This window comes from Zootoca vivipara, chromosome 11 (genome assembly GCF_963506605.1).
Source record: "Zootoca vivipara chromosome 11, rZooViv1.1, whole genome shotgun sequence".
NCBI lineage: Eukaryota > Metazoa > Chordata > Lepidosauria > Squamata > Lacertidae > Zootoca > Zootoca vivipara.
Genome location: NC_083286.1, coordinates 7063602 through 7135387, shown reverse-complemented (window position 1 = coordinate 7135387; position 71786 = coordinate 7063602). Strand labels below are relative to the sequence as shown.

The following is a 71786-nucleotide window of genomic DNA, read 5'->3' as shown; positions in this document are numbered from 1 at the left end:
GCTCGGTGGCGCAATGCACCAGGGTGCCTGGCCACCAGGGGGCGCTGCTGCGCCAGACAGCTGGTGTTTTAGAAGGACCAGGGCCGTCTTAAGCATATCCGCCACGACGGACGGAGAAGACAGCTGGACCCGGCCGAGGGTGCCTGCTGAGATGGAGGAGCAGCAGCGGCAAGAGACAACAAGCCATGGCCGAGGGGGCAGGAGAAGGCGGCTGGGTTGTTTGGAAGCGAAGGGCTCCCCTCGTCCTCAGCTGGCCCAGCTGAGCCTGCCCCTTCCGGGGCCTTGCCCACCTTCCCCACCCGGCAAAGCGCAGCAGGCAAAAGTATCCTGGGAGGGGCGGCAGAGTTTTTCCCTGCTCGCCGCCTGCAGGCGCCCCCAACACTCCAAGTGGGAGTTGTAGGGTGAGAGAAACTTCCCCAGCTTGATCCCCTTCCTAAAAATGGTCAACAACTCTGGGAAATGGGGGGGGCGCCAGAGAGATCTTTGTACCATGGTGCCGGATATCCTTAAGACGGCCCTGGTTGGTGGAATCCAGATTGAAAGGGTTTGGAATATCTCCTTGATTAGGTTGAAAAATGTTTATTCTTTCACAAAACATTTTTCCAAAAGGTTTTAGAATATAAGAGTTTTCCTAAGCAAGATCTCTGATATATCACACAAGCCCTGAAATGGTTTGAAACATTGGTGACTTGCAGTGTTAGGAGTAGATTATAGTGCTGGACCTTGGTGTATCAAATGTCAGTTGTGTCCTGTGCAATGCCAAAATCCGGCGCCTCCCCCACCTCTTGCCTTTCCTTGGATGTCATAGTTTAGGCACCTGCTGCAGTGCCCCAGAAGCTCTGTGCTCACTGCAGCCACACTGGTCTTGCTCCCCTAGATCTGCCTTTGGAGATTAGCAACTTGCCCAAAAGTACAAATGGACAAAAGAAAAAGGGGGGAAGCAAATTAGATTACACAGCGATTGATATTGTTTCCTTTTTTGTAGGAGATCTTTAGTCATATTTTTTTGTGTGGAATTGTGTTGGCAGTGTAGCAAAATAAACAGTATTTTATTCTTAACAAGAATAATTCATATTAGGCAATATTAATATTTTCATTTGTCTTGATTCTCTACCCCAATAGTGTTCTCAATCAGTTCTGATCAATATGTCATCGATTAATCAATATGAAGTTCTGAGGACTACTTCAGATAAATAAATTATGGAATGGGGGAACACAAAGCATGCCTAGATCTTTGTTTGTTTGTTTGTTTTTGGTTTGTTCAGGTTTTATTGAAACAACGCTGCACAACTGCACAGCTAAACATTATAAGAGGAAAAGAACTCCACAATTCTCTTCAGCCACCTTTGGCCCATTTCAAAGTGCTCTTTCATGGCTTGGAGACAATATTCACATTTTCCTATCTTTTGTTAGGAATATAGTCTGCTTCTACAAGAAACTTAGGTATTTAAGCACAGCAGGAAGATGAATTTCACTGGATATCATCATCATCAAACATATCTTCAAAATTATTAAAGAAGTCTGCCTGTACAGCCTTTTTGTTATTGTTGTTTAGTCATTTAGTCATGTCCAACTCTTCGTGACACCATGGACCAGAGCACGCCAGGCATTCCTGTCTTCCACTGCCTCCCGCAGTTTGGTCAGACTCATGTTGGTAGCTTCAGACTCATGTTGGTAGTTGCCTTTTTATTGACAGCTAAATCCATCAACAAACCTGTACTTCCACCAGCTTTGTCAAGGTCCACGTAAGGCCCCGCACCCTCAGGGAACATCTTGTCCACTGCTGGCTTCCTGACTGCGCCCCTCCGTAAAGCTTTCCGGCCACCCTCCAACATTTTATTTCTTTGTTTTTTTATCAGATAACAACTGAAACAACTTCATTAAAGTCAATGGAGCTGCATGATTTTTACATCAGCAAAAGAAATCTAGGGTTTCCCTGTGTGTAGAGAAAGAGATAGAGGCCAAGCCACAGAGCAACAACGAACACCCAATCACTCTTGAAAGTTTTGACTACAAAGTTTAGCTGTGTGGGGTCTCTTGCTAAAAGGCAGAAAGCCTGAGTCCAATAAACTCCAAACAGACAAGAAGTGCCTATAGTGTTCCAGCTGATGTCTTTATCTCACTGAATTATTCCTCTACCCTCCTTTGCAATGCTCAGTAATAAATTAATAATTTATGCTAAGTGGAGCTGGCTGCTGTAAACCCAGCTGATCAAAACAGAAAATGCAGCCGAGCTTCATGAAAGCAGTTCCTGACATCCTTGCAGCTTTAACTGAGAACAGAGCCTCTTCTGCACATGCGGACAGGTTAGGTAGTAGTGGGGGGTGGCATAGGAGGGCAAGAGAGAAAATGGTTTTATGAAACAAAATAATATATATTAGTCCCCTGTCTCCAGCAGATACATAATTACTCTAATCTGGATTAAAGAGTCCACTGGTATTTGGGAGCTTTTGCCAACCTGATGTGGTATAATATTTGAGAGATGCTGATGGGGCATTAGTTCCATTTGGGGTTTGTGCTTATTTTGGTACTTCCATTGAATAATGAACTACAAGCTATTAACAGCAGAAGCTGGTCTGCCTTCTTGCTTGCATCCAGTCAAGGATATCAGCTTCCTCTTCTCCCCTGGGTGTCCCACTGAGCCCCAGCCACCACTGGGTATAAAACCTAACCTGGCCAGTAGCTAATCTATTCTGATTATCTTCAACATATAAATGCTCTCAGGGTTGTAAATGCTTGATGTACATTAATGAGAATTACCATTGGCAGGCATCCTTTGCCTTCCATTTTAGGGCTTAACTGAGCAAGAGGTTTGCTTCATTGCTTGTTAGGAGTCGTCCTACACACAAGTAGGACCTTGGCAAAGACACATGCCCGACTGGCATGTTTTCTCCCTCCTGGTCAATCGTTTGGGAGCTTCAAAAGCTTTCTTCAGCCCGAACATCACAGCGACTAATGTCAAGAAACATCAGCACACTCAGGGATCCACAGAGTCTTCGCAGATGTGTAACAGACCTCAGCAACTCAGCATTTGGCTAATCTATTTTATTTACATATAAACACACACTGAGCACTACAACATGGCTCCCTCTCTCTCTAGCATCAGACAGCAAAAAGAAAGAACAAAGGACAATAGTTCCACTTCACAGAACACAGCAACAGAAACATCCTGTTTCTGTCACTTCCCACTCTGTGGAATGTAAACATACACCGTCATGTGATAGACAACAATCCAATGACTGCAGACACGGGGAATGAACCTTCAACAATCTTCACTGCACATATGCTATGCAACACACTACTTACTTTCCCCCAATAGGAAACATGCACAAGCAGTGTTAGTCAACATTGTTCCCTATTGCTACAATGTCATGATTTTTATTTTATTTTAATGTAACGCACCAATATGCTGGAAACTGTAGAAACTGAGCTCATAATTTGATTGCACATGGCATTCAGCTCTTGCCAAAGCTGACTGATTGAGCCATAAGTCTTTTTAAAAGAGAGTGATATGTCATGACAACAGCGAGGAGAGCACTCTTGCCATGCTGGTAACATCTGCAAAGTACTTCCCTGCAAAAGTAACAGCTTCTGTACATGTGTTGCCTCTGTTCAGAGCCAAAGTCAAATCCTGTGAGAAGTATCCCACTAAAACTGCAGACAATATTGCTCATATTCAGCACACTGCAGGATCTGCTTTATTTGTGGCATCAGGATACGAGAGGCTATACAATCTTGCCTTATGGATCAAATGCAACGAGAGTTGTGCCAAATAGTTGTCCTGTTCTTTTTTAAACACACACACACAGAGAGAGAGAGAGAGAAATTCCTTGTGGGAAAGACCTGTTCACCAAGTAAGAATACTCCCTTAATGGGCAGGTGGAAGAGATGTTGTTGTTTGGGGCACATTGTTCAGTACAGGGGTGGACAAAACGTAGCTCTGGATTTGCTGCTAGATCTCTGGGCAAGGATTCTAACTCTCCATGGTTTACCAATAGCAGCAACAAAATAATACCCTTCCTGCCACTGCCCTAAATCATACTGCTGAAATTAAGGCTTAGGGTAACCCAGACAGAGGTTTTGTGTGGAAGAACTGTAAGCTCTGTGCATTGCTGATATTCAAAAGATATTTCTGGGCTCAGAATTCTATAATTCTGAGTATATGTCTTTTGTGCAGGGTTGCTATATTTCTAGAATTCAGACACAAAAGTTGTTCACCTTTTTCTGGTAAATGAAACTTTCTTTTGGGGAATCAACCTCAAAATCATGGACATTTTGCCAATTTTCAGAAATTCCCCCCAGATGCTCTAAGGATATATCACACACCTACACACATGAGCTGACTGGATCTGATAAAAGTTGGAGTCCAAAACTTCTGGAGGGCCTCAGATGAAAGACGTCTGCTGTAAAGCTTCAGTTACTACTTCCAGAACTTATACATTCCATTTGAACCTCCCAATATCAAGCTTCATTTAGTGCCTTCGGTGAGGTAAGATGATAAATTGTGGATATGATATTGTGCTACATTCATCCAGACGAATCCCAATCATCAGCCTTCATGAGTTGCTCTTTCTCTGACTTCCCTTTATCTTGAATCAAGAGGAATTCTAACAGGGGGCATGGAATTAAATGAACAAATACTCTGTTAACTGCAATCCTCTTAACATTGATATTAAAAAGTCACTGAAGGAAGTTCCTGGCAACTATTTTCTCATTCTTAATAGTACTCTGGCAAGTTGGGTAATTATTTGTTAAAATTCCACCCTCTTGGACTTCCGGTTGATCGCGACCTCCATTACAGTCGGAGGTCTGGGGACCTTGGTGCTTCAAAGGTGGGGGGAACTGCTCCAGCGCAGCGGACCCCTCAAATAACACCAAATTGAGCATTTTGGGTGCAAGCCGTCTGGCGGGCACCAGGAGCGGGCTCCCCCTCCCTGGCAAGGCTCTGTTTTAAGCCCCTGAAAGCAAGGGGTAGGAGCTGCGGTGCAACAGACAAAAATCGCTTCCTTTGATAGCGCAAAGCTGCGAGACTGTGGGAGAAAAGCGATCAATTCTTTCAAAGAAACAAAATCTAAAAGGAACAGACCATGAGTAAGATGATTTATTGGATTAATAATTGAAAATCTGGCCACGGGAGAGAGATTCAAAAAACGGAAGTTGAACTCCTCCCACTGAGAGACTTAAGAAGCAGTTACATTCCCCAAAGCCGGAAAAGAGATCGAGAACTTTTCAAACTTCCAAGGATTGAACTTAAACTCCCCCCTCAAGGCAAGGTAAAGGGGGAAAGTGTGTTAATTAGCTAAAATCCCGGCAAAGCTTTATAATTTAGACTGGGAAATGCCTCTCTTCATGCTGGAATCGGCATCCCGGACGGATCAGTGAGACTATTGTGACGTCTCAATTGAAAGGAATGTGTTTTCCTCATAGAGGCTTTGAACTGCTTAGCAGAAAAGAGATCTGAAACAAGTTTGACAAGTTTGACAGTTAACTATTAGGAATTGCAACAGTTCTCTTTATGAATAGTTACAAGAACTTTAAAGTAACAAAAGGTCTTTAAGATGATATTGTACAGCCAGTCTGGATACAACATAAATGCCTAAAGATTGGAGATACAAGTTCCACCATTTCCTGTTTTCCATTCTGCTGTGTCCTTGAAGGAGCAAAAATGCCAACAGAAGAATTTACACCTGGTTTCAAGAGACTGTTTTAAAACTTTTGTGGGAACTTGAAAGTGGAATGAAAAAGAATAATTTACAGGTTGAAAGGATATAACAAACTTTTTAGGAAAAGGAAATATGTGAGGAAACTTTGGAAAGTGTATGGTGTTGGCTAGTTGATTAAAAAACCAATTAGCATTTTTAAATAACTTGCAGAGAGATTTTGTGCTTAGGATTTACTTAGCCTGACCTTTAATATTTATTTTGCCTTATTTCTGCCTTTGCTAGCCTGATGGACTCCCCTCCCAACAGCCATAAGCCAGAATTGCTGGTTAAACCTTTTGGAGCCCCAAATATCTGGAGGACTCCAGGCTGGAGAAGGCTGTCTTAGTTTGGTTTCTTTGTCCCACAAATGTTGTTTCCCCTTCACAGAACTTTCCTTCCTGTTCTTAGAATTATTCAAAATTATTCAAAATGTTTTTCATCTCTAAATCATCTTCTAAATTTTGCTGGTTTCTTCATAGCTCTCACCATTTCTTTCTTCTGGTTCTGAAGACAAATTTTCTCTTTGACCTTGTTCATTTTCTTCTTCCTCTTTTTCTACTTGCCGCCTCAGAATGGCTCTTGCATCTTCATCTCATTATATAGTTGTATTATTATTATTATTATTATTATTATTATTATTATTATTTCATTCAAGCCACTGATTAAAGATGATTTTAAGCTGTGATCCTATATGCACTTCCTGGTGGGAGTAAGCCCTGCTGAAAACAATGAAATTTACTTCTGAGTAGCCATGTAAAGGTTAAAGATAAAGGACCCCTGGACAGTTAAGTCATTCAAAGGCAACTATGCAGTGCGGCGCTCATCTCGCTTCAAGCTGTCCAGACAGTTTTCCGGGTCATGTGGCAAACAAGACTAAACTGCTACTGGTGCAACGGAAATGCTATTTACCTTCCCACTGGAGTGGTACCTATTTATCTACTTGCACTGGTGTGCTTTTGAACTGCTACCGGTAGGTTGGCAGAAACTGGGACAGAGCAACGGGAGCTCACCCTGTCGCGTGAATTCGTGAATTCAAACCACTGACAGAGCTCTCTTTTGAGTCTGGAAACCTTAAAGAGAAACCAGCAGACCCTTTGCTTGGAAATTAAAGAAGAAGTGTGCATGCACACGAAAGCTCATACCAAAATAAAAACTTAAGTCTTTAAGGTGCTGCTTGAAGGAATTTTTTTATTTTGTTTCGAAAGGGTCTGCTGGTTTCTCTTTAAAGTTTCCAGACTCAAAATAGAGCAGGGCAATTAAAGGTACAGAAGTCCTGTCCTCTATTGAGTCTGGCAACCCTAAAGATCAAGCAGGTTTCCTACCTAACAGATTTATGCATAACAACATGAGGAATATCATAGATATTTTGGAGTATTTAAGTGTTAAGATCAACAAAAAAGCAGCATTTATACTGCTCGACATGTAGAAAGCTTTTGATAAAGTGTTATGGACATTTATAAAAAGAGTGTAATGATATTGGGGTTTGGTGGAAATTTTTTGAAGGGTATAGATGCAATTTATAAAACACAACAAGCTAAGCTCATATTAAATAATGAAATATCTGGAGAAATACAAATACAAAGAGGAACTAGACAGGGATGCCCCCTGTCCCCACTTTTATTTATCTTGAGTCTTGAATTTTTGTTAGAAAATCTAAGAAGAGATGAAAAAGTTAAAGGAATTACAATTGGAAAGAATGTCACAAAATAAAAGCATTCACAGATTATAATTACGATAGAGGAACCAACAGAAAGTATTTGCCAAGCCCTGGAAAAAAATTAAAAAATTTGGAAAATTAGGATTTTATTTAAATATGAACAAAACTAATATATTAACTAAAAAATTATCAAGAGATTGAAAGGCTACAGGATAGAGTGGGATTGAAGGTAGTAAATAAAACTAAAAATCTCATAATTTGGATTACTAATTGTCAGGGACAATTAAAACAATATCTAAATGGGGTGGATACAATTTCATCAAATACATAGTATGTTTAATAAAGATAATTCAAAAAAAGGTTTTTTGGATGAACCCTCCTTGCTGGAGGTTCATCTATTACAAAGTAACAGCAAAATTATTTCCAAAATGTATAATCTATTGTTAGAATGGGAGGTTAAAGATGAGCTGGTAAAAGAAACGATGATAAAGTGGGCAATTGACATCGCGAAATCCATACAATCAGAACAATGGGAAAGGCTGTGGAAGACATCGTGGAAGTTTGCAGCTTCTGAGGGAATCAGAGAAAATATGATTAAAATGTTTCTACAGATGGTACATAACACCGGTTAAGATCCACAAAATGTATAAAACCAAAGATAACATTTGCTGGAGATGTCGGAAGGAGGCAGGGACATTTATACATATGTGGTGGCATTGCAGGGAAATTAAAAACATCTGAAACCAGGTATTTGAAGAATTGAAAAAAATATTTAAGTACAATATAAAATAAACCCTGAATCTTTTTTATTGGGAATAATTGACGAAGGAATAAATAAACAAGATGAGAAAGTGTTTTTATACGCAGTTGGGGCAGCAAGAATATTAATTGCCACATACTGGAAGAAGCAGGAAGTACCAAAAATTCAGGAAAGGCAGGAGAAATTATTTAGTTACCTAGAAGTGGCCAAGCTAACAAATTCAATCAGAGGATGTAGTGACCAGAAGTTCTATCACAGCTGGGAAAAATTTGGCGATTACATGAAAAAGCAATGTCCATCACTGACGTCTTGGATTTATTTCTAATGTTCCGTAGTGATTTAAAAATAAAAATAGTATAGGAGTATAATGGGGAAATAATGTGTATAGTATAGTATGAACAGAAAATGGGGTGCAGTATTGATGTATGAGAATCTAATAACCCAGGATGATGACAAGCGGAAGTCAATTTAAGGGAGAGGAATGATTGTTGGTTATAAGTTGTTACAAGAAATTGTATGATTTGATTTGATTCATGTAATTTATGTTGAGATATGCTAAAAATAGGGCAGTATATGATATGATTTGATAGGTTTCGAGAGATAGCTGTTATATATTTATTTGTTGGTTTTTTGTATTAATTGATTTTATTTGTGTGTCTGTGTTTTATTTGTGTGTTTTGTTATGAATTTCAATAAAGATTAATTTTATTCTTTTTTTAAAAAAAAATCTCCAGAACCACTTCTAAAATCATTTCAAAAAATAATAGGTCACGGAGGGATATTTTCCACCTGATACTTCTGCAATATGTTCATCTAAATTATCAATTTCTTCTTCCATAAGTATGTCATTGTTGGGAGGGGTACCTTCTCACCGTACTTATTGCGTGATTATGAGCTCTTATTGAAGCCCTCTAAACTTTTAACATGGTGTGAATCATAGAAAGTAAGTCATCGTTATTTCCACCCGTATAATTAGTCTCCTGAGACTTGTCTTGAGGTTTTGGATCTCCAACAGCACCAGTTTTGCCTATTTGCTAATCATCTATAGTAGACAATCTACCTCATTCTTTCCATTATATAACACCTACAATGCTGGATCCCCCCAATATGTAACCTAGGCAGGCCAGCAAAGCAAAGGCATACAAAAATGTGAGGGGTTTGTTTTAAGAATATGAAATCTGGAATTGTTTTTTAAAAAAGCATCAAAGTACAGTGGTACCTCGGTTTATGAACACAATTGGTTCCGGAAGTCTGTTCATAAACTGAAGCGTTCATAAACTGAAGCGAACTTTTCCATTGAAAGTAATGGAAAGTGAATTAATCCGTTCCAGACGGTCCGCGGAGTAAGCGTTCATAAACTGAAGCAAACTTTCCCATTGAAAGTAATGGAAAGTGGATTAATCCGTTCCAGACGGGTCCGCGGAGTACTTAAACTGAAGCGTTCATAAACTGAAGCATGGGTGTAATTGGTTCCGGAAGTCTGTTCATAAACTGAAGTGTTCATAAACTGAAGCAAACTTTCCCATTGAAAGTAATGGAAAATGAATTAATCCGTTCCAGATGGGTCCATGGCGTTCATAAACCGAAAATTCATAAACCGAGGTGTTCATAAACCGAGGTTCCACTGTAGTTATAATGGGGAAAATCAGAACTTCATTATTAGCCTTCTTTGTTGTCCACTGCATAGTCTTCCCCAAACTTTCTACAGGTATTCTCTTTTTATTGCTCATCCCCACCTAAACCAGGCAGCATCCTATGAATGTATATCGAAATAATGCGAGGAAATCAGATCCTGTCTTGTGTTGCAATAAATCTGGGTTTTGTTTTGTTTTATTATTTTAACATTTGATTTTACAGTTTAGTATTGTTTTTATTTTGAACAACATATAGAGGGCACCATCTTTTCAATGCTTACCAGTGATTTCCCCCCTAGAAAAATAGGTGCCAGTACTCACCAGGAAGTTGTTACTCTAAGTGTCACACTTCTTAACAAAGAAGAGGTGCTGTTACTGCATACCTTTGAGTACCCCCTGAAAAAAGCACTTGTGCTTATGTCTTCTAAAGGCCTTAATTTGTCTCTTATCACCTACACATTACCAAAAAGTGTCAGAAACCCATCTTCCTGCTTTTGAGAAGTTCCCACCCCTCCTGTCAGCACTCTCCCAAATCACCAAATCAATTTCCCCTCCCCCTTCCTTTACCATTGCTGTGAGGAGAGATGTATTTCTAGTTAATTGTGTGATCTCATTCACTGCTTTCATCTTCATCAATTGGTCCAATCTTATTTGCATGCTCCCCACACCCAACATGGTTAATATTAGTGACTTTATTCCTAGAAGAGTTTGTGCATATTCAAATATGTTCTATAAGTGTGTGTTCAAAATATATTGTAGTGTTTGTTAAGGAATCATTGGAGGGGTTAAGATAATGGCACTACTGTTTGTTGTATGTTTGACTGGGGGGGGGCATTAATGTGTCCCTAATTTTTTAAAAAAATTAATTCCTAAAATCATAAATGATTGAACAAGGGACAATAACTTCAACACCCTGATTGTGCATTAAGCATTTGTGCCCCGTCCCCCCAGAAGGAACAGCTTTAGCTTTGAAGAGATATTGATATATTTTCTGTAACTCCACTCTCTCCCCCCCCCGTTTTTTGGGGGGGTGGGGGAGAGAGAGAGAGATTTAAAAAAACCTCCTGTCCATACAGAATGAAAAGTGGAAGAATTCAAGTAGAATGCTGCCATCAAGTGTTTTCTAAGTGTTATTGCTGAGAGAAAATTTTATCAGCGTACGTAGCTGGTCCAAAATATGGCTGTAGTAAGTATGAAGTGCAACAGCTTTCCACCCAGATCTTCCTCCAGTGTGTTCTGATTTTTCAGAGATGTTTCTAGTTTTAATAGCTACATTTCAGTCTGTGTTTCGGGGTATGATTTGTCTGGGGGGGGGGGTGGTGGTTCTGAACATTGCCAGTTTTTAATATTGTGTGATGTCCACAATAGTTCTTAGGCTTTCAGATGTGCTTTCAGTCCCCACAAAAAGGTTGGGAACTCCTGCCTTGGAGCAAATGTGCAGTAAAAGAGCAGGAAATAGTTTGGAAATTAAAACCAAATCCTACACAGTATATCCACTTTAGTTGTTGTAGTACAGTTACTTGTTCTGGCACAGCTACCTAACAAGTGAGGCACAGCCAGAGGCTTCTGCAAAGCCAGATGACTTATTGGCAGGCAGCCTTGCACTAATTTTCCTTTAACCATAAGGGCCAAGGGCTTATCGAATGAACTTTAATATAATGCAGCCAAAGCATTGTCAATACTTTGTGAATACTTCTGGTGAAACTGATGAGTAAGATTAATAATAAAGCAGAAAACATCTCCCAATGGTGTGGGGAGGGGTGAGCCTTTTCCTCACTCCTTTCCCGTTTTTCTTTTCTGTTTAATTGTTTGTTTTGCATGTATTGCCACATGCACACACATGTACTGAGTCATGAGAAGGCCAGGCATGTAAGGGCTTCAAAACTCAAAACAGCCACCCACTGCAGCACCCGACTCCTGAGCTTTCCCCACTGCGAGTGGATGGTGAGCAGGGGCCTGGTAGGCAGCTGTTCATTCACTATTTTGGGTCCTCACAGGCAGAGAAGGAGGGATGGGCAGCAACGTTGGCAAGGAGGAACCTCACTGGCTTGGCTGGCTGAGGCTCACACTACAGATTGGCATTAAAGGTAAAGGTAAAGGGACCCCTGACCATTAGGTCCAGTCGTGACCGACTCTGGGGTTGCGCGCTCATCTCGCATTATTGGCCGAGGGAGCCGGCGTATAGCTTCCAGGTCATGTAGCCAGCATGACAAAGCCGCTTCTGGCAAACCAGAGCAGCACATGGAAACGCCGTTTACCTTCCCGCTGTAGCGGTTCCTATTTATCTACTTGCATTTTGACGTGCTTTCGAACTGCTAGGTTGGCAGGAGCTGGGACCAAGCAACGGGAGCTCACCCCGTCACAGGGATTCGAACCGCCGACCTTCTGATCAGCAAGCCCTAGGCTTAGTGGTTTAACCACAGCGCCACCTGGGTCCCTAGATTGGCGTTACCAGCAGCCAACTAGTGAGAAGTGTGCTGTAGCTACCAGTAGGGCCCAGGTCAACTGGCAATGGAGAAGAGGGGAGGAGCATGTGACAGCAGTTGGCCAGTGGAACAGTGTCCAATGAGTGTGTGTGTTCATTTCTCTCTCGTCTGTCTGTCTGTCTGTCTGGAGAAGAGAGACAAATGAACTGGTTGGACGCTTTCTAGATACATTATTAATACCTTTACTTTGGGGGTAGGGAACCTTTTCAGTCCGAGGGCCACATTCCCTTCTGGACAACCTTCTGGGTGCCATATGCCAGTGGTGGTTGGGGCCAGAGGTGAAAGTGGGAAGAGCAACAGAAATGACTTTTACTTTTGTGCGGAAGGCTAGTGGTTTCTAAACATACTCTTTCATCCCTCTTTATCCTCCATCCAGGTCAGCATGAGGCATGAGCAGTGTTGAAGAGCACATTCCAGCCAGGCAAAGCACTCCAGCAGGGGGCAAAGCAGGACCAGCCATGTGACTGGGGAGGGAGTGTGGCTTGGGGACAGTGCCAAGAACAAGGCAAAAAGGCCTGGAGAGCCACACTTGTCTCCACAGGGAAGAGGTTCTCCATCCCTGATTTACCATATATTGTGTCCTGTGAAACGATGGGCACATTTTGAATTCTGTGACATGCAACTAGCCTTGGTGTCAATGATACTCATCTGCAAAATGTGAAAATATGTTTTGAGTTCTATGTCATGGGTTGCAATGAGGCCAAAGTAGATGTAAGATGTGAGATAAACACTTGGGTTTGAATTCAGCATTGCGCTGCATCAAATGTTCTGTTCATGAGCCTCACAGACATCCATTTTTATTGTTTGTCTTGTGATCACAAACAAATATTATTTGATGCTAGAGCCAGACACCCAAGCTTTGAAAGTCTGTGAAGTTGGATGTAATGGAAATGAAAGCACAATGTGCAAGGGTTGCTAGGAATAACGAAACAACACAGGTAAGCTAGCGAGGAGACCTTTAGCACAATAATCGAGAACGCAAAGAAGTGGACATAGAACTTAAAGCATCTAGACCAGAGCTTTCCAAATTGTGTTGCAACACATTAGTGTGTCGGCTGCAGTGTGTAGGTGTGTTGCACTCCTCACGGGGCTGGAAAGGGGTTAGTTTATCCTCCGGTTTGCTAGTAAAACAGAATTACTGTGTCGCAAAATGATGCATGTCTAAAAAGTGTGTCACCAACTTGAAAAGTTAGGAAAGCTCTGAGCTAGACAAACCAAACAACTTTGGGAACACCCACTCCATACAATAAAAGCATATTCAACACACATTTAAAACAAATTAGTTCCCTCAAAGAATCTTAGGAACTGCAGTCTGTTAAGGGTCCTGGGAATTGTAAATCTGAGGGGGGGGAACTGCATTCCCAAGGATTCTTTAAGGGAAGTCGTGTGCTTTAAATGCACTATATAGTGTGGCTCTTCCCGGAAAGAATCATTCCAGTCATCCCAACCAATCCACAGAAGGGATCTACTGGTGGTCTATCTACATGCCCAACTTGGATTTGTTTATTGCATCATCTCAAGGACCCGTATCCATGATTAAAACCAGGCTGTTTACAGTTTGTTGGTGTCCCACACTGAAGAAAAAGACTTTCAAGTACGTGCCAATTCCATTCATTCTGAATTTTTTTAGGGATTAATCTGTTACTTGAATTTTTCAGTGCTGTTCTCTGTGCAAATAGTGTGTGTTAAAATGTATATGTTGGGTTAAAGTGTGCATAAAATGCACATTATGGAAATTATATAGAAAAATGCATTATGTTGTACAGGCAAACCCCAATTAGTGCGGGGGTTGCGTTCTGCTTCATCGTATGCGTCAGCAGAGTCCACAACTGTAGGCCCACCCTGCTTTGTTCTGCACCTGCCCCACCCCCATTCTACCCTCTTTCGGGTCCAAAAACAGAGCATGCATGCATGTGCTTTGAATGTGTGCAAAATGGTCATTACCTGTATGAGGTATGCCCAGTATGGCATGCAGTTTACTGTATAAAGGTAAGAGTCATATCCATTACTCTGCCTACTTTTCCCTATGGACCTACCCACCCATGAGGGAATGTGGCCCCCAATCTGAAAATTGTCTCCCACCCCTGCCTTAAAGTGTAAAATAGTAAAAAAATATTATGATAACTTGCTGCTCCTGCATAAATGTGCACTGGTGTCTTTTTCTAGACTGCCACAGAGATTGCAAAGCTGCAGTCTGTTACTCTGAAACAAGCTGAAATTACATTCAAATCTCTGCTTGTATAAATATAGAGTGTTCAGCATAATCAGTGAAATTGCCTCACATTTGCACCAGTTTAGGGTAGATGAGACTTCCCTCAAGTGACTTTGGAACCATAATCTCATCTCCTCTAAGCCATATAATACTTGCAGTTAGAGCGTAAGGGCGGAGGAGCCAAATTCAACCCATAATTCCATATCAGTCACTATTATGGCCATAATACGATTCTCATCCATTATAGTTTGATGCTGACAATTAATCTTTTCTGTAGCTGCTTTAGACAGCTTTGGAAGGTAATTTACTTTCAGCTTCCATTTGGAATTGTGAAATATATTTTAAGGTACTTAAGTGAAAAGCTGAATAAAATTGATAATCAATCATAAATAATGAGAGCTGCCCCTAAAGGTCAGAAATAAATAAGCCTTGTTCATTTCTCTAACTTCTTACACTTGCTTATAACAGGATAAAGAAACCTACAGTACAGCCATGGTGAAGCATCTCAGGTCCAGGAACAAGACATCTCTAGCTGGCCCTCAAGATTTTTCAATATTTTTTTTCTAATATAACCTATTATGTGATTTCAGGTGGCATAGCATTCAGTGTGTGTATTCATTTTTTATGTTATTTATTTTAATATGCCTAAACTGGTTTTAAAGCTATAAACCTTCATAGTAGTTTACAGATAAAAATGGTTACAGTAACTACAAAAACATATTGAAACAGCAAGTGTAAAATACTCTGTACAACACAACGGATGGTCAAAATGTCAACAAACTTCCTAAAAACGGCAAAGTATTGAACCTGACAAGCCTCCTATGGGGGAATTCCACAAAACTGGTGTCAACAATGAGAAGACCCTGCTTCAGGTGCCCATCAATTAACCTCTGTCAAAAGCAGCAGATAGAACAAGACCTTGTAAATTATCTTGATAGCAAAAGGAAGGGGTGGTTCATATGGAGAAGGCATTGCCCAGAACCCGTGGTTCTGCAAAAGATGTTGGACTTCAACTTCCATCAGCCACAGGCACCATAGCCAGGTATGACAGGACCACTTTCCCTAACCCTTGTCTAAAAACACATTTAAGCAAAACTCAAACAAGTACTGTATTTATTAGGGAATGGAGGAACACCAGAGTTTTTGGCATGTCAGAGGCTAACCCTCTGATTTATAACTTGCTGCTTGGGAAGCTGTGTGGTGCAATAGGAGACTTGGAAATTGGTGTGGGAAAGTGTCTTAGGTGTGTGACAATCTTGGATTCAGCCTGGGATAGCATATGGAGTAAAGTGCCCTTCAAGACCACAACTGATTCCCTGATTCATGTGTGGTGGCACTGCCCTGAAATTTTGCATATTGGAAATCACAAGTCAACGAGATAATAATAATAATAAACCACCTTTATTAGCCCAAAGTTGTTATATAAGGACTTAATATAACAACTGGTGGCTGCCTGGATGGTAATTTCCAATTACCATCTTTCCAATTCTTCTTGAAAGGCTGGTACACCCACATGTGGCCCATAACCTTATCTGAGAAGTTAAAGCACACCATTAAATTAACCAAAGATGTAGTCAAATGTGGAGCCTTTGAGGTGTAAGGCTTTCCTTTATCTCATTTGTAAACAAAGGATAGTAGACCACCCAGCTGACATGATTCCTTTTGAAAAAGCCCTTTGATGTAATCAAATACCTTTTGTTTTCTCAGGTTAACTCCCCAATGTCACTATTTCAATTAAAGTGTATTAAATCACTGGTGAAACAGATCTGCTTTTTTAAAAAAGGGATTTCAGAGGTAAGGAAGGTTATGGGGATTTGCACTAAAAAGTGTGAGACAAATGACAGCAAATGCTCAATAAAGAGTAGGCATTGTATAATCTCGGTGCAAGCAAATCAGGGTAAAAGCTGAACAACAAGCCCTCTTGAAAAACTCCAAAGTAATCGAAGGTTGGGGGGAAAAACCAGTTGTATTTTGCTAATCTCAACCATCACATTTCATGTCTTGTACATGCTGCAAAAGAGACTCCCTGTTTATAGCCTTTTGGTTTTGTTAATGGTTAAAATGAATTGATCTATTTAACAAACATTCGGAGGAAAGAATAGCAGAACTCCGTGTAATACGTGCTTTGCTTCCCTCTGAGGCTAAATTTAAGACAAAGTTCTCTTCCCTCGTTTTACCATGCTGCCCACTCATTACAAACACTGTTAAGTCCCTTTACTGAAAAGGACACCTGCATAGCGATTAATGTTCCATGTCCTTCACCTAGTCACTTTGTAGCATATTCTGTATGAGTCTGAGCATTAGCAAGACACAGATTCATAACAGCTTAGTGTACATAGTGTGCATTCTGCACTACTCCTAGATGCTGTGGGCTGCCATATATATACAGTAGTACCTCGGGTTACGAACGCGATCCGTTCCGGGTCGCAGTTCGTAACCCGAAAAGGTCGCTTCTGCGCATGTGCGGGACGCGCGCACGCCGAAAACACTTCCGGGGTTGCGGAGTTCGTAACCCGAACTGTTCGCAATCCGAGTGGTTAGTAAACCGAGGTACGACTGTATAAGCATCTATACCCTGATCTGGTTGCCTTTTGCTTCTTGATGGTATTGAAGACACAGAGTTGCAACTTCAGAGGAAAGTTATGACCTTAGCATGACTCATTCTGGAATAGTTACTTAATCAAGCACCAAAGCATTCATTAGCAAGAATCACACCTATTACTATGCACCAGGAAATGACTGCATGGCCACAAGCCAGCCATGGTAAAGGGGCACACAACCATTGTAACTGTTCATGAGGACTTGTAAGTGTTTCATGACATCAATAGAATTTCCTTACCATTTCAGTGTTTCACGGGTATTGCTTCTTTTAGTATGTGAATAGTAGTCACAAGTGGAAGCATTGAACTCTGTGGAAGGATATCCAGCTCAAAGCCACAAAGCCTCCCCCACAAACATGCACACATTAGACGTAAGAACAAGGCTTTGCAAGGCAGAGCAGGTGTTTGTAGCCATCACACTGAAACCCTGGAAAATGCTCTCTAGCAAGGTCTCTCTAAATTCCTTCATAAGCCTTTCTGTTTGTTTCCAATGGTCTTCCAGAGAAAAGCAGAGTTTCTGTTGCTGGAACTCAGCTGCTGTTTTGATAGTGAAATGTTGCTCAAGTGTGTTATGACATGTGCCTTTGCAACTGCAGTTTCCCCTTGAAGTTTCTTTGCTCCAGTACAGCCACTGTAAGGTTAGTGACAGGGTGTCTTGGGAGGTTGAAATGTTCCCTTAATGCTTTTTTTCAATATTGCCACAAGCCAAGACAATGGCATTTGCCCTCTCACACACCTTAGGTGGCAGGCCTGTACTTGCTTATAGGCAACCTCCCAACACAAAACAGTTACTCACCGGTAACAAAAAGGCACGTGACAGAGTTAAGGGCACAGGTACCTGCGCCTATGGCAGATATAGACATCAATGCTACCCCCATTTCTACTCTGGAAACACTACTACTGTAATTATGTCATCCACAACACCAGGGAAACATTCAGCTGCTCATTTTCCAATGTAATATATGCAATATGTAATTTGGCATGGTTCACAGGGAAAATAGACTAGCCTCTTTGCAAAGGAATAGATGGGTGCAAATCTGGGATTTGACTAGTTCAACCTCATAGGGCACCCTGTAACTCATTGTGTGTATATATATATGAATTAAAATTTGTTAGAAATTGTAATGTTCCCTCTTGTGGATTGAATCACCACAATGGGTTGTTGTTTTTCTCCACACCACGTGTTAATTGGTTGTTTGTGTTAATTATTACAGCTGGTTCTCTCTGTATATGTACGAATGGCCAGTGTTAATAATTGCTTTAAAATGTCACTACGTGTACTTTTCTCCATTTTTTTCCTTTCTTGATTTACGATCTTCCTCCCAGCCCTGTGTATATAAACCTGCAACTCATAATAGTATTTCATGCAACTGATGAACTGAACCTCCATCTGCAAAACCTTATGCCATAAAAATGTGTTAGCCTTTAAGATGCCACAAGACGCTTTGTTGTTAATTCAAATAGTAAAGGATCCATCTCAAATTTGACAAGTATGCTGTACACATTTATTGCTCTTAGCAAAGAATTTTTAGCAAAGAATATTGTAAATATTAAACATTTTTATACTCCATTGGTGACAATCCTATGTATGTTTCCCACTGATTATGCTGAGTGATAGAAGTACACAATATATGGTGCAATAAATACACAAATAGAAGCTTAAGTATGCTTTCCCCAACATCTGCTTTGTAATCAGCTGTGGAGCCACAGATTGTGGGTCTTCTACATGCACAGGGTACTTCTGCACTTGTGCACTGGGCAGATGCCAACAATGAAGCATATTGAGAAAACTCTGCTTGTATGAAACTCCAAGAAAGTGCATATCAGAGCCTCACGTGTGATTACAGACTTTGTTGAGTGTTCAGGTAGGCATAGGGGTTCCTCTTGGTAGTTCCACCACCCTCAAGAGATTCTGGAGATGACAGCCTGGGAGTGGGCATTCTCTGTGACAGCCCACCCCACAGACATGTGTCTGGCACCTTCATTATTTGGTTTTTTTGTCATATGCTGAAAATGTACCTCATTACCTTGCATTTGACACTGGATATATTTTAGAACCCACCTTTTTTCCTTGACTGTAATTTGTTTTAACTTATTTTAATATTGTTTTTCTAAAATGTTTTCTAAAACGTTGGAACCTGCTATTGAACCTCGTGGTGAAGGATGGGTGGGAAATTTATTATCATCATCATCATCATTATTCACCCCAATTCTAGCTTAGCACATATCCACCATAACATCTCTCATTGGGAACTCCTAAGCAAAATTCCAAGTATTCAGTTTATTTTGGAGCTCATAATGGAATGTTTTCATGGGGATCTACAACCCTGACTATAGAGGGGTAATGATTTAACAATCATATGAAACTCTTCTGGGTTCTAAGCCATGTGTTAATCATCATCTCAAAAGTTTCACAAGCTTGGATTTTCACACTGGTTTGTGTGAGTGACTCCTCAGAGACACAGGAAGGTGGAGCAATGAATTCAGCATAAGAACCCTCCCTGGGAGTGGCTACAGTCAGGTAAACTTCTAGTAGTAAGAAGAGCTTAACACAGCTTAACTTGATATTGTTGGTGGCTGCACAGGACCACAGTCACAGCTTTGAGAAGTTTTTTATAAAAAAAGCAGCAGCAACAACAACCTTGCTCTACCTGAAGAAAAGGATGGCTATACGGGAAGGAAATGGCACTTTTGCCAATAGCTACAGGAACCCTGCATTTGAGGTAAGATTAAAAGGTTTTCATTCTGTGGAAGGCTAAAATGGCACAGTATGGTTCGAGGGAACTTATCTGATCAACAGGGACAAAGGATTTTGCAATCCCTGATACACCTGCCAAAATGTATCCTACCTGTGCTCTTGACCAAAAGGCTGAATACAATTGGGGTATTGTGAACAGAGGCTCCCGTCACAACTTTCCTTGTCACTTACTGTATCACTACAGCAGACAGAACAATTCTTGGCATGTTTGTTTTTTGTTTTGACTTTGGAGTCTTGTTAGTTTTGCTCACAGATTTTAAACATTCTCCTGCCTGCTGCTACCTTTCACAGACTGAAATTGTGCTCAGCAAATTAGCACGGTCAATTTGGCTCTATGCCTGCTTTGGTAGTGTGGTAAAGCGGTTAGAGTGCCAGACTGGGGACCTCTGAGGCCAGGGATCATATCCTCAACCATCCATGGAGTTCTGTGGGTGACCAAAGACAAGGCACTCATCACCTCTCAGCCTAATCTACCCTTCATGGGGTAGTGATGAAGATGAAGTGTGGAGAGGGAGGAAAGTGCTTACTGGGGTAACCAGACAGAGGGCCTTCTCGGTAGTGGCACCCGCCCTGTGGAATGCCTTCCCAGCAGATGTCAAGGCAATAAGCAATTATTTTACTTTTAGAAGACAACTGAAGGCGGCCCTGTTTAGGGAAGTTTTTAATGTTTGATGCTGTACTGTTTTTAATATTTGGTTGGAAGCCGCCCAGAGTGGCTGGGGGAACCCAGCCAGATGGGTGGGGTATAAATAATAAATTATTATTATTACTACATTATCCTATGAAGGTAGAGTTAGGGTACACCCATTTCTCCCCCAGTTACAGATGCGCCCCAGCCAAGGGAAAGACCCATAGCCTGGGCCGTAGAGTTCAGTAACAATGCAACTGCTTTGCACCCCATAGGTCCAGCTTCAATTCCTGCCATCTCTGAGTAGGAACAGCAAAGGCCTTGTCTGAAACTGCAAATAATCTGCAGCCCGTCAGTGTAGCCCTGGCAGATAAGAAGGCATAAGCAGGAAGGATGTGGTTTTCCTTCCCCTTTTATCCAGCTATACTATAATCTGCATGGTCAGAGAATGAGCCAGGTTGAGGTAGGAGAAAAGAGAAGCCAGGAACAATTGCCTATCTGCTGTGCTGATTTTTTTTTTTAAAAAAAACAGGCTTTAGGATTAAGCAGTATGCAAGTTTTGTTAAATAAATAAAGCAAATGAGTACAACCCTTCATAATAGTGAGAAGAAATACAAACGGTTGTAAAGCATTTTGGAATTTATCATTCCAAGATGCAGGATCGGAACCTGCTTTTTAAATAAACCCATCATTCCTTACCTGCCCTCATATCCTCAAAAGTATACTATCTTTGATATAGCAGCAATATGTCATTTAAAAAAAACCCCAATGTAAAATGGATTATTTTATAATAGTTTGTAGTCATATCATGACACAGTCCTCTCTAGGAAGCTGTTGGTGATGGGGCACACTGGCACATTTGCCCTAATGAACCAGCTTCCACTGGACCCATCCCTGGAAAGGAAATTAATCAGGAACCTATTCCACCTGCATATTTTCTCTTGCAGGTTGTTAGATGGATAGTTGCTCCTTATGTTAAATACCCCATCCCCTTGTCCCGTTGTGGCTACTTTAACTCTTTTTTTAATGGAGTTAGCCAATCACAGACTTCCCATATCCTGCTGTGTTTAGACCCAGGTTTCACACCCTAGGGATGCACTAAGAGTTTAATCATTAAGCTTAAACAAAGAGCGTCATTCATTCATTCTAGAGTGTAAATACCTGAATTATCAGCTTATATCAACTGCTTACATACAGCTATCCTAATGGTCAAAAGGTCAAAATAGGAATGTTTTCTAGGCTACTAATGGGAGTGGCCTTGCCGTGACAGTCTTTGTTCCCTCCCTCTCTCTATGTTTGGAAAAGGCTTTTCTAAGACCATCAGCAATTAACAAGTGGTTAATTGCTTTAGCTCCAAGCAAAGAAAAGCTCCACACACTCATTTCTGCACAGCAAATGGTTCTCAAACAGCAGGTGCACATGGCAGGCTATTTATGTTAATTCTAGCCAACTGGCTATCATGAGTAATTTGAGGCAGCATAGGTTGGCTTCCCTACCACACCCACCCAGAAAGAAAGAAAGAAAGAAAGAAAGAAAGAAAGAAAGAAAGAAAGAAAGAAAGAAAGAAAGAAAGAAAGAAAGAAAGAAAGAAAGAAAGAAAGAAAGAAAGTTGCTGACAGTTGACAGTAGTAGAAAAGGCTCTTGCATCCGAGTTCTCCCTCTCTGCTGTGAAACAGTGAGAAGACCTGCAGTCCTGGGGCAGAATAGGGAATGAGGAAGCTACAGCCACAGAAGATGAGAACAGCCATAATGCCTAAATGAGAATGGAGAATTTGGGCCAGGGGGTGGTTATCCACAGCAATTCTGGGTGTGAAGCTATACGCCGGCTCCCTCGGCCAATAATGCGAGATGAGCGTGTAACCCCAGAGTCGGTCACGACTGGACCTAATGGTCAGCGGTCCCTTTACCTTTACCTTTACCTTTACATACTGTTCTGGTTACTTAATGAGAGAATGTTCTCGGAGAATGTTCTCACTGGTAATATATATGACAAGTAATTTCTCCCATGGTGTACACACCTGTTCTTCATGACCCCTACCTCATCTCTCACAGAGCAGGTTTTGCATGGTTTTGAAGCATTACAGACACTAATCATTCTATTATTTCTATGTCATTTCCAACACTCGGAAGGCATACAGACATGAAATACGGAGACTTCCCAGCATAACTTTCCCTTAGGGCATAGCATAGCAGAGATTTGAACATCCCAGTAAGAGGTTCTCCATTCATTTCAAATGGGGCTTGTGAGGAATAATTTCTCAGTGGTTTTTTGCTCTTGTGATATAATGGCATTCATTGTTCTTTTTTCCCCCTAAACAATTCTTTGCCGTGAGCTGCCTTGACCCACAAAAGTGACACAGAAAGGCTGGAGTGGAATATTTCAGTAAATAAATAATTATTTTTTTAAATAGGGACTTGCAGGAAGCTCACACCAGAAGTGAAATTTCAGCTGGGGATTGTTGTGGGTTTTTTTTACACCTCATACCTAGTCACTGCACTCTACTATGCAGAACTGTGGCTTCTTTCACAAATGTGCTTTTGTGACGACCCTGGTCCCACTCTACCTTACTATCACTGCGACACAGGAATCCAGAGGGGAAAACACCCACCCTCTGCTCCTGCCGCCTCAAAAATCAACCCCTTTTACTGATGGGTTTCTTAGTAAGGAGAGCCTTCCAGCTTGCATGACCTGGTACCTTAAGAAACTCTAGGCTGTCCCACGGAATAACCCCTTTGCCTCCAGTAAAGGGTCTCCCTCAGTTGGATTCCCCCACTGTAGGAGTTTGCCCTAGGCACTCTGGCAACTTCTTGGCACCTCAGGTTACCCTTCTAAGCCTCCTCCGTGTAACTTCAGGACACAAACCACCACCTCCCTGCCTGAGGTGAGTTTTGCCCTCTCTTGAGTCACCACGGCTGTGAGTCCTGGTACCTCGCTGGAAAAATACAGACGGACCTCTTGTTGGCAAAAACAGAGATGAAGTTTTATTGTGTTAAAAACATAAGTGATTCTTTAACGTGTCATTTATTAATTAGCTTTGTTCCAGTTGTACAAAATAAACTCAGTCAAACATTTAACTTTAAGTTTTCCTAGCCTCTTAACTGTCTTCATACAAGCCACCACATAACACCACACCACACCTTCCTCCCTCTCCCTCCTAACAGACCAAACCGACTCTCCCTCCTTTTTTAAAACCGGGCACAGTCCCGCCCCCATCAGAGTTCTATGCCAGTCAGGCTGGAGGTGGGTTAACTCTTTGCCAGCCGGGCAGGAATAAACATTTTAAAAGTGCTTCAATTTGTCACATATCTCCCCCCACCACAAAGACATTGTGTCGGCTTGCTCTTAATTAACTAGAGCAATGCCAAAACAATGGGCTTGGGGTTAAAAATACATCAATGCATTCTATAACATCCATACTACAAAGTCAACTAAATTCACATCTCATAAACTTGTACACAGATAAATCATGTTTGGCATGTGTTAGATTATAACTCCTTAGCACAAATGTCTTGCTAGGGTTCCCACCATTTCATATAATAATTTGCACCATTCTATACCTCTCAAAAATACCTGGATAAAGCGTCCGCTATGATGTTTTCTTTCCCACTTATGTGCTTGACATCAAATGTGTAATCCTGTAACTGCATGCTCCACCTGATTAACTTGCTGTTGTTACCCTTCATTTGGTTTAGCCATTTCAGCGGTGAGTGATCGGTATATAGGGTAAACTTTCGGCCCCACAGGTAAGGCTTCAGTTTACCTACGGACCACAAAATCGCTAGGCATTCGAGTTCTATGGTAGAGAGGTGCTTTTCCCTCTCCAATAGCTTCCGGCTGATATATAACACCGGGTGTAAAAACCCTCCTTCTCCCTCCTGTGCCAGTACTGCACCTAAACCAACACCTGATGCGTCCGTCATTAAATTAAAAGGGCAAAAGAAATCAGGTGCTTTTAAAATGGGCTCTGTCATCAGAGCAGCCTTTAAAAGTTCAAAAGCTTGTTGACACTGTGTGGTCCAGATAATCTTATCCGGGCGGCTTTTCTTCGTGCAGTCACTCAACACAGCCGCGTGAGTGCTGAACTGGGGGATAAAACGCCTATAATAACCTATAGCTCCTATAAAGGCATGCACCTGCTTCTTAGTTTTGGGAGCCGGCCAGCTTCTGATGGCTTCCACTTTGTTAGTATCTGGCCTGATCACTCCCCCTCCAAGAACATGGCCTAAGTATTTAACCTGTCTTTTCCCCATCTGACACTTAGCCGCTTTTACTGTTAAACCTGCCGCTTTTATCCTCTGGAAAACCACACTTAGGTGTTGTAAGTGATCTCTCCACGATGGGCTAAATACCGCTATGTCGTCAATGTAAGCAAGGGCGAACGTTTGCAGACCCCTTAGCATCCTATCGATGAGTCGCTGGAACGTGGCTGCCGCGTTCTTTAATCCAAAAGGCAACACTTTAAATTCAAACAACCCATCTCTAGTGATGAAAGCGGTTTTGGGCTTGTCTAAGGGATCCATTTCCACTTGCCAGTACCCTTTTGTTAAGTCAAGTGTAGATATATAATTCGCTTTTCCTATGGTCTCAACCAAGTCGTCCACCCGTGGCATGGGGTAAACGTCCGGCACGGTCACCTGGTTCAACTTTCTGAAGTCTACACAGGGACGAAAGGTATTGTCTGGCTTCCTGACCAAGAGCAGGGGCGATGACCAGGGGCTGTAAGAGGGCTCAATCAATCCCAGTGCAAGCATCTCCCTGATCTCTGAAGAGACCAAGTCGGCGTGCTCCCCCGTCACTCTGTAAGGAGGGGTAGCTATGGGTCTTGCTTCCCCTGTATCTATTTTATGAGTTGCTAGGTTGGTCCTCCCTGGGATGTTTGAGAAGATCTGAGCAAACTGAGCAAGGACTATTTTTAACTGCTCCTTTTGCTCTGGGGTCAGACCTTCGTCGAATGACACCTCTGCTAGAGTTGTGCCCTTACTTAGCTCTCCCCACCCAGTTAAATGAATCCCTTGGGTCACCTTCCCCTTTACTTGTAACACCAACTTATTTCTGTCAAAATAAGGCTTAAGTAAATTTACATGAAAGTTTTTACATCGGTTCCCTTCCCCATCTAACTCTACCAAATAGTTCACCGCAGAAATCCTCTCGACCACTTTGAAGGGACCGTCCCACGACATCACCAACTTCTTTCGACGTCTTGTTCTTAACACGAGCACACTGTCACCGGGCTGAAAAGATCTGTCTCTTGCGTGTGCATCATACCACTGCTTCTGTCGACGCTGTGCCTGCTGCAGGTTGTGAGCAGCTTGCTCCCGTAGCTCTTGAAGGTCGCTCTGCAGCTCCTGTAGATACGTCACAACATCAGGGCTGTCGATCTGCTCCTCCCCTGACCACGCTGCTTTCATCAAGTCTAGGGGTCCTCGTGGCTGTCGTCCAAATAGGAGTTCAAAAGGACTGAACCCTGTGCTCTCCTGCGGCACTTCGCGATAACCAAATAGGAAGTGTTGCAGCCTCTCATCCCAGTCGTTAGGATGATTGATGGAATAGGTTTTTAGCATCCGGCTCAGGGTCGAATTAAATTTCTCCGTCAAGCCATTCGACTGTGGATGATAAGCCGTAGTTTTAACATGCTTAATCCCACAAAGAGTTAAAAGCTCTTCCATGGTCTTGGACGTGAAGGATGTCCCTAAATCTGTTATAATTTCTTTGGGGAATCCCAGCCTTAGGAACACCGACATGAGGGCTTTTGCTACAGTCTTTGAGTCAATGTCCTTTAGAGGTATTGCTTCTGGATAGCGCGTAGCATAATCCACGAGGCATAAAATAAACTTATTCCCCCCTTTTGTAACTCTGGAGATAGGCCCGAGGATGTCCACTCCTACTCTGGAAAAGGGCTCAGTAATTACGGGAATAGACTGTAACAAGCCTCGCGTTTTGTCCGCTCTTTTGCCTGCTTTTTGGCAGATCACACAGGACTTGCAATACTCTTTGATGTCTTTGCCCATCCCAGGCCAGTAAAATCTTGCTTGGATTCTATCACTAGTCTTTCTAATGCCTAGATGCGCTGCTGAGGGTGCGTCGTGTGCCATTTGTAGCACTTGCAACCGGTAAGTTCTTGGCAACACTAACTGTTTCTTCCTTTCCCAAACAGCAGCAGTTTTCCTCCTCCTAGAAATTCTATACAATCTTCCCTCAATGGTGGTAAATAAGCAGGGGTTCTCCACAGTTACTTCTGCAGTAGGACTTTGTGCTTTACCCCACAGCTCTTTTATAGTTTCATCCTCTTTTTGATCACTCAAGAATTGGGCACCGTGCTCCTGGACCACTGGCACGCTAATCAGCCCTTCATCCTCACTAGGATCTATGGGTGACTCTATAACTGCAGGAGGATTACTCTCAGTGACTTGAGACTGTGACCTAGTTATCACTTGAATACGGTGCTTCTGACTAGCTAGGTCATTCCCTATTAAAAAGGGTACCTCCAATTCATTTAGGATTCCAACTCTCCATTTGCCACAAAATCCTTTGTAGGTAATATCAACTTCAGCTAATGGTACTTCAAAATGTGGGCCCCATATGCCTTTTAAACTATAGGACTGACCCTTGAGGTACTGCTCCTTTGGAACAAATTGTGATTTAACAAGTGAGACTTCTGCTCCTGTGTCCCTCAAACCAAAAAAAGACTGACCATTTAATTCAATTGGCTCCATGTAATCTTGGTTGCACTCCTGCTCAGCCCTCCAGACCTGTAAGACCTTAGAAGTAGTCTCAGCTGAACTGTCTGCTTTCTCTGAGCCTTCTGTCTGAGGCGAGCTATTTTCCTGTGACTGCATTACCAGTTTTACTTGTTTAGCTGCAGAAGGTGTAGTTTGCGACTTAACCAGCAGGGGGCACCTGGCACGTACATGGCCCTCACGATTACAGAAAAAACAAGTGATTTTCTTAGACCCTGTCTTGTCAGAAACTGATTCCCTGACAGGAAAATTTTCTTGCCTGTCTTTATTTTCTCTGTTTCTCCATGGATTACCCTTCTGTGAGTGTTTTGGGAATGCTATTTCATTGAAATCTCCTTGTAGTTCGTCTAAGACCTCAGCAACCTGTGCCACAGTTTTCAGTTTTTTATCCCTCAAGAACCAACGTAAATTGCTAGGGATTTGCTTAAAAAATTGTTCTAAACAAATTAATTGTTTTAACTCATCAAAGTCCTTCACTCCACTCCCTTGAATCCATCTGTCAAGTAATTTATCTAAGCGGCTAGCTAGTTGGGCATAAGTCTCTTTATGTTCCTTTTTTGCCTCACGAAAAGCCTTTCTGCTTTGTTCAGCCGTGAGTCCACATCGAACCCTGACCCTTTGCTTAAATACTTGGTAACTTGACAGCTCTTCTTCCCTCAGGTCAGCATAAATTTCACTTAGTATCCCACAAATTTGAGGTCTTAAATAAAGCATCCAGTTCTCCTCAGGTATTTGAAATTCCACACAAACGCGTTCGAAGGTAAATAGAAATGATTCGACATTATCGTCTTTTCCAAATTTGGGGAACCTTTTTAAATTAATTGCGGTACTATCATTGTTAACTGGGCTACTAGTTAATTCTGATCGCAAACGTATCTCCTCAAGCTTCATTCTGTCCTGTTCTAATTGAACCCTTAACCTCTCGGACTGCATTCTCTCCTCAGCTTCAATTCTAGCTTTTTCTCTCTCACTTTCAGCTTCAATCCTAGCTTTTTCTCTCTCACTTTCAGCTTCAATCCTAGCTCTTTCTCTCTCACTTTCAATTCTAGCTTTTTCCCTCTCACTTTCAGCTTCAATTCGGGCCATCTCAATTCGTAGTTTCATCAGTTCTACCTCAGAACCTGGGCTTCCCTCAGCCCCTTCCGTTCTTTCATCTCCTTTTGCCTCTCTGGGTTTTCTTACGTGAGTCATTTTCCTCACAGGAAAATCCTGACAGACTCAAACCAAACTAGGCGCGTGAGCTTTGAATTTCGATCACGACGCTGCCACCAAAAATGTGACGACCCTGGTCCCACTCTACCTTACTATCACTGCGACACAGGAATCCAGAGGGGAAAACACCCACCCTCTGCTCCTGCCGCCTCAAAAATCAACCCCTTTTACTGATGGGTTTCTTAGTAAGGAGAGCCTTCCAGCTTGCGTGACCTGGTACCTTAAGAAACTCTAGGCTGTCCCACGGAATAACCCCTTTGCCTCCAGTAAAGGGTCTCCCTCAGTTGGATTCCCCCACTGTAGGAGTTTGCCCTAGGCACTCTGGCAACTTCTTGGCACCTCAGGTTACCCTTCTAAGCCTCCTCCGTGTAACTTCAGGACACAAACCACCACCTCCCTGCCTGAGGTGAGTTTGGCCCTCTCTTGAGTCACCACGGCTGTGAGTCCTGGTACCTCGCTGGAAAAATACAGACGGACCTCTTGTTGGCAAAAACAGAGATGAAGTTTTATTGTGTTAAAAACATAAGTGATTCTTTAACGTGTCATTTATTAATTAGCTTTGTTCCAGTTGTACAAAATAAACTCAGTCAAACATTTAACTTTAAGTTTTCCTAGCCTCTTAACTGTCTTCATACAAGCCACCACATAACACCACACCACACCTTCCTCCCTCTCCCTCCTAACAGACCAAACCGACTCTCCCTCCTTTTTTAAAACCGGGCACAGTCCCGCCCCCATCAGAGTTCTATGCCAGTCAGGCTGGAGGTGGGTTAACTCTTTGCCAGCTGGGCAGGAATAAACATTTTAAAAGTGCTTCAATTTGTCACAGCTTTCCCATCAGCAACTGGGCAATGCAAATCTCTTGAGGAAATACATGTTTCTCTAGTTTAAACTCTGATGCCAAAACAGGACCGCCCATATAACAAATCCCGAACTGATGTCAACCTCCTGAATAGTAAAGCCTCATAATCCAGAGAACAGCATACCATTAAGCAAAGAGTGGTTTCTGACTACATCAAAGATAAGGGTTGGCTGTTTTTTCACAGACAGAAAACTGCATTTCCTTCTGGGCAATGGTCAAATGCCCAAATGCCTTGGGGTCAAATGCCAGTGATGGGTAGGAGCAGAGGCAAACCTGGGCAGAACAATGAACATGTATTTTACCTTTGAACAGCAGACTAGTTCCTACACACACTCATACAACCCTCTATATCCTCTATCCAGACAAACAAGCAGCATGATCAGAGTGGGCAGTTAAAATTTAGCAGGTGGGGGGGACAGTCAATAAAGGAGCAAAACAGGAGCAGTGCAAACACACCCACCTGTCAGGGAGGAGCCACCCACCTGCTGGCCAGGTCCAATTCCCCATCCCTTATCCAGAGTCAGAAACTTAGGCTGGGTTTACACTGTACCTATCAAATACACCAAAACCACACACCCATACACACAGGTAAGGGTTGCTGCCGGGAATTGTGACTCTGAGGGATAAACCTGAGTGCTTAAAATTCTTTGAGGGAAAGAACATGCTTCAAATGTGCTTTCTTTTTAAATAAGTTTTATTAGTTTTCCAATATCCTCTCAATAATAGCCAAATTATAACAATATCAATTAATTCCAGATCAAATGTGCTTTAAATGAATAGCGTCTACACAGCCCGTGAATCGCTCTGCCCATTTTGGGAGTATCTTCAATGCTTTTGTATTGTTTTGTTTTTACACATTTGTCGTACATTTAAGGTAGAGATGGTGAAGCCGTGACCCTCAGGATGTTGCTGTACGCCCAACACCTATCCTCAGCCCCAGCCAGCATGGCCAATGGTTAGGGATGACAGCAACCTCTGGAGTGGCAGGTTTCATCCCTCATTTAAACAATACAGCCTAAGAGGGTCCTCACACAAATGCAAGTGTGCACAGAGAAGGCTATCTAGAGACTTTTTAACAAGTAGGTCAGAGTTGGAGTTGGAGAGGCCCAAGGAAAAGCATTCATTGTACCTGAATGAGCATCTCTAAAGGGCTCAGAATTGCTCTCCTGTATCCAACTACTGAGGCAGGATGATGGCAATAAAGAAGATTCCACCTAAACATTAGGAAGAACTTTCTGACAGTAAGAGCTGTTTGACAGTGGAACTTGCTGCCAAGGAGTGTGGTGGAGTCTCCTTCTTTGGAGGTCTTTAAGCGGAGGCTTGACAGCCATCTGTCAGGAATGCTTGGATAGTGTTTCCTGCTTGGCAGGGGGTTGGACTGGATGGCCCTTGTGGTCTCTTCCAACTCTATGATTCTGTGCTTTGGCATGAACTCTGAACCAGGAACCTCTTCATTGTAAAGCCCAAGCTGTGTACTGTTTACCCTGGCTCCAGTGGGCCCCCACTGCTATTGTTTGAAGCTGAGCAAGCAGCGCATTAGTCACAATCCATACGTATCCAGTAGTTTCTTGACAAATGCTACTGTTTGGCATTTCCCCCCTCAAACAAGCTTCCATCTGCTTTGAAAATATAAGTTGCAGTTTGTCAATTACACGTCTACTCAATAGTGATCCAGAGTAGATTCCAATGTATAGTTAGCAGAGTGAAAACCTAAACACATTGAAGGATCCCCCAAAATAGACCAGAGGCAAATGTATTTCTTCCAGCAAAGCGTTACTGCTACTGAAGACAAATGAGCATAATGGTCACAAATCCAAAACAATCAGGATTGGCACTGTCCATAAGAAATCCAGTTGCAGCAGACTTAACTTGAACTTACAAGTTACTTATAATAAGCATATAGCATACTATGTACAGAACACCACATCAGAACAAAAGAGAGACAGAAAGAGAAAGTGTGAAAGCCAGGCTCCTGGCCTCTTATTATAGTACCAAAGGTGTCATGGACTTTGAAGACACTCGAACTAAAAACACAAGGGAGAAATGTGCTAAGAGGAAGGCACGCTTGGCAAATCCACACTGTGATCAACTCCTGCCCAGGAACCAATGTCCCCACTGTGGAAGGACGTGCGGATCCAGAATTGGCCTCCACAGTCACTTACGGACTCATTGTTAAAACCATGTTAATGGAAGACAATCTTACTCGGCTATAAGTGATTGCCAAAGAAGATGAAAGAAGACAGAAAGACAAAACAGAACCAGTTTAAACCAGCTGTACTCAGCTTCCCAGAAGGAACAACCCAAACATCAGGAACCTTCTGCTTGCTTCTTTCACACAGAGAAGCTTCCAGAACCCTCTTGAATTAAGTAGAATAGCAAAAAAAAAAAAACCTATACACATCAGATCAATGCTTTCTGCACTAAGAAATGCAAACTGACACATTTAAGCTGAGGTGTGTACATTTGGTACATCTGTGGCACATGCTCAGATGACATTTAATGCACACCAGGTGAAGATATCCTTGTCCCCTATGATATGTACAGCAACATAAAAATGTTACTTGAAATGCGGCACAGGGAACGTACTACACCAAGGCATCCCCAAACTGCGGCCCTCCAGATGTTTTGGCCTACAACTCCCATGATCCCTAGCTAACAGGACCAGTGGTTGGGGGAGATGGGAATTGTAGTCCAAAACATCTGGAGGGTCGAAGTTTGGGGATGCCTGTACTACACCTTGCTGCAATTTAAGCTGCTGGTGTGTACATAGCCCAAGTTCACACAAAAAACCTTCAGATATTCATATCCGTGAACCTTGGGTGATCCCTTCCCTTTTTGTTTCTATATCATTTTTGCATACCTGGCTACATGACTTGTGGCATGTAATTATCTTCAAACATGCATCTGACACAAGCAGTTTCTGTAACCTGGGCAGGATCTGTTTTCATTAAGAACTTTATATTTTCATTTCCTGAATGCCATGTCACAGCAGATGATTCAGAAGCCACTCCTGCCCTCGGGAAAGAAAGAAAAAGTATTTGCATATGGCATAGCAGTGAAGTCATACCTATAATCATGTTGCCATTATGACAATGGCAGATTGGGTCCAAGGAAGCAGTGCTTCTTTTCATGGCCTTGATCCAGAACAGAGAACGGACTCATTTCAGTCACAAAGAGAGATTCTAAAGAAGCACCAAGGAATGTTTAGCCTGGAGAAGAGAAGGTTAAGGGGTGATATGATAGCCATGTTCAAACATATAAAAGGATGTCATATAGAGGAGGGTGAAAGGTTGTTTTCTGCTGCTCCAGAGAAGCGGACACGGAGCAATGGATTCAAACTACAAGAAAGAAGATTCCACCAAAACATTAGGAAGAACTTCCTGACAGTAAGAGCTGTTCGGCAGTGGAATTTGCTGCCAAGAAGTGTGGTGGAGTCTCCTTCTTTGGAGGTCTTTAAGCAGAGGGTTGACAGCCATATGTCAAGAATGCTTTGATGGTGTTTCCTGCTTGGCAGGGGGTTGGACTGGATGGCCCTTGTGGTCTCTTCCAACTCTATGATTCTATGATTCTATGAATCCAAGCATTACCTGGTTATGTCTAGGACCCATCTTTGCTGAGAAGTGTGATCACACACAAAGGAGGGCAGGGCTCCTATACCTTGACCCTTCCAAATTTTCTGGTTCCACAAAAGTTCTAGGCAAGATGGCTAGCATGATCTTTATGGTGAATTGGAGACCACATGTTTTGAAAAAAAATATTGTGAGCAAGGAGAAATCATAACCAAAGGGCAACATCTAACAAAACCACATGATTGTTTGGACTACACAAGGCCACAATCTAAGACTGAACTTTAAACAGCTGCCAGATACTATGTAGTTCAGGGTTTTAGTATCTAAGTTTACAACTAAAGGTTTACCCACTTGTGAAGAACTATGAGAAACTGGGGGAAATTGCATCAGTCAAAATTTATGTCAATAAAATATTATATGAGCTCTGGCCTATTTGGTACCTGGTACAGCTGCCAACTTTCCAAGCAATCATGGGAGTTGTGCCTTTAACAGCAGTTATGTAGACATTAAGAGACAGGGATGGGGACTTGTGGCCTTCCAGATGTTGCTGGACTACAATTCCCATCATCCCTAACTATTAGCCATGCTGATTGGGGCTCTTAAGATTCCAACAACACAGGTTCCTTATCTCTCCCACAGCTTAGTTCAGTGTTTTTTGTGGACAGTCTAGACGCCTGCTATCGGACAACTAATAAATATTTGAGATGGGTCATTTTGGTCATGGGGAAACTGAATTAGACTAGACCAGAATACTACCGGTATGAAGTAAATACTAAATATTACAAATCCTTAATTCCGCAGCTCCCACTTCATCCATTATGTGCCTCCCATGGTTCCCATAATGCTATTTGAAACCTCCAGGTATAGGGCGGTATATAAATTGAAACAAAGAAGAAGAAGAAGAAGAAGAAGAAGAAGAAGAAGAAGAAGAAGAAGAAGAAGAAGAAGAAGAAGAAGAACAGGAGGAGGAGGAGGAGGAGGAGGAGGAGGAGGAGGAGGAGGAGGAGGAGGAGGAGGAGGAGGAGGAAGAACCTGCTCACCTAAATTCACAACCACCCTTTTCAGAAGCTCAAGTTGTGTAGATGAGTATCAGAGGGTCGACAGTGTGCACAGTCTATTCTATGCCCTACAAGAGCTCACTTGAACATTGTAATAACAGACAATACAACTGCAGGCTCTCATGTAGACAAGTATAGGATTTCACTGAGGATGAATGTCTGAAAGGGTCTATTGTCTCTCTTTAATTCTGTTATCTTCTTATTAAGGCAATGCAGTGGGGATGTCCCCACTGTTGTTGTCCAATGTGCTGATAAAGGTTTGTTATTAACTTCCAGTCTGAACAAATCCTCTGTTTTCAATTGCTGTGCCTTTTAGGAGGAAATAGAAAGTGACGATGCAAACAAACAGAATGATACAGCAATGAGACACAGGAACATGGAAAAAGGCAACCCCCTCCATCCTAACCAGGTAGGTAAGAACTACTTATTTCACCCACTTACTACAAGCACTTCTGAATCTGAATACCAACCAAGCTAAGGGCCAAACTACGCTTCACGTTATAGCAGACTTCCTCAATGTGGTTTCTTCCAGATCTTGTTGGACGCCAACATTCATCAGCCCCAGCCAGCATTGGTAGGAGTTTTAGTCCAGCAGTGGCAAGACTTTGGGCTTTCAGATTTCAGTGGTGCCCTGTGCAAAACCAAAATTTGATGTGCCCCCTCCTCTCACATCTCATTCTCGGTTATTGTTGCAGTGTCCCCTGCGATACCCCCATGGCTTGGCGCCCAGTGTAGGTGAACCAGTTGCACCACTCCTCAAATCTGCCCCCGAGTTCAGCAACATCTGGAGGATACCAGGCTGGGGAAAGCTGTGTTTAAAAATCTGGATTTTTTTTAAAAAAAGGGGTGGGGTCAGGAGGAGTTTACCCATTTCCATCTGCCCCACAGTCCTGACAACACTCACACACAACTTCCATCTTGCAATAGCTGTTGGGAGGAGAATTTTCATTTGGACCATGGTGCAAGGAGAACCTCTTCCTGTGATCATGATTCTGATCCCCTGCTGCTTTCTTTTTCTTTTTAAAATAATACTAAAAGGTGACGGTGTTTTTAATATAACAGCCCTAAGTCTATGTAGTGTTAGGTTAGTTTGAGGTCATACAGGGCCGGGCCTACGGCCAGGCTGGGTGGCGCAGGGCGCCAGGGCACCGGGCCACCAGAGGGGCGCCGCGCAGCTGCGTCCGCCTGCCCGCCGTGCAGCTCTGCCCGCCCACCGTGCTGGGAAACGGGGCGGGGGCGCTGGAGGGATCCGTCGCACCACGGCGCCAGATATACTTAAGACGGCCCTGAGGTCATATATGTCAGCAGAGGTAGGTGCCTCGAACTGGGCTGCAGGAAGGGATGGAAGTGAAATTCGTTTATTTTCCATCTTTAAGCAGACAAATCTGATTTTCACCTCTTGGATATGGATTGGAGGGTAGTTTTCCTTCAGATTGTGCACTCAGTTTTGCAAGAAACAGTAGCTGAGGATGACATAGTCAGGATTCTTCTCTGCTTCTTCCCACCTCCCCCAACCCACCCAGCTTGATACAGGCATCAGTATTGAAGGTGACCAGGAAGTGGACAAACATGAATCAGAAAACAAGGACTTTGGATGCAAAGGGTAAAAAAATCATTCCGAATTTCCCACTACCACTTTCAAGTGAAATGTCACCACATAGCTGTGTTCTGTTTGCCAAATCAACATTCAACACCGTGGTTCCAAAGGTGTAACTGATGTGCAGAAGCCTATTCCAGAGATCATCACTTGACTTTGAACTTCATCCAAAACTGTTATTGCTTATTTCCTCTAAGTAACACAGAGGGATGTATTCAGGGCTGCTCCATTTTATTCTCACAAAAGTTCACTTGGAGAGATAGTGACTTTCCCAAAGCTATAGAGTGAACCTCATAGCAGAACTTCCAACATTTAAGGCCCCATATTTTATACAGAATGTCAGAGATCAGGGGGTGGGGAAGCTCAGGCATGGGGACCAAATGCAGCTCTCCAGGACTTACTTTCTAGTCCTTGGGACTCTCTCCAATCTCCAGACCACAACCCTCACCACAGGCTGGAATGTGTCCTTGAACTGGAATAAGGCTTCCTGCTTGTCTGGATAAAAGGTTGAGAATCTGTGTGCCAATACGTTTTTGAGTGACTCTGCTCTGAAGGCAGCACTTTACAAATCTGTGAAATGGGTCCAGAGCTTTGGGTCCAGTCTGCTTCCTTTTGGGCTGTTTCAGGGAAGTCCCACTTCAGCTTGGAGAAGTAGCTTGCTTCAGTTCGCTATTCCTAGTCCTCTGTTTGTCTTCATTTTTGTTTGCTTTCACCCACCATCTTTGCTTTTGTCATTCTAGGTGTTTTGAAAAGAAATACGATGCAGCCTTACACTTTTTCAGGAAACATAAAACCAGAATTCGATATGTTATTTATGGAATACTAATAGCAGGTATTTATTGGACATCATAGAAAATGACAATCTCTTAGTTTTATCAAGAGTTTGGATTTGTGTGTGTCTGTTTGAAGCCTGAAATTAATTACACAAAACGGAATAACCTTATTAGACAGCAACTGAGACTTATTTGTCGATTGCATACCATGTAGAATAGTAGTGCTACTTATCATTAGGATCTACAGAGGAAAAGATATGATGTACGCTTACATTTTTATTATTATTATTACATTTATACCCTACCTTTCTTCCAAGGAGATCAAGATAGCATTCATGGTTCTCCCCCACCCTCATTTTATTCTCACAACAACCCTGTGAGGTAGGCTGGGCTAAGGGACTGCAGCTGGCCCAAGGTCAGTGAGTTTCATCACTGAATGAGGGTTCGAACCCTGGTCTCCCAGATCCTAGTCAAGAGATAGACCTAATCCAGAGTCCCACGAGTTCCAGCCAGCGTGGTCAATGATCAGGAATGAAGAGAGTTGGACTTCAACAACATCTGGAGAGCCACAGGTTCTCCATCTCTGTCCTAGTTCAACACTCTAACCACTGCACCAAAATGGCTTGGTGTGATATACATTTTTTCAATATAGCTCAGTTGGTAGAGCATGAGAATCTTAATCTCAAAGTCATGGTTTGAGCCCCACATTCGGCAAAATATTCCGGCATTGCAGGGGTTTGGACTTCTTGGTGATCCTTGTGGTCATTTCCAACTGTACAAATACTTTGATTCTTTGAAATCTCTGTGTAAGATTTCAAGAGATTGCCACCTACTTCTAAACTTACTACAGTGTGACCCTACACATATCTATTCAGAAGCCCTATTAATGGGATTTGCTCCCAAGCGTGTACAGGATTTCATCCTAAATAATCTAAATTACCCCAAAAGCTCACTGGAAAAACTTGTTGGCTCCCTGCATTCCTGAACCTCCCACATTTTGGGAATCATTGGTAGGGCACCTGCTTTGCGTGCTGAAGAACTCAGGTTCAATTCATGTTATCTCCAGTAGGGCTGGGAATGTCTGCTGTCTAAAATGCTGGAGACCCACTGCCAGTCAGAGTAGACAATATTGAGCTCCAAGGACCAATGGGTCTGACTCAGCAGAAGTCAAGCCCCGAATGTTCATGCGTTCAGTTAAGTCAACCAGAAGCACAGTTGGTTTGTAATGATTTTAACTCAACATGAAGCCAGACTGCTATCGATATCATGATAGGTAAATGAACTTATATTTGAGCAATATTGTTTTGTAAACTCCTTTTTTCGTGTAATAATTCTCCTGGAGAAAATACATGTTCGCACTGCAAGTTGTAAAATGAAGCTGGCTGTTCATTCCTACCTTTTGCTCTTGGATCAGTGAGGTGTTTCCTCCCACCTTAATCTTTAATGAAAACACAACGAAGAGAGGATTGCAGAAATGCCATGCATTAATCTCACATTATCCCACATGTAGGTACTTGCCTCACAGTGCAAAAGAAAGCACACTTCATTTATTTATTTATTTTTGCGATGGGAGCTAATATTTAAGGATTCGGTTTCCATGTCACTAGCTATTTGCATAACACAGGCTCTGGGGCATGTAGTGAGAAAAATCTTTGAAAACGTCTCTCTAAATAATTGGTTCCTTTTCATAATCACTTCTGTTGTTGTCTGAAGGACTTGGGCACTTATTTTACTGGTGATCAAAGAAACTTCCTCATTTAAATATACCATGGGAGAAAATGAGCCAGTAATGTATCCATTTTACCAGAACATCAGGGCCGTCTTAAGCACCTCTGGCGCCCTGGCGCCGTGGTGCGCCGGATCCCTCCGGCGCCCCCCCTGCCCCGTTTCCCACCTCGGTGGGCGGGCGGGCAGGCGCCGCGCTACTGCCGAGGGCACTGCTGGGGCGGAAGAGCGGCCGGCGGCCGGGCGCAGCTGCAATGCGCCCCCCTGGTGGGCCGGCGCCGTGGTGCCCTGCACCACCCAGCCTGGCCATAGGGCCGGCCCTGCAGATCATGAAAGACCCTGAATGCAAGGGCAGAGGAAGGGAGGTGTGGTTGTGCGGGCCGCCCCAGGTATCACCACTGAGGGGTGTGACAAAATGCTGGGCAGCACTCACCGCGGGGCCTGCAGCACGCCCGAGCCACGCATCTCTCCTGGGAGTGATGGAGGTGGCTTGGGCGCCCACAGGCTCTGTGCTGTCCTAAACAGTCCACCCGCTGCCTCCCCCTCAGCTGTAGGGTGGCTGAGTGGGAGAAGGCAGGCAGATTCCTCGGAGGCCTCGCAGAGCGTCCTGCCCCAGCTGGCCCCGCCTCTATGGGCGGTTCGCCCCACCCCTGGGCGCAGGTGCCCGATCGGCTTGCTCCGCCGCTGCCTCAACGGAAGCCAATTCTGTCTTAAATGATCACATTATACTACAGAATAAAGAATGGTTTTGCTAAGTCATGGCTTTTCTTTCATTAGAGCCGCTGGTTCTTCCAAAGCTTTTCCATGAGCCTCAAAAATTGCTTCCATTCAAATGACTGAACCTACCCTAGACCATAATACAGATTGTGGTCTACAGGTAGCTGGGCCTAGACTGGCCAGGTCTGCAGTTCTTGCATTATCCTCTCCCTTTAACAAGAACAGAGACTGAATCACTATGAGTGGGATTCAACTAAGTTTTATTCAGAGTAGATGTGGTGCTGTTTTTACTTAAATTATAGTAATTATTTCCAAATGTGCATCTATATATATAAATTAGCATATGAGAATCTTGTGTTTTCTTTTTAAAACGTACCTTTTGTGTGATATGAAGGTATGTGCTGATGGGGAAATGTTGCCCTTGGGGTGGAGCTCACAACTCCTCTCTGATCAGCAAGAGAGAATTTCAAATAGATACCACATATCAACAAGTATAATGTGATCAAGTCTTCTTCTAATTTTCTTTGTCAGTGAAGCATGGAAATTTGGCTTAGTTAAACATTAGATGTGATCGTGCTAGTGGTCCTTTCTGCTTTACTGGGTAAGGATGCTTCCACCACCCTCGCTCCATAATAATAACAATAATAATAATAATAATAATAATAATAATAATAATAATAATAATTTATTTTTACCCTGCCCATCTGGCTGGGTTTCCCCAGCTACCCTGGGCGGTTCCCAACAGAACATCAAAAACATGACAAAACATCAAACATTAAAAACTTCCCTGAACAGGGCTGCCTTCAGATGTCTTCTAAAAGTCAGATACAGTACAGTAGCACCTCGGGTTGCGAAAGTGCCAAACCCGGAAGTGCCGCCACACACGCACATGCGCAGAAGCCATCCCTCCAGTTGCGGAAACCTCGGGATCCAACCAGAGCTCCAGAATGGATCCCATCCGCAACCAGAGGTACCACTGTAGTTGTTTATTTCCTTGACATCTGATGGAAGGGCGTTCCACAGGGCAGGGGCCACAACCGAGAAGGCCCTCTGCCTGGTTCCCTGCAACCTCGCTTCTCGCAGTGAGGGAACCGCTAGAAGGCCCTCGGAGCTGGACCTCACTCTTTCCCCACATTCCAGCATAGAAAGCTGCCTTAAGCCAAGCCAGACAATTGAAGAAGAAGAAGAAGAGTTTGGATTTGATATCCCACTTCATCACTACCCAAAGGAGTCTCAAAGCGGCTAACATTCTCCTTTCCCTTCCTCCCCCACAACAAACACTCTGTGAGGTGAGTGGGGCTGAGAGACTTCAGAGAAGTGTGACTAGCCCAAGGTCACCCAGCAGCTGCATGTGGAGGAGCGGAGACGCGAACCCGGTTCCCCAGATTACGAGTCTACCGCTCTTAACCACTACACCACACTGGCTCTCGGGTCCATCTAGCAGTTAGATTCTAGCTCAATGCTGCCTACAGTGATTATCAGGGTTCCTGTAGGATTCTTTCCCCAGCCTCACCTAGAGATGCCAGGGATTGAACCTGGAACCTTTTGTGTGCAAAGCAGTTGCTCTCCCACTGAATGCTTCCCCAAACATTGGCTCATCTCGTATGGAAAGGAAAAGTGTGTCAATGCAAGTAGCACTGTTTGAAGTGCTGTTTTCCAAACAAAGGCTTGGATAATGGTAGCAAAGATGTTTGAGGGTTTTGTTAGGAGAGAAAACAAGGGAGGACATGTCTTGTATGGCATATATATGGCATATCTGATTTATGACTATGCTTGTTTCCATGACAGCTTATTTGGCCATGGTAATTGCGGCCTGTATCTTGAATTTTCGCAGAGCTTTGGCCCTCTTTGTGCTCACCATCCTGGGCATTTTCTTCATCTGCTGGGACTTTTTGATGGCCAGATATGAGGACAGAATCGCAGAATCTCTTTCCCCTTGTGGGAAGTTCCTGGATACCCAATGGTTTTGGCTGAAATGGTAAACCACGATTTATTACTTTTTAAAGAGGCGGGGAATATAAATGCAGCTTTATGAACACTGAGGTGTTAGTTCTTGGTAAATGTCAGTGCCTTCTTAACCCCGCAGAAGTCAAATTCAGTATATATAGCCATGACAGGTAGGCAAGAGCTGGCAACATTTGAAGCCACCTCTGCAGCTGTCTTAATTTCTTAACACAGTTTTATGTGCAGCACTTGGCAGATTGTAATGTTTAGCTCATTGGTATCGAAAGGTTATCAAAGTCCCCCTATGAGGGAACCTCTCCTATTCACTGCCACAAGGAGTAGTGATGGCCACCAACCTGAATAGCTTTGAAAGACTCATTCATGGACGATAAGACTATCAATGGCTACTAGCCAGGATGACAACAACGACCTCCACTGTCGAAGGCAGTATGCCTCTGAATGACAGCTGCCGGGAATCACAAGTTGGCTGTTGTGCTGAGGTGCTGCTTTGGGGCATCCCATAGGCACCCATAGGCCACTGAGAGAACAGGATGCTGGGCTAGTTGGGCTTTTGGCCTGATCCAGCAGCCTGTTCTCATGTTCCTACATTCTTAGCAAGAGTAAGCGAGACTAGTTTTTCCTTGCTTTTTGGCAGCCGTAAATATATGCCTTGTCTTGTTTGTAGGTAAACAGGGAGGAAAAATAGGGGGTTTGTGTGTGTGTGTGTGTGTGTGTGTGTGGATGATTTCTATCAGTTTATTTGTTTTAAGGTAATTATAAAGTATTTTAAAAACATTTAGGTGGGACAAAACATAACCTGAGAGGTTGGCATGCCTCTCAAAGGTCACGTACCACTGAAAGATGCATGCCTATATTCATGCCTTAACATTCAGGTGGCCTTAACATTCTGATCTTATGCATGTTTACTTGGGAGCAAGTCCCATGGAGTTCAGCAGACCTTAATCCCAAGAACATATTGTTACACATACTCCAACTGATGAGCAGAAGGAATTCACAGGAGTCCCAGCCTTGGGTTGGGTTTTCATGGAAAGGAGGTCACTGGAGCCTTATGGAGCACGGACACTCCAATAGACCTTGCCCCACCATTAGGTTTTTAGGTGGAGCAACAATACCACAGCCTTGGATTCTCACAGACAGCAAATCAGGCCTTTGTGTGACACCTGCTCTTGCCAGGGGAGGGAAGGAGGCCTAGCCCCTTCATCTAAGCATCACCTGCTAGGATAATGAAACTATGGACCAAGTTTACTTAACAAAGCAAATCCTTAACAGACCTAGATAGTGCCATTAATTTAACAAAGAAAGCAGTTTGACCATACCCCTCAACTGTCCTGGTAAAACTGGGGTGTCTCTTTTTTGTGCAAGAGCCCAGTGCCCACTTTGGGCACAGCAATCTCATGCAGTGCCCCAAAATGGGTGGTTTGGGGCACTGTGCTCTTGTGCATGGTCTCTCGGGGCCATGATCTTACGCAGATCACGTGACTTGCGTGGGAGTGCAGCCCTAGAAGACACACATCCCGGTTTTTCACCTTGAGGGTATGGTTTGACTATTTGAATAATCTCTGCAGAAATTCTGTCATATGGATATAAAATCACAAGCTTGAAGAAGCCCCTCAAAATCCATTTAGTCTAACCCCAAACTTATTGCTTATTTAGCCTTCCTGGAAATAAACCTCAACTCAAACCTTCATTGGTTGGGGAAAAGCCAAACCAACCCCATCCCGTTCAAGTAAGAAGTGGGAAGCATACATTTCCGTCTCTCGTGAAGATGGCACAACCTATGATGACCCAAAAAAACTGAGCAAGGTTCAACCAGCCATCTGTTATGACCTGCATGACAACTCTCCTGCTGTCACACCCTAAGGCAAGGAGCAGAAACAGGAGAGTTATGGAGTCTGTGGTGGGCAGCCGTTCATAGAGATGGCGGGCTGCATTTGGCTTAGCGTGTGTGCTTTGTGAGGAAGGGTAGTACCACAATAGTGCTTCTGTTTTGTTACTGAAAAGGATTTGTGGTTGTTTCAGATTTAGTTTTATTGTGCCCCGTGGTGAAAGGCATGTAACAATTTTTTATATAAATAAGTTGCCTAAAGCTGAAGGGAAAAGAAATTTCAACCAAGATGATGGTTGTAAATCTTTTTTACCTAGGGCAGTGTGGGTATCACTAGCAGCTGCCATCGTGTGCTGGCTTGCCTTTGACACTGCCAGACAAGGAACCAACCAACTCATTTCCTTTGGCGGCCTCATAGTGTATGTCCTCTTGATGCTGATCTTTTCCAAGTACCCAACTAAGGTGAGTCCCACATTTGTTTTGTCCGTGGATTCATGTACTAACACTATAGACTTGGAGCCCTCACGATTCAGCTTACTTGCAGCAAGATTCCCAAATAATAATGTATCTGTTGCCAACAAATACTCAATTTGGGAGTCAAACTAAGTCAGAGGCTTGATGCGAGTACTTTTGAAACAATTTATTAAAAAACACTCTAGGCAGATGCTTTTATCTCCTATGGTCACAGCTGGCCCAGGTCACTCAGAAGGAAATGATTGGGTTGCACCAGAATCTTGAAGATGCAGCCTAAATTTAAGAGGGCTGAAAATACCCTAAACCTAGTCAGGGCTCCAGAAAGGTATAGAAACAAGCCACAGTGAAGAACACAGAGGAAGGTTCATCAGAATACCTAGAAATGCCAAACTGCATCTTTAAGGGCCTTCTCGGTAGTGGCACCCACCCTGTGGAATGCCCTCCCACTAGAGGTCAAAGAGAACAACAATTACCAGACCTTTAGAAGGCATCTCAAGGCAGCCCTGTTTAGGGAAGCTTTTAATGTGTGATGGATTTCTGTATTTTAATGTTTGATGGATTTCTGTATTTTAGAATTTCTGTTTTGTTGGAAGCCGCCCAGAGTGGCTGGGGGAACCCGGCCAGATGGGCGGAGTATAAATAATAAATTATTATTATTATTATTATTTAATAGAATCCAGTGTCCCCTTCACTTTGTTTTATGAATATCCCAGCTTTTGAGAGTTCTGGTTTGGGGGGAGGGGGATACAATCATCTGCTACAATCATCTCTGCTATGATATACAATAGAAGATTGTTCTTTGATCACCAAAAAAGATCAGCTAACTCTGACTTTCGTGCAGAGAACCAAGGCTTTCATCGGAATCACAACCTTAATCCACTGCCCTAGTTCACCACAAGTCACTGAGCTGTTTACTAAGATTTTTAAGTATCTTTGTATATGAGGAAATAAGCAACATAGAAAAGGAACGGCATACAGATACAAATTCTGATAGTTGTTAAACCATTTTACTGGGACAATGGATGTCTTGATTTTAACCCATAATCCTCCACATAGTATTCCTAAAAACACCAAGTGATAATAAGCCAATCATCTTGTGTTTCCCCATGAGCCTTATTGCCCCTAATGGCATAGCTGCCAAGTCTCCCGTATTCCCCAGGAAACCCCCGTTTTTCCAGCTGTCCCCAGCCGAAAAATTTTTTTTTGTTTTTCCCCGGTTTATTCTGGCGCAGCGGCTATTTTGGAACTGGGCGGAGCATGCTCAGAAGCGACTTTTGATGCTGCTTTGCCCAGTTCCAAAATGGCTGCAGCGCGACTTCTGGTGCGACGGCCATTTTGGAATAGGGCAGAGCAGCATCAAAAGTCGCTTCTGAGCATGCTCCGCCCAGTTCCAAAATGGCGGCAGCACTACTTCCGGTCTGCTACTTCTGGTCCAGTCCCTTATTTCTCAGGCCGGAACTTGGCAGGTATGCCTAATGGGCCAGTTCTGTTACAATTAAATCCAAAGAGAGTCACCTGACCCCACTAGCTTTAAAATAGTGTGTGTGTCCAATTGTCAGTCAGCATTGCTACTGAGCATGCTCAATCCTCAAATAACTGTTTTAGGAAGGTGTTTTCTTCTGGTCCCCTTAGTTTTAAAACATTTTTGGTACTTCTGCAAATCATGGGGTTTTCTTGTATCTGTAGATTTTGCTTTCATGTTTGTTAGTGGCCCTGTTTGGACTATAATCTTGTTCATGCTCAGCACCTGAGAGTGCTATTAGATTGGTCAAATTTGCTTTCTAAATCAAGTGCCTGACATTCTTTTTGCTTTCTTTGTTTTGATGCACGGCTAGGTTGTATGGAGACCAGTAATTTGGGGGATAGGACTACAGTTTATTCTTGGACTAATAACTTTGAGGACAAAAGTAGGATTTGATGCATTCAGCTGGCTTGGTGGTCAAGTGCAGGTAAGCCATTATTATTTTTTTACCTATTTGCATCAGCAAGAAAAGCTGAGTGGGTGGCTACAGAAGGAAAAAGAGAGCCCATGCGGGTGGCTCCATGAGGAGCTATCCCAAAGTAGGTTTATCTGCCATGTCCTGGGGGCTGAAGCATACTCTCCAACATGCTACAAAGGAAGATCAGGATGTGCATCTTTTGGGGCTACGCAAATCACATGACTCACATGAGAACACCCCCAAACACATGTACTGTATTTCGGGGCCGTGTTTTTCGGGTGATAGAGTGACTGCTGCTGGTCACGTTAAAGGGGGACAGAGTAAGAGAGAGGAGACCTTAGATCTAAGAGATCCATCCCATGGTGGACAAGAAGGCGGTTGGTGGGGTGGGGGAGAGATATTCTCACTAGCTCAGTGGGGTAACCCTGATGTCAGCAGAGGTTGACTGAGGGAACCCAGAAGTAAGCTTAGAACAAGCAGTGACACTGCGGTGGGAGCTCACCACCCGATGTCACACTGCTACTCATGGAGCCAGGTGACATGTGCGAGTCCGAAAAAGGTGTGTCTTTCAGGGGCATACTCTCGCGGGAGCCAAAACAGGACACCCTGGGATCCAATCCAAAGCCAGGGTGGCTTCTGTAATTCCAAGATGTCCTGCTTAAAGTGGGAAAGTGGAGGGAAGCAGTGCTGAAGGGAAGCAGCAAAGTAGATCACTCATAGAGCGATTACTTGGAATATGGCCTGATCCATGTGTGTGACTCCTGACCAAGATGAGACTGTCCCCTTTTCCACCAGGGCTCCTGTATCTCCATTTCATGGAGGATAAGACCTTTGGTGGCTTCTTGCCATGATGGCTATTGCTCGGCCTCCACAGTCAGAGGCAGCAATGCTTCTGAATACCAGTTGCTGGAAACCACAGGATGGGAGAGTGCGCTTGCGCTCGAGCCCTGCTTCAGTGGCATCTGGGTGGCCACTGTGAGAACAGGATGTTGGGCTCAATGAGTCATTGCCATAGCAGGTTCCATTTTAGAAAAGGCCTTTCCTTCAATGTGGGAAATGGAGGGGCTCCCTCTGCTAAGATAGTTCTTGTCAGGATTAACCAGTTAAAACTGAAGTGTTAGTGCAAAGGTCTACACTAGGAGTGAGGAACCTTTGGCCCTCCAATTATGTTGGACTACAATTCCCATCATCTGCAACCATTGACCTTGCTGCCCAGCCTGCATGACCAATGATTGGGGATGATGGGAGCTTGAGTCCAACAGCGTCTTGAGGGCCACAGATTCACTGGTCTGGATTCACACCTGTAACCATTTGGATAAATTAAACATTCAGAAATATATTCTCTCATGCCAGGAAAAAAGTCAGGTGAATAAGTAAGTGCAGGAAGTGCAGCATAGATTGTTTTTAGGAAGAGAAACAAGGAAATGTACTGGACATGAACCTGTGCAAATAGAAACAGTACCTGAAGGAGTTGTTTATGATGAATGACATTCATTTATTTCAAACTACTAGACCTATAACAATGCAGCTCTAGAAGTTTTGAACATTTTCCATTTGCTGCTCAGAACAAGTACATTCTGTTGCATTTCTAAAAGCAGTAAGCTAACCACACTGACATTTAACTCGCGGCCTCACAATGCCTCCATTAGTTTAAAACCATCAGTCCTCTACCTTTTATACTAGCAGCTGCTTTTGTGGGAAGGGAGTGGAAAGCATGGCAAACAGACCTGAACTTAACTCTCTGGAAGATCCAGGTCCAAACACTGAGGCTGCACAATGACCATACATTTAAAACACTGTTGTTTGGATCAGGAAAAGCTCAGGCCAACCTAACACAAAATAAGAATGACAATGGACACTTCTCTTCGTATTCTGATGTGATGGACTTGAGCATCATTTCCAACTGGCTGTGCATGTGCAGGGATGCAGGGCAGGAGAAGGATTGGGATTCTGCCTGCAGGTTTAGAAAGCCCCATTGAGCTCAATAGGATTTACTCCCAGGTAAGGTCCCATCCATACATCGTTTGTACTGTGATTTAAAGTCATGAGCCCAAGAGGCGTTTTTTGGTTTGTTTTGTCCTGCCACTTTCCCCAGGAAAACTCACTGCTTACTGCTGAATCGAAACAAATGCCAATCTGGCTTTCTGTGGATCGATATTTGTTCTGATTCAGCACTAAATAGTGGGTTTCCTGGGGAAATGGGTGGGAGATAATAAACAACCACCTCTCAGACTTGTGACTTGAAATCATGAGACAAACGCAAGTGTGGATAGGCACACAGTAAGTCTAGGATTGCATCCTTAGCCAGCCATCAGTTCTGTTAATCCACATACGGCCACATGTATGATCTCTGGCAACATCTCTGGCTCTACTACGTAGTCCCACTGTATTGTTCTCAACAGATCCACCTACTGAGGCAGACCAAATGGGACTAGGGATGGGCGGTGGCAATTCAATTCAGTTCACATCTCAGGGCAAACTTACCAAATTCACATTTTCCAAAACAATATGTGAATTGAAACACACCTTTGAAATTCTTCAAAATACACACTTATCCATTTTTTTGCAATGCATTTCTCCAGACAAGTGTTGTGTCCACTAATGATATACTACGGGAAAGTGTGAAAGCAACATGCAAAACTACACAATATCAGGGGAATGAGGCAGCTAGACTGGTAACCAGGCATGGCCACTGGGACCATATAACACTGGTCCTAAAGGATCTTCACTGGCTCCCAGTACATTTCCGAGCACAATTCAAATTGTTGGTGCTGACCTTTAAAACCCTAAATGGCCTCGGTCCTGTATACCTGAAGGAGCGTCTCCACCATCATTCAGCCCGGACACTAAGGTCCAGCTCTGAGGGCCTTCTGGCGGTTCCCTCACTGCAAGAAGCCACGTGACAGGGAACCAGGCAGAAGGCCTTCTCGGTAATGGTGCCCACCCTGTGGAAAACCCTCCCATCACATGTCAAGGAGATAAAGAACTACACAATTTTAGAAGACATCTGAAGGCAGCCCTGTATTGGGAAGTTTTAAATGTTTGATGTTTTACAGTGGTACCTCTGGATGCGAAGGGGATCCGTTCCGGAGCCCCATATGCAACCAGAGCAGTACTCAACCTGAAGTGCCGACTCTGCGCATGCTCGCCGCGCGATTCGGCACTTCTGTGCATGCGCACGGCATCATTTGGCACGTCTGCGCATGCGTGAATCGCCAAACTCGGAAGTAACCCATTCTGTTACTTCCGGGTTTGGCGCATTTGTAACCAGTGTTGTACGCAACCCGCAGCATTCGTATCTAGAGGTATGGCTGTATTATGTTTTTATATGTTCTGGAAGCTGCCGAGATGGGTGGGGTATTATTATTATTAGTTGTTTAGTTGTGTCCGACTCTTCATGACCCCATGGACATCATCATCATCATTATACCAGTGTGCAAAAATATGTATAGTAGGGGAAATTACATATAACATATATAGTGGAAGAATTTTGCACTAAAGTGCTTACAAGTTTTCACACTTACTGTGTCAATCATCTGTAGCACATTGTTGTCTAGGATAGATTTCTTCCCAGTGTTTTGCTTTGTTTTTAACCGTTTTTCTTTTTCTTTTAAGACTTTCTTGGAATACACAGATGCTGGCTCTAAGTTTGTCTTTGGTGATAAATACACCGACCACTTCTTTGCCTTCAAGGTAAACAGTTATCCCTTGTGTTGTTTCTGGCATAGTGTCAACTGCACAAAGGCATGCAAATGTGGGAAATGTACAAGTAGTATCTGCAACAAAATGCTGCAGTGTGTTTCTCATTTTAGTACTGTATTGATGTTCAGGGCATAGCCAGTCATTCCCTTCAAGCAAGTCCTATGCTGGGGAATGGAATGGAATGGTGGCAATTCTATTCTGCTGAAACTGTGTGATACACTGATCAGAGTGTTGGGTCTGAAGGAAAGAGGGCCAGTTTCCCACAAGATATATTTCTGTACTTGATCTAATTAATGACACACATAAATACATGAATGAGTTCCCACTGTCTCTACCTACCATCTAGTGAAACCACAGCCAAGGGAACGGGATTTGGCACTGATGCTTTAGTTGAGATTTAGTTGGACTAAATAACACTCAGGGTCCATCCCAACTATACCATTACTGTATATGATTATCCGTGCTGATAGGAACAAACTTTGTTAATGATCTGCAGCAGCCCAGCCTCCAGCATAAATCCAGACTTTTTGCTTATATAACCCTTATATAACCCTATCACATATTCTTTTGATTTCCTTAATTAATGGTGCAATTTTCTTAATGGTAAGTTTCAAAAAAAGAATCTGAAACTCTAGTGTGATTCTCAAGAGGCTGCTTTAAAAAGAAAAAGGGAAAGGTAATCTTCACCCTAAGTGTGCCCTCTCATTCACAAAAGGAATCAATAAAATCTCTCTCCAAGCTCCCCTCTCCTGTCTTAGACTCAGGAATGAGCCCAGCAATACTTGACCTCTTTGGAAGGGGATGTTGCCCAGCAACCAATCTTTTTCCATTTCTTTGGTACTTGAGCAGATGAGAGTAGGCAACAAGATCTTATTCTCTCTTCCATCTCTCTCTCTCTCTCAGCTCTTTCTCCACTGGATTGAGGAGACAGGTCAGACCAGATAATTGGCCTTCTGGAAGAAACTTATGTCCACCTCATCTGTATTTTTTACAACCCTTCTAGAACTTTTCTCAAGAATTCTTCATTCTGAGAATGAAGCGTTCCCAGTTCCCCACTCATCCCCCCCCCATTCATTATTTCTGTTTGTGATTACTCCCTCTTTTCATCGGCTGGCAAATGTATTGAAATCTGCTGCTTTCGAGAGGTGCCCATTTAAATGTAACTCATTCCCCCAGTTTACCACCTGGGATAATGTTTAGGATTCTTTCCAAAGGGGTGGATTCTTGCTTGTCCGTTTATTTTGCAAATGCATGTTCCATATGTGATTTAAGGGGGATGGAGGGAGGCATGCTGTTTTGATGGCCACAAACACGTTTCTCTACCTTATTTTCAACCAAGGTGCTTTTGACTCTGTCCCAGTAATAAGCACGGAATGTATCAGGCAGATTTTTATTTTCAAAGCACTCGGTGTTCCTGCGCACCCTTGCGCAGCCCAGGAATACATTGCTTTGGTGCACCAATCAAAGGCATTCTTGAGGAGAGCAGCTGGCCCTGAATGACAAAAGCACTAAGCATTGTTTATGTGGCTTATTAAAAGGCAAAAATATTAGATGGATAGATGCTGCTCAAACATCCTTGATGTGATTATTGTCAGTGAGACAAAATGGGCCGAGACCTGATAATCCCAGCCTGCATGCAGTACCATTTATACACCTAGCAAATTTGTGCCAAGGAGCGTCTTCAATCATTAAACCATCATATTGGATGGATCTGCCAATTCTATCTCCTTTTGATGCGCCATTCAGTATTCATTCTCTTACCCCTTTACTAGTACAGTACTGTATGCAGATATATCTGCAGCCTAACGTGGCTTTCACTTCGGGCACCAGCTGTGGGCCTCCCTTCCTTAAATAATGCAACAAAACAAAAAAAGCACGATCCTTTTGCCACAATCACCCATGCTTGAGCAACTTCCAGTTAGGCTGCTGCATTGTGCTGCATATGGGTCTGGCCCTGGAGAGAATGCTGAAATTTCAAACGGTACAAAATATGGTACCGGATGATTGGCTGGTTCCTATGGAACTGACTGTATCTTGCCTGTAGTAAAGAGTTTCATTGGCTACTTGCGCAATTCAAGGTGCTGATTTTCGACTTTGAAGTCCCATATTGTCTAGGCCCAGGTTATCTCAAGGACATCTTCAGCTGTCTGAACTTGCCTGTGTTTTAAAATAATATGCAGAAGCCTTGTTGCAAGTGCTTCCCTTTCAGAAATGAGGTGAGTGACTACTGGAGACAGGGCTTCCTCTGTTGTGGCACCCAGACTGTGGAATGCCCTCTCCAGGCACATCTACTTTCTACACATCTTTCCCCACCCAGGCTTTCAAGTCTTTGCAGCCAGTGAATATTTACTGGTCTGTATTTATGTTTGTTCTTGATGGACTTTTGTGGTTTTCAGCTTGTCTGAAGGCTGTAGCACAGCTATATCCTCAGATTTCAGAAGTGCCTACCTGTTGTTTCTCTTTTAGAAAAAAGAAAGTCCTTGACCATGGTTTGATTTTTCGCTCCTAATTAGGTGCTGCCTATTATCATTTTCTTCAGCATGGTGATGTCTATGCTTTACCACCTTGGATTCATGCAGTGGCTTATTAAAAAGGTAACAAAGCCCCCAGGTACTTCCTCTAATACTTTTGGTGAATTGTAGAATACCCCTCTCTTCTACTCTGTCTCTCACACAAAGAGGGCCCCAACTCTGTGCCAACAGAGTCTGATTCTTTGGCTTTTGAACAACTTAATACATTTCACCTCCACTATCCAACAAATTCAGGCCCTCACCTGAGTGATATGAATTGTTGCCCAAAGAAAGGATCTCCCACTCCTTGTCCACAGTAGCAGCAGAGCATATCCAGGTAGGGCTTGGAGATAAAAAGGTAAAGGTAAAGGACCCCTGACAGTTAAGTCCAGTCGCAAACAATTCTGGGGTTGCAGAGCTCATCTCGCTTTACTGGCCAAGGGAGCCGATGTTTGTCCGCAGACAGTTTTTCTGGGACATGTGGCCAGCATGATTAAGCCGCTTCTGGCGAAACCAGAGCAGCGCACAAAAAGACCGTTTACCTTCCCGCTGTAGCAGTACCTATTTATCTATTTGCATTTTGATGTGCTAGGTTGGCAGGAGCTGGGACCGAGCAACAGGAACTCACCCCGTCGTGGGGATTCGAACCGCCAACCTTCCAGTCGGCAACCCCTAGGCTCAGTAGTTTTAGACCACAGCGCCACCTGCGTTCCCAGGGCTTGGAGATACTCCTACCCCAAATCCTTTGTCAGTTTCCCAAACTTGGGTCTCCAGCTGTTTTGGACTACAATTCCCATCATCCCTGACCACTGGTCCTCCTCACTAAGGATAGTGGGAATTGTAATCCAAACACCCAAGTTTTGGAAACCCTGGTGTAGACAATACTGAGCTAGATTGTCCAATGATGTAATTCAGTATAAAGCAGCTTCCTATATTCCTAACACTTCCATTTATTTATTTTCAATTTACTCCATGTTTTTCCCACTCACCAGTGGGCTCCCCATTCAAACCTCTTTGTCTTCTCTTCTCTGAAATCCCACCAACCCAAATTGTCCAGCTTTCAGCCTGTAATAGTAAACACCTGCCTGGCTGGCCTCACCCATCAAATATGGGAACAGGATAGCACAAATTTTCTTTTCAAGCACTAACTTCTTGCATAGCTTGAAGAAAAAAGCATCAGGCATAACTGTGATAGGTTCAGGCCCATCTTACCCATAGAGGCTAGTGGCCTGGGGTGCCACAGCGCCAAGTTCTGGAAGGCAACAGGCGAGAATCTGGGGAACACCGAACAAGCGCGCTGTGTGAGCGCCAAGTGTCAGCTCGGTTTTTTCCCTTTTAGCCTGCATTCTGCTGGGTGCCAGAAGGCTCAAAGGGAAAAAACCAAGCCGACGCTCAGTGGGAGTGGGACACGTGCCCTCGCTCGCTTGGCGCAGGCCCACTCGCTTGGTGTGCTGCCTGCCACGGGCAACGTGGCACGAAGCGGCCAGCTGAGCCGGAAGGTGCCACATCCAGCCTCCACCTCTTCCCCGCCGGAGGAGCCACGCTCCAGCCGCTGCCTGCCTCCTCCAGCCCTAAAAAAAGGTCAAAAACTCTGGGAAAGGGGGGGCGCCGGAGGGATCTTTGCACCACGGCGCCGGATATGCTTAAGAAGGCCCTGGATAGGTTAGCTTTAAGTTTGTAAAGTTGGGGTAGAATTCCTAGCCTGCTCTTTCTGGGGAGATTAGCAGATGTAGGTACCCTAGAGAATCTCTTACTATATTGCTGTGGGTTAAACCACTGAGCCTAGGGTTTGCTGATCAGAAGGTTGGCGGTTCGAATCCCTGTGACGGGGTGAGCTCCCGTTGCTTGGTCCCAGCTCCTGCCAACCTAGCAGTTCGAAAGCATGTCAAAATGCAAGTAGATAAATAGGAACTGCTACAGCGGGAAGGTAAATTGTGTTTCCATGTGCTGCTCTGGTTTGCCAGAAGCGGCTTTGTCATGCTGGCCACATGACCTAGAAGCTATACGCCGGCTCCCTCAGCAAATAATGCGAGATGAGCGCGCAACCCCAGAGTCGGTCACGACTGGACCTAATGGTCAGGGGTCCCTTTACCTTTACCTAAGACACATTATCCAAGCTGTATTATCTGAATTCAGTAATGTGCCTTATGTGGCCATGTGACATTATGCAGATTGATTATTCAAACCTATGATCTCTGGGAGAAGATTCTAGGGGCCATAAGATATTCTTCTCCAAGAGCAGCCTTGGAAAGGGAGATCCATTGTCAGAGGGCCCCCTCTCCACTGCCACAAACTTCCATAGCCCTTGCCTTTCCAATGTCCTGCTGACAAGAGTCCAGGGAGGTGCTGGATAAGGTAGCTGAACCACTTTCATTTCCCTACCACATGTTAAGATTTCAGCCTTATTTCTGGATTTGCTGCAACAGCACAATACAATTTGACAATTTCCAAAGTACCGCTTAGATTACTTTTGCTGGATCTCCCTGGCAACTGTCTGCATCTCTGCCCCATGCTTTGTGATTTCTTGCACTGCAATAAAATTATGTTTACATGGAATGACAAAAGGACCTCTCCTTGTTTGACACTGAAGATGGAAAATAGTTACTTTGGGAAGGACGTGTAACCATCCTCTAGACGTGGCGATGACGCTTCTAGAATTTCACAAATGTGGATTAGCTTGAGAACACCAGGAAAAATTTTTTTCACATTGCCTCTTTCTTTTCTTAGGTTGGATGGGTAATGCAAATAACCCTAGGGACAAGTCCAGTTGAATCTCTGGTTGCAGCTGGCAACATATTTGTGGGACAGGTAAGCTGTGAAACAGGAAAAACAAACTAATACCTTTAGGGCAGATCCCTTATAAAATTAAAAATGGGCCATGTGATAAGGCACATCATTATACAAAATCATTCCCTTTTCAAAAATGGCAAAGCAAAGTACTAAAGCATTTTTAGTAAAGAGGCAGAAATTTGAGAATATTGTGCAGCAATCCTATACTTACATAGTTATCCAGGTACACTCGTACTTGGGTGTAAGTCCCATTGAATTCAGTGGGGCTTACTTCTGTGAAGACATGTACTGTATAGGCTTGCACCTGTATATAGAATTACACCAGAAAAAACCTTGACAGGGTCTATCCCTGGACAGCCTGGCACCTTCTCTTTCCGGCAGCAATGTCTCCTAGGCAGCAACTCCTCCTTACAAGGGTCTTGGGCAGAGAGTGGGGCAAGGCAGATGAAAAACTTTACCCCTTTAGGGTCCAGCACAGTGTGCCCACCATAGGCATGCATAGTAGTATCCTTTGTTCTTAGTGATCCCCATTAAGACCTGTTTGAATTACAGTGGTGCCTCGCAAGACGAATTTAATTCGTTCCGTGAGTCAATTCATTTTGCGAAAAATTTGTCTTGAGAATCGCGGTTTCCCATAGGAATGCATTGAAATTTCTTTTTTTGCCCATAAAGGTAAAGGGACCCCTGACCATTAGGTCCAGTCGTGACCGACTCTGGGGTTGCGCGCTCATCTCACATTATTGGCCGAGGGAGATGGCGTATAGCTTCCAGGTCACGTGGCCAGCATGACAAAGCCGCTTCTGGCAAACCAGAGCAGCACATGGAAACGCCGTTTACCTTCCCGCTGTAGCGGTTCCTATTTATCTACTTGCATTTTGACGTGCTTTCGAACTGCTAGGTTGGCAGGAGCTGGGACCAAGCAACGGGAGCTCACCCCGTCACAGGGATTCGAACCAACGACCTTCTGATCAGCAAGCCCTAGGCTCAGTGGTTTAACCACAGCGCCACCTGGGTCCCATAGGAACGCATTAATTTTGCCCATAGGAACGCATTAATTAAATTTCAATGCATTCCTATGGGAAACCGCGATTCACAAGACGAATTTTTCTCAAAACGAATTTGTCTTGCAAGTCACCATCAGATTGCAAGACGCGTTCGTCTTGCGAAAAATTCATCTTGCAGGGCATTTGTCTTGTGAGGTACCACTGTAAACAGTTTGCAATTGGCAAGGACATTGGAGAACAGGCAAAACCTCGGAAACCTGGGGGCAGATTTTAGCCACCATTTCACTAATGCTTTCCAATGCACCTTTTTTTACCTTCCATGCAGCAGTTAATCAGTCTTATATGGCACTGATTTACATCAGTTAGGAAAATTTGGATGCAGGAAAGTCTGCTATATTGATACCATAAGGAGAGGTTGAAGAGTATCACAGGCACTTGTGCACATGAAACAAAAGGGACAGAAACAAAGGGCCAGATTCCAGATCTAGATGTATAGATGGTGTGACAAGTTAATCCCATAGATTTAGCTAGCTATTAGGTTATATTGTGTAATATATTCACATCTTCAACTGGCCAAATAGATTGACTACGATCATTCCATTAGAGCACAAATGAAAGCAAAATGATCATTTGCCTACATTTAAGCTCTAATTGAATTGTCACTGCCTGTTTTTGCATTCCATTGCCCCTTAACACCATCCTTTACACTTTCCCCCTCTTAACACTCCTGCAGATCCTCCTAAGTGCATTTGATGAAGTGGTCTCTAGTCCACAAAAGCTTATGCCGTAATGACATTTGTCAGACTTGAAGGCTTTTTGCCATTGCCTTTAAGACTCTTGCCATTTTTGCTGAAATAGACTGGTATGGCTACCACGTTGGAAATTGCCCCTATCCCAATATTTCTAGCTTACAGAAAGAAAAAGGAGATGATTTTAAAGGTAAGGTAAAGGTAAAGGGACCCATGACCGTTAGGTCCAGTTGCGGACGACTCTGGGGTTGCGGTGCTCATCTCGCTTTACTGGCAGAGGGAGCCGGTGTATAGCTTCTGGGTCATGTGGCCAACATGGCTAAAGTGTAATTTCATACTATGGATAAAATATGAGACAACATCTAATATGTGCTGGCTTGCCTTTTTGCTTCTTTTCCCCCAGACAGAATCTCCTCTCTTGGTGAAGCCTTATTTGCCCTATATCACCAGATCTGAACTACATGCTATCATGACGGCAGGATTTGCCACCATTGCTGGAAGTGTCTTAGGAGCATATATTTCATTTGGTGTAAGTATAGAAACATGCTAGCTCTTAATTACTGTTTTCCATCCCCACCCGACTAGTAACAAAGAACATGAAATAGAAATAGTTCTCCCCTTACCTTCCAAGTCCCGGACTGCAGAATCCGGGACCGGCAGCCGTGTGACACCGGAAGTTGCATCAACGTAACTTCCGGTGTCGCTTTGCCCTTCTATGGGCACCAAAAATGGCCACCACCGGCTTCAAAAGTAGCTTCTACGCATGACCGGAAGTGTGTCAGCGCAACTTCCGGTGTCGCCCCGCCAATCTATGGGCACCCAAAATGGCTGCCGCCGACACAGGAAGTCGCGTCTACGCACTTCCAGTCATGCGTAGATGCGACTTTTGAAGCCGGCGGCGGCCATTTTGGGTGCCCATAGAAGGGCAAATCAGAAAAAAATGGCCGCCGGCAGGAGAAAATAACGGAGAAAAACGGGAGACGAAGTGATAGAGGGGACCACTGGGAAAAGGTAAGTAAAAACGGGGGGGGTTTCCCGGGGAAAACGGGGTACTTGGCAGCTATGAGTTTTCCCTAACCACACAGATTCCTAGAAGACAAATCTTTCATTAACAGCCCTTTCCTGGGAGAAGGTTCCATTGATCTCTGTAGGCCTTGCTTCAGAGTAAGCACTTTTCCTGCTGCAAACCAATGTGACTATCCTGATTACATTTAAACCAGTTAGTGTTTTCAGCTCGACATGCATATATCTTGATCCAGGCAAGCCATGAATCTTTTTTTAAAAGATATCACTCAAACCTTTTGACCTATTTATTTCGTCAGCAGGGGTGCTATCTAGGGAGGGGCAAGAAGCTGAGCCCTCCCCAATTTTCAAAGAGGGGGTTGGCCCCCCTCAGGAGACGCTGCAGGGAGCAGCATGCCTGGCACGAGGTCACACTGGCCTGCACAGCTTTGGGAGGTGTGCATGACATCACACAGTCCACATGTGACATCACATGTGTGTTCTGGGCCCCTTCAATCTTGGGGGGCAACCTGGTGGCTGTGTTCAGCAAGGGTTACCACAGGAATGATATTCAACATCCTGTGCCCAATTAAATGTTGTCCTTCTTCACCTTTGACATTTCAGATTCCAGCCTCCCACTTATTAACAGCTTCCGTGATGTCAGCACCAGCAGCTTTGGCTATTGCCAAGCTCTTTTGGCCAGAGACCGAACATCCCCAGATAACTGCACGGCAGGGTGCAAAAGTGGAGAAAGGGTAAGAAGATTTATACTTGCATGATGCAAAGGCTTAGGCCAGGCATCCCCAAACTTCGGCCCTCCAGATGTTTTGGACTACAATTCCCATCTTCCCTGACCACTGGTCCTGTTAGCTAGGGATCATGGGAGTTGTAGGCCAAAACATCTGGAGGGCCGCAGTTTGGGGATGCCTGGCTTAGGCAGAATTGGGAAGAGTAGAGTAGCCTCTCTCTCATCACAAAAAAAAGAGGACGTCAATTTGCATAAAATGTGTATGCCCTGATTTATAGGGTGAGGCAAATTTCAAATGCATTATAAGTAGGAAGTTATAAGTAGGAAGTTATATCAATACTTTGGCCACCTCATGAGAAGAGAAGAACCCCTGGAAAAGACCCTGGTGTTGGGAAAGATGGAGGGCACAAGGAGAAGGGGATGACAGAGGACGAGATGGTTGGACAGTGTTCTTGAAGCTACGAACATGAGTCCGACCAAACTGCGGGAGGCAGTGCAAGACAGGAGTGCCTGGTGTGCTATGGTCCATGGGGTCACGAAGAGTCGGACACAACTAAACAACAACAACAGTGGAGAAGACTGTGATCAAGTGGCCTTTGTGGCAGCTCAGACTGCTGTCCAGGTGCTAATTGTGGATGGGTGACTAACAACCTTTTTATGCTTCTTGTGGTTCTTTATCTTTAAGATGGACTTGAACGGGACTCTCAGATAGAGGGTTGTCCTCTGCCACTCTGGGGAAAAGACAATATATGGTGTTGTTATACAGACATTCAGAAATACAATTGCAGTAAATTACATAACGAGCCATTTCCTGCCCTTTCACAACACCTTAAATCAGATAAATCAGGTCCTAAGATAACCGTCCCACTTTGCCTAACAATAGGGGCAGCTGTAGCTCAGGACATTCAGCCACGGGTTGCATCTTGTGCTGCTTGGCCCTGAGAAAGTGTGCACATGAAATGCTTCTAAGGCTCCAAAGGGCTCTGTAAGTGCTAAATATTGTTAACAAGATTAAGTACTGTACTGGTTAATTTTTCTGGTTGGTGGTTTTTTAAAAGGGTGATTTCTGCTGTCATTGGGGGGGGGGGGTGACAAGGGTTCCTACACCTGCTTTTTTAAACATCACATTAACCTGCACCTTTTGTTCTTGTTTTCTCGGTGAAGAGACTCAAAAAACCTGTTGGAAGCAGCCAGCCAAGGGGCTTCTGCCTCCATCCCTCTGGTGGCAAACATTGCTGTGAATCTGATTGCCTTCCTTGCCTTGCTTTCTTTCTGTAATGCAGTCCTGTCCTGGCTGGGAAATATGTTCAACTACTCACAGTTGAGCTTTGAGGTATTAATAAGCTTTGCTATTGTTGTTGCTACTATTCAGTACATCCATGGTAGATGAAAAAGACAGTAGATTATAAAAGGCGATTTGCTTGTACATACTGTATATTCCTGCGTATAAGACTATTTTTTAACACAGGAAAATCTTCTTAAAAGTCGGGGGTCGTCTTATATGCTGGGTCATATTTCTTATACTGCGAGTATATCCCAAACTCTATATTTTAACTGGAAAAGTCTTATACGCCGGAATATATGGTAATATAAGAAACAAGGACAATATGCTTAAGTTTTACTCATGTCCTACAAGCTTTTAGCTAAGGCATGATCTCTCTCTTTCACACATACCCCTTACATAAAATAATTATATTTTCACATGAACCCCAGTTAGGCAATGCAAAGGGAGTCTGGCTGGCCACTTCTCGGGGATGTTGTCGTGCTGGACTTCCCACACTGCACCGAGTGAGGCTCAGTGACCTTTGAGGTCTCTTTCAACTATGGTTCAGCTCAGTGGTGCTGCTCATTAAACCAATCCTTCTTTGGTCTGCAGTTATATCAATTATTTTTATTTGCTTTTTGCTTTTTTAGCACCATTCATTCAGCGAAGTCCTGTGACACTTCTGGCTTGCAAAACAGGATAGTACTACATTCAGTTCATCAGTGGAGGGTGTTGCCCCCTCCGTCTGTCACTTGTGTCCTTGGACTGTATGAGACAGTGGAGATCCGTAATCAGATCCCCCCCTTTTCTGTCTTTAAATTTTATTAAAACACAACTGCAGAGAAGGGTGGGTGGGTGGCGGTGATTAGGGAAGGGGAGTTTAATGGACTGCCCAGTTACCTGCTCCTTTTTGTTTCTCATTGTTATGCATACTTTGCATTGGCGCCAATGGCTTCACATGACAAAAGGTAGGAGAGAAACAGGTTGCCTAATATTGACTCATGGGCGTACCCAGCATGGGGCAGGGGGGGCAGCTGCCCTCCCCTAGAAGCAGGGCAGCTGGAGAGGACAGGCAGGGGTGCTGCCTGCTGTGCTTCACCTCAGCCTGCTTGGCTGGAGCGAAACGGCAGCGGCAGCAAAGCTGCCTCCGTTGAAAAAAAAACCTGGACCCGGACCTGGGCTAACGGGCTAACTTCAGCCCACACTCCTTCAAGTCACAGCGAGCACAGCACAGAAAGTGCTGCCCCACAATGCTCCGCGGCACCTCATTTGCATACATGAGGTCCAGGTCCAGGTTTTTTTCAACGGAAGCAGCTTTGCTGCTGCTGCCTCTTTTTAGTCACCGCTGCCATTAAAGGAGTGGGCGAGGCAGGAGTGCAAGCGCGGGTGGCTCCGTGTTCTGCCTTGCAAATGGCCCCCTTTTCTCTGGGGGGCGTGCACGTTGACCATGCCTCCTGGGGGGGATCCTGGCCACGTCATTGCCAGCTAGCCAATTGGATGACTGGGGGGCGTGGCTGGTGTGCCCCCCTAGCTTTGATCCTGGGTACGCCCATGTATTGACTTGCTTTCTACTGATGCATTTGTGAGCCTGACCAGCTTGGTTACCACAGCAAAGCAATGGAACATAGGAAAAGACCCACTCCTAGGTATGCACTCCTTAGTTGGAGGTGGTGGTTGTTTTTATGTTGTTGTTTTTTTAAAAAAAAAAAGCTCTGAGAAATGCCAATACTGTATGTGGTTAATGTATTTATTGGCTTTTAGATCAATCCCCCCCACCCTCTCTCTCTCTCTTTAGGTCATTTGTGCTTATGTCTTTATGCCATTTTCATTCATGATGGGAGTTGACTGGGAAGACAGTTTTCTTGTTGGTAGACTTCTAGGCTATAAGACCTTCTTCAATGAATTCGTGGCTTATAAAGATCTTTCAGAACTGATCAAACTGAGGAAGGCAGGAGGGGAAAAGTACATTGGTGGAGAGAACCAATATTTGAGTGTGAGTATTCTTGCACAGTTCTTTGCTTTTATTTGACCCAGGTTTCTCAGAGGTTCCAATAGTCACACCAAATAAAATTGATTTCTGATTTAAAAACCACTTCAGTTAAACATGTGTTATTATAGCAACACAGAATATTTTTCTAATACCCATTTAATTCTGTTACCTCACAGCACCCAATCTGAGCTAAGCAGCATAATCTCCCATTTAGCAACAGGGAGCAGGACACAAATGTGGAGGCAGGGGGATAAGACGGCTAGGCTAATTCTTATTGTTGCCCCAATCTCCAGGAACCGTTTCAATAAGGGACGGTACAAAATACAATTTCCTAGGGATCTGAAGACAGTGGCAAAATAGTTTTCTTTAGAGCTAGTGCTTCTTCCTAGGAAGTACTTTGAGAGTTCTGAATCCAAGACTTTCTGCCAAAAAATGCCACATTTTCTTTCAGTGTGAACCATTTCAGACTGAACCTGAACTGACAGTCCATTTTCATTACTATTTTGGAGTATCAGGAACTGATTTCCAGTGGTCAAGGCTGCCATTCTGTTCATGGTGAAGTGGTCATTTCACTAGTACACCCAGAGCAAGTTGAAAGCCTGTGCTGCCACTGCAATGAAGCACTCATTTATTTATTTAACTTTTGTGCCACTTCATATTTCAGCAGAAATCATTGTGATTAGGCTTGAACCTGTGTCTCCTGGTGCTTCCTAAGTTTGATGCTAGGCATCATAAAGGGTTCTCTGCTTTGGTAATTCCAGAACTATTCAGCAAGAACAATTTGGCATAGTGAGAAAAGAGGTTGGAAGGTTCACTTTTAACTTTTAATTGTTCTCAGAGCCTTCTAATAAGTCTAGATACAGGTATATATCTCCAATAGAGCCTATTCTGCTACATGTCCACCCCCACACCCTGCAACAATGAGGCTTCCCAGCTTTCAAACATTTCCAGGAAAAGGTTGGACAAAAGAGACCTTGAAATGTGTTCTACATAGGCAAGGAGTGACAAGAGATATATACAAATTGCTGCTTTAAAACATGAGGGGCACTCATAAGCATATAATCAACTGAAATGCTTGTATGATTTCATTGTAAACAGGGAACAGTGGGTGGGAAGAGTGAAGATGTGCTCTTAGTTGTATCTCTGCCTTACATTAGGAAAATGTGTATATACAGTATATACCCAATATAATTATTTAAAGAAAGGCAGCGGTTTCCACGGGCACACAGCAGAGAAGCTGGTTAAATCATATTTTGGTAGATTTCACCATTTCAAAGGGTAACACAATGTAACCTAGCAATATGTTTTCATTTTCTCAAATTTTAGATCCGATCAGAAACCATTGCCACTTACGCTCTCTGTGGATTTGCAAACTTTGGCTCTTTGGGACTCGTAATTGGAGGACTCAGTAAGAAAACGTTTACTTCTTGTTTGGGGCATAGTATTGGACAAAAAATAATCTAAATCCAAACATTCAATACATGCAGCTGCAGATGGCATGGCAGCACTGACCTGACATCTGGCTGGCTGAGTCTCTGCAGAGAGGGGGAGGGATGTGGTGGCAGCAAGGTTGTGCAGGGGCAGCAAGAGCACTGGGTTGGCTCTGCTGATGTGTTTGAACCGCACAGGCCCCTCTCCATCCCACTAACGTCTGATATTGTGCTGTACTGTGGAGGTCCTCCCTCCAAGCATCTCTCTAGCTCAGTGTGATGTCAGAGATACTCTGCACCTCTCTCCTGAGGTGGGGAAAGTTCAAGGTAATGAAAATCGTCAACTCTGGCTATCTACAAGGAGTAGCCAGAACTTATGGGCTCTGGATGATACACGAGAATGCATCAACCTGGTGCTGATGCCTAAGGAAGCCATTGTCATGCCAAAAAGGCAAAGGTATCTTGCTCTAACAACCCACTGGAATGTGTTCATTTGCTGCATAAGTAGATGATTCTCAGCTTGGGCAAGGAGTAGGGAGGACAAAAAAAGAAAAGAAAAAAGGACTGAGTTGTATTCTCCAAACATTTGAAACTGTAGATTTCAAATGTTCAGAGAATACTTGTAGTCTTTATTTTTTAAACGTATTCTTTTGTTTGCAAGTTATAGATCATCTGCGCCAGAGGACAGAAGTAAACGGCCCCTCGCTCTTCCCACTTCTTCACCTCTGTGTACTTTTCAAGGCTCTGGTCAACAGCTCAGGTGCTGATTTGAGCCTTCAGAACCACACAGAGTTGAAAGGGAAAGGATGTGGCTCTTACAGCTTCTTCCTTCCAACTGCATGTCTGTATCAGCCTTGGCACCTCACAAGGGGACAACAGGTGAGGTTGGGGAGCTCAGAAATATGCACACCAGAAGAAGTCCTTAGCAGCAGTATTGTGTCCATGGACACCGTCTTGCCAACATTGGTATTGGAGCACAGAAAGAGCATCTCTCACTTATTGAAACTCAACTGAGCTTTAAAAAAAAAATCCCAATACAAGGGAAATTGATAAGATAAGGGAAATCTACAGCAGGATCTAAGAAACAACAAGAACAGTGTTTTAAATTAAGCTGTTACAGAATGTTTGTGAGAGCTTAAATGGGCTAATGTGATTTGAGGATGAGCTGGAGTCCCAGGGAGATTTGCTACAAAAGTACTTGTGAAACTTTTTTTTTCAGGGACACTAGAAAATTCAGAGCAGGGGTCTAATTGGTGCATGGTTTTATGGACAAGTAGGCACTAACACCCTCGACTATATCTAATTCCAGGCATGGGAGTGAGAGTTCAGTTCTGGTTGGGAACACAGCACACGAGGAAGAGATGTTTATCCCTTTCCTCCCCGGCCACAATCCAGACAAAAAGTGCAGCAGTTCCCCTGGCATAGCTACAAGGCCTTAGGGGGAAAGTTCATATTTGTGCCAAAGGGACCATTTTCTAATCTAACCCTTGTAGCCTTGTCGGGGAGAGGGGCAGGAAGAGGGGTGTGATTGAAGCAGCAGCATATTGGCGATGTTCCCCTCATCCAACCTCCGCCTGACTGAGTTGTTGCCGCAGACCAGGACGGAAGGGGCGGCCAGTGAGCTTGGTGTGGTGCCAATGTGTTGACAGGAGTACCAGGTCCACTGCCACATTTGACCTTGCCACCACATCGCTCTCCACCCTGTTATCATCACCAGACCTCCATATGGCTGAGTGGCTGCAGCATAACTAAGCCATGTGGAGGCAACCTCCCCCCCCCCCATGCTACCCACTGATTTTTGGATGGAATAAACTTCCTTGCACCCTGTATTTCCAGTCAGAATCAGAGCACTCCTCCCATATGATTAAATAAGGGGACAACAAAGACATTGGTGGACAGTTTGGATTTAGCCTAAAGGATTCTTTCCTGGCTGCTTGGTCAAGTCTAGCTGGTGAAGAGACAGGGCTGGATTTAGGTTTGAAGGTACTGAAGGTAATGGGGCCCTTTATATGTCCAGCTGTCCTTCGTCAACAACAAATTGGGTGGCGCTGTGGTCTAAACCACAGAGCCTAGGGTTTGGCGATCAGAAAGTCAGCGGTTCGAATCCCCGCGACGGGGTGAGCCCCCGTTGCTCGGTCCCTGCTCCTGCCCACCTAGCAGTTCGAAAGCATGTCTAAGTACAAGTAAATAAATAGGTACCACTCCGGCGGGAAGGTAAACAGCATTTCTGTGTGCTTCCCTGGTTTGCCAGAAGCAGCTTAGTCATGCTGGCCACATGACCGGAAAGCTGTACGCCGGCTCCCTCAGCCAATAACACGAGATGAGCGCCGCGACCCCAGAGTTGTCGGTGACTGGACCTAAAGGTCAGGCGTCCCTTTACCTTTACCTATATGCTATATGGTAATTTATGGACCTAATAGGTCCATATACAACACAAAACACTGTTGCTATATGTAGGTTTTATTTTGTCTTTTATCTTATATTTTGGAAATGTACATCGTTGTTGTTTTTTGCTTTAATTCTTGGGGGGGGGGCAAGAGAGTGGGGCCCTAAGCTATAGCTTGTTTAGCTTATACGTAAATCCGGCACTGGTTGGAGGGTTCAGGAAAACCTTGACTGGAATTGCTTCACATTCCTGAATGCAAAACTGATAGTGGGTGTCCTTTTCCTCAAATCTCTTCCTCAGCATCCATGGCTCCTTCCCGGAAGAGAGACATTGCCAGTGGGGCCTTAAGAGCCATGATTGCTGGCACGGTGGCCTGCTTCATGACGGCCTGCATCGCAGGTACCTTTTTTTTTCTACCACAGGATGGCAGTGTTTTGGTTTGTGTTCTTCAGCAGGCCCTGCTGGCTCCAGGACATTTTGGTGTGGTGCTAAAGCTCATTGCAAGGATGTATTCTGTGTTCATCTCATTATTATTATTGTTGTTGTTGTTGTTATTTTAAGGTAAATTTTTCTCCCTTTATCTCTTATCAGTGATTTTAAAGATCTGTATTAGCTGGCATGCAAATTGATGACAGCGCATTTATTTGAAAGGGGTAAAGGAAAAGGAAAATAGTATTTCCAACACTGCATTTCCACCAGACATTCTCAAATTGGAAAGAAGAGGAAAGTTTTGTACTAATGAACCTACAAGCGCTTCTATATTGCACCCATGGGTGGTTGGCATTTCCACTAAAATCAGTGAAACTTTGACTTCTGGTTAAGATGGCGACAGGTCAGACAGCTGCCTCTGAAGCTCCACAGGTCACACAATTTTAATTGGTTTTAACGTGTTTTAGATCATGTTGTGTCGTGAGTGCAGATGTCAGCTCTTGTGTGATCAGCTCTGTGTAGTGATTCAGCATGCCAGCAAGGATATGCTAGGAGTCAAGTCTAACAAGAACAATCTTCTTTATTGCAGTAGGAACTTAACTGGGGTGGAGGGAAAGGACGAGCTCCTTTTATACTCTCAGGAACAGGAGTTGGGGAAAGGATACATTTAGATTTTGAGGGACCCTATCAGAGTAGAGATCCAAATTGTACTAGCAAGTTAACCAATAGCAACTGTTACTCCACCTGTTTGAATCACCTGGAGCGGGAAAGGCAGTTACAGAACTAGCAGTGAAACTCATATACACATCTTACCCCAATACATAACAAATCAATTATTTTATCAACTACTTTATATCGTGAAAATCAGAGGACAGAAGAATGTGGAGCTGTAGGCCTGGAGCTTATTTGTCTTGTCACCTTTTTTTGAAAGCGGGAGGCAGCTGAAACTAATGCTCTGTAATTAATGAGATTTTAAACTTGGTTTTAAAAGAGCTTTTAATTAGACTTAAGTTGTTTTATCAACTCCTTTTCATTTTGAAGGGACACAGGTGGCGCTGTGGTCTAAACCACAGAGCCTAGGGCTTGCTGATCAGAAGGTTGACGGTTCAAATCCCCACAATAGGGTGAGCTCCCATTGCTCAGTCCCTGCTCCTGCCAACCTAGGAGTTCAAAAGCACGTCAAGTGCAAGTAGATAAATAGGTACCGCTCCGGCAGGAAGGTAAATGGCGTTTCCATGCACTGCTCTGTTTCGCCAGAAACGGCTTAGTCATGCTGGCCACATGACCCGGAAACTGTCTGCGGACAAACACCGGCTCCCTCGGCCTATAGAGCGAGATGAGCACTGCAACCCCAGAGTCGTCCGCCACTGGACCTAATGGTCAGGGGTACCTTTACCTTTACCTTTTTCATTTTGGAGACCTGAGCACTGCAAAAATGTGGTGTTTATCAGCCTAGGCTGCTTTTCCTTAACAACTAAAACTGTGGACTTTCTACAGATAAAGATAAACTTCAAATTGATACACTCTGGACTAGATGTTTTAACCAGAGATTCAATTTATTTTTGTGCCCAATTAAAGGGCAGCAAATTGTCCTCGCAGCCTCTGATAAGCCTGCAAGTAGCCCACCTGCCGACCCAGCTGTGACATCCTGCAAAGACCTACAAGGCCAAATAAGCCCCTTTTCTATCAGGATGAGAGGGACCTAGGTGGCGCTGTGGGTTAATCCACTGAGCCTAGGGCTTGCTGATCAGAAGGTCAGCGGTTCGAATCCCTGTGATGGGGTGAGCTCCCGTTGCTCGGTCCCAGCTCCTGCCAACCTAGCAGTTCGAAAGCACATCAAAATGCAAGTAGATAAACAGGAACTGCTACAGCAGGAAGGTAAACAGCGTTTCCGTGTGCTGCTCTGGTTCACCAGAAGTGGCTTTGTCATGCTGGCCACATGACCTGGAAGCTATACGCCGGCTCCCTCGGCCAATAATGCGAGATGAGCACCCAACCCCAGAGTCGGTCACGACTGGACCTATTGGTCAGGGGTCCCTTTACCTATCAGGATGAATAAAGGACAAATGCTCTATCAACTGTCCTGGCAAATACGTAAGATCTGCCTGACCATTTGTAAATTCAATGGTAGCACCCCCTGTTGGAAGTCTCACTGGCTAAAAATAATATAAAAAGCTTGTTTGGGTATCAAATTGGCTTTGTTGGTTTAAAATCCGTGTATGCATTAGACCAGTGCTCCCCAACCTTTTTATCGCCGCGGACCAGTCAACGTTTGATAATTTTACCGCGGCCCGCTGAGGGGGGACGTTGATTGTTTATATTTTATTTAGATTGTTTTGATTTAATAATTTTAATTTAATTGTATTTAAATGTTCCTTTGGCGGCCCGGTACCAATTGATCCCGGGGGTTGAGGACCACTGCATTAGACCACCCTTTACAAAGACAAAAGGTTCTGTTAACATTTGGCAGCCCATATATTCTAGTTCAGTGGGGCTTTGGGAAGCATCACATCACGTACAAATAGACTTTAAATTTCTGAATCAAGCTCTGAAAAGGGGTGAATGGAGTAGACTTGGAAGTTTGTAATGTTTCTGACTGTGATATCACCAAGTTTAAGGATGAACATACAAATGAGTAAATGTGCTTGTGGCACTTTTAAAAATGCATGAGGAAAGAGGCAAAACTGATACAGAATTTGTCTCCCATTCATAGCTGCCAAGTCTCCCGTTTTTCGTGGGAAACCCCCGTTTTTAAAGCGGTTTCCCGCTGTTATCCCGAATGGTGAAATATCCCGTAATTCCCCCAGATTTTCAAAGCAGCTCCTGCCAGCCAGGGAGGCTTCTTCTGCGCATGTCTGGACATGCGCAGAACCGATTTCAGGTGCCGCTCTGCCCATGTCTGGGCACCGGAAATCAGGCAGCGCTGGCACCGGAAGTCGCTTCTACGCATGTCTGGACTTGCACAGAAGCAACTTCCGGTGCCACGCTGCTGCTGATCCCGTATTTTTCAATCCGGGAGTTGACAGGTATGCTCCCATTGTAAAGTGGAAGAAAACTGAGTTCACACTGTAGATGGGGCCGTACAAGTCATTTTTAATAGGATTGGAACTGCAACCAAGAAATATGTTTATTACTTAATAAAGGAGGGTTTCTGCTTTATTTTCAGGAATATTATCAGTTGCAGAAGATCCATGCACTGCTTTATTTGAAAACAACTTCAATATGACCAGAAATAATACAGAAATAGTTAGCTGCTGCTTAAACCTCTTTAACAGGTAATTATAAAAGGGCAGAATCTCACTTCAGAGAATCACAATTATTTCTCTTACACAATACAGGAATACTATATGCAACGCTGTGAAAAGGTAATACAAAGATAATGAAAATGTAGCTCAAAGCTTAATGCTTCAGACCTCATGAACATTGTCAATCTATCATTTTAAAACTATTAATCTTAGAATTTGAGGTTGGTTTCTATCCATGTCACCTCTCACCAGCTACACACAAACAAAGGCCACATTCATAAATAACACTCCCATAAGTATCATTTTGTAAGCCATACTGCACACATGGTGCGTTCTCAACCCAAGAATGCCCACTTCACATCTCCCTTCACAATACAGCTCACATAGCATGACATTCTAGCACATGATTTAAGGTTTTTTTCCCATGATAAACCATGATCACAGCAAGAAACCCTGGTTTAAGCTTTTTGGCTGTCACAGGAACCAGCCAATCAGCCCTTTGCAAAGTCAACTTCATCTCGAAACAGATAGAACTTGTTCTAGCTTGAATCTGTAAGGAAGTGTGTAAAAGGTAAAGGTAAAGGACCCCTGACCGTTAAGTCCAGTCGCGGATGACTCTGGGGTTGTGGTGCTCATCTCGCTTTACTGGCCGAGGGAGCCGACGTTTGTCCGCAGACAGTTTTTCCAGGTCATGTGGCCAGCATGACTAAGCCCCTTCTGGCGAACCAGAGCAGCACATGGAAACGCTGTTTACCTTCCCGCCGAAGCAGTACCTATTTATCTACAGTGGTACCTCGGGTTACAAAAGCTTCAGGTTACAAACTCCGCTAACCCAGAAATAGTACCTCAGGTTAAGAACTTTGCTTCAGGATGAGAACAGAAATTGTGCTTTGGTGGCGTGGCGGCAGCAGGAGGCCCCATTAGCTAAAGTGGGTGCTTCAGGTTAAGAACGGACCTCCGGAACGAATTAAGTTCTTAACCAGAGGTACCACGTGCTTTCGAACTGCTGACGTGCTTTCGAACTGCTAGGTTGGCAGGAGCAGGGACCAAGCAACAGGAACTCACCCTGTTGTGGGGATTCCAACTGCCGACCTTCCTATTGGCAAGCCCTAAGCTCAGTGGTTTAGACCACAGCGCCACCCGTGTCCCTAAGGAAGTGTGTATATCTGGGCAAAAACAGAGAGTAGCAGATCCACATTGGGCTCACTACTCAATCTTTGTGCATTGGTACACAGCCTAAGCCAACCAAGAGACTGACTTATTTATTTTAATTAACCTGCTAGGTTTTTGGCTTCAGATCTTTTGTTACCCACTCTCACTGCTCACCCCAGAGCAGAGCACATAACCATTTTAGAATACAACACCTAAAATAAAAGTAGAATAAAACACAAAACAGACTCTCAGCAACAAGTAAAACAGTAAATCACAACAGCCTCCTGCATTAAGTGCATCTAGTGATGAATAGGTACCTTGAAGCCCAACAGATATTTGAGATTGCCCAATGTCCTCAGTGTAACCGATGGGAGAAATCAACAACAATAGCTCATGGATGGAGTGGCTCTTTTAGAATAGTTTTAAAACTTACAGTCTTCAAACACAGGGAACATGGTGGTGTGGCTCAGGTTAGGGAACCCATAGAATTTATGCACAAGGACTTCAATTATTATTATTATTACAATAATATTAAAACTTATTTTCCCTTCTCCACCAGTGCGAACAGTTCCACAGAGACTTTTTTAAAAGCAAACAACACCTTGAGGTCCTTGAACGGATGCTGCAAACTTCTGAACCCGTCTACGTTTAACTGCTCCTGGACGACTCCAGAATTTTAAACTGGGCACTTTATGTAAAGAGACAAGCATAGGGATTGACTTCACTGATGGGCTGGTAGGAAGACAAAAGGACAGTGGAGTTGTCTGGTGGTTGTTGCAGACAAGACAAGTCTTGTTTCCCAGCTTAAGTAGATGGGCAACTGTGTAAATGCTGCAGATTCATTGGGGCTATTGGGTAAGTATCTGTGCTCCGTATCTCTGATGAGCTCTTAAGTCCTGATATAAACAGCTGGTCATGATGAAGGGCATGTTTAAACTTTCAAATATTTATTTAAAACTGTTCCAAATGCCAAGTTTGCCTACACCTCCCGACTCTCTTTAAGATCAGGTAGAGACATTTCAATCAAAGATCTTTCTCACACTGAACATAGGAAACTGCCTTATATATCAAGTCAGGCCATTGGTCTATCTACTCAATATTGTCTACACTGACTGGCAGCACCTTTACAGGGATTCAGACAGTGTACTTTCCCAGTCCTACCTGGTGATGCTGGGGACTGAAACCGGGACCTTCTGTATACAAAGCAGAGGCTTTCCCCCTATGACCTTTCTCCTCAGCTACAGCCCCTTCTGTGGTCTTGCTCTATTAAGGCATAATTACCCAAGTGACGCGGGTGGCGCTGTGGGTTAAACCACAGAGCCTAGGGCTTGCTGATCAGAAGATCAGCAGTTCGAATCCCTGCAACGGGGTGAGCTCCCATTGCTCGGTCCCAGCTCCTGCCCACCTAGCAGTTTGAAAGCACATCAAAGTGCAAGTAGATAAATAGGTACCGCTCCAGCAGGAAGGTAAATGGCGTTTCCGTGCGCTGCTCTGGTTCGCCAGAAGCAGCTTAGTCATGCTGGCCACATGACCTGGAAGCTATACGCCGGCTCCCTCAGCCAATAAAGCGAGATGAACGCCGCAACCCCAGAGTCTGTCACGACTGGACCTAATGGTCAGGGGTCCCTTTACCTTTACCTAAGTGTGATCTTAAGTATATATCTCAATATGACTTTCTCCAACTAAATCTGCCAATATTTGCCATCTGTCTTACACTTAGCTTTTCATTGATATAATTGTGGTTATAGGGATTAACCTGGACCCAGGTGGCGCTGTGGTTAAACCACTGAGCCTAGGGCTTGCTGATCAGATGGTCGGCGGTTCGAATCCCTGTGATGGCGTGAGCTCCCATTGTTTGGTCCCAGCTCCTGCCAACCTAGCAGTTCGAAAGCATGTCAAAGTGCAAGTAGATAAATAGGAACCGCTACAGCGGGAAGGTAAACGGCGTTTCCATGTGCTGCTCTGGTTTGCCAGAAGTGGCTTTGTCATGCTGGCCACATGACCTGGAAGATATACGCCAGCTCCCTCGGCCAATAATGCGAGATGAGCGCGCAACCCCAGAGTCGGTCACGACTGGACCTAATGGTCAGGGGCCCCTTTACCTTTACCTATAGGGATTAAGAGATCTGATCTGGAACTAGCTTTGTATTTGCCTTGCATTAAAGCATCAGTCGTATTTCTCCACACCAAACATGACCTCGTTTGAGGAAGCCAATATGCTTTTGTCCAAATGTTGTTGGCCTCCAACCCCCAACAGCATGTTCTGTCAAGGATGATAGGAGCTGCAGTCTGAAAACATCTGGAGGACATCGCTTTGACTAAACTAGTTATTCTTGTTATTTATTTTTTTAAAATACTGACTTATTTTGGTGGCAAATCACTACTTGGGATCTGTTGGAAATCTAGCTGTGGTTTTATTTTATTTTGGAAAGTTATGTGTCTTTAGATTCAGGTGGCAAACGAGGGATGACCAAAAAACAACAGCAACAGTTC

The 71786-nt window shown here is 43.8% G+C and overlaps 2 protein-coding genes across 3 annotated transcripts; one reads left to right on the top strand and one right to left on the bottom strand.

Moving 5' to 3' along the window:
- Positions 1-1386: 1386 nt before the first annotated feature.
- Positions 1387-1835, bottom strand: LOC118076714 (COP9 signalosome complex subunit 9-like). The gene is made up of 2 exons (XM_060280209.1): positions 1683-1835; positions 1387-1534 (listed from the first exon to the last, which is right to left on the bottom strand). Exons 1-2 carry the CDS (start codon positions 1833-1835, stop codon positions 1472-1474), a joined length of 216 nt encoding a protein of 71 aa, XP_060136192.1. The 3' UTR covers positions 1387-1471.
- Positions 1836-19590: 17755 nt separating this feature from the next.
- Positions 19591-71042, top strand: SLC28A3 (solute carrier family 28 member 3). 2 transcript variants are annotated; one of them, XM_035099899.2, is made up of 18 exons: positions 19591-19774; positions 34193-34285; positions 35400-35479; positions 36214-36305; positions 40477-40666; positions 42796-42940; positions 44788-44901; positions 48508-48585; positions 51108-51188; positions 53832-53912; positions 56051-56176; positions 57274-57404; positions 58562-58730; positions 60457-60654; positions 61978-62059; positions 64768-64866; positions 68063-68171; positions 69853-71042. In XM_035099899.2, the coding sequence occupies exons 1-18, from the start codon at positions 19715-19717 to the stop codon at positions 69971-69973; spliced, it is 2049 nt and encodes a 682-aa protein (XP_034955790.2). In that variant the 5' UTR covers positions 19591-19714; the 3' UTR covers positions 69974-71042. The 2 variants fall into 2 exon arrangements, with proteins under 2 accessions (XP_034955790.2, XP_060136076.1); XM_060280093.1 differs by lacking the exon at positions 53832-53912.
- The last annotated feature ends 744 nt before the right edge of the window (positions 71043-71786 follow it).

Excerpts from the sequence above, each read along its gene's own strand:
- LOC118076714 (XM_060280209.1), bottom strand. The coding sequence starts at position 1,835 with ATGTTGGAGGGTGGCCGGAAAGCTTTACGGAGGGGCGCAGTCAGGAAG. Across the intron at positions 1,535-1,682 it reads ATTTAGCTGTCAATAAAAAG|GCTGTACAGGCAGACTTCTT; the intron begins GCAACTACCAAC and ends AATAACAAAAAG.
- SLC28A3 (XM_035099899.2), top strand. The coding sequence starts at position 19,715 with ATGGCTATACGGGAAGGAAATGGCACTTTTGCCAATAGCTACAGGAAC. Across the intron at positions 35,480-36,213 it reads AAGGACTTTGGATGCAAAGG|GTGTTTTGAAAAGAAATACG; the intron begins GTAAAAAAATCA and ends TTGTCATTCTAG. Across the intron at positions 36,306-40,476 it reads TTATGGAATACTAATAGCAG|CTTATTTGGCCATGGTAATT; the intron begins GTATTTATTGGA and ends TTTCCATGACAG.